The 66,885-nt window shown below is 41.6% G+C and overlaps 2 protein-coding genes and 3 pseudogenes across 3 annotated transcripts; 4 read left to right on the forward strand and 1 right to left on the reverse strand.

Moving 5' to 3' along the window:
* Positions 1 to 17,372: 17,372 nt before the first annotated feature.
* On the reverse strand, positions 17,373 to 29,845 carry ZNF630 (zinc finger protein 630). Of its 2 annotated transcripts, XM_055337449.1 has the most exons (4): positions 29,456 to 29,845; positions 20,198 to 20,324; positions 19,842 to 19,937; positions 17,373 to 19,656 (listed from the first exon to the last, which is right to left on the reverse strand). In XM_055337449.1, exons 1-4 carry the CDS (start codon positions 29,531 to 29,533, stop codon positions 17,930 to 17,932), a joined length of 2,028 nt encoding a protein of 675 aa, XP_055193424.1. In that variant the 5' UTR covers positions 29,534 to 29,845; the 3' UTR covers positions 17,373 to 17,929. The 2 variants fall into 2 exon arrangements, with proteins under 2 accessions (XP_055193424.1, XP_055193425.1); XM_055337450.1 differs by lacking the exons at positions 20,198 to 20,324; positions 29,456 to 29,845 and having other exon boundaries at positions 17,373 to 19,652; positions 19,842 to 19,883.
* On the forward strand, positions 24,497 to 24,609 carry LOC129518977 (small nucleolar RNA SNORD22; annotated as a pseudogene).
* A 9,645-nt stretch (positions 29,846 to 39,490) lies between the features above and the next one.
* LOC129517520 (retinol dehydrogenase 12-like) lies at positions 39,491 to 40,440 on the forward strand (annotated as a pseudogene).
* Positions 40,441 to 53,194: 12,754 nt separating this feature from the next.
* On the forward strand, positions 53,195 to 54,295 carry LOC129517517 (E3 ubiquitin-protein ligase RNF138-like; annotated as a pseudogene).
* A 1,673-nt stretch (positions 54,296 to 55,968) lies between these two features.
* On the forward strand, positions 55,969 to 65,076 carry LOC129517903 (putative protein SSX6). Its single transcript, XM_055338018.1, has 6 exons — positions 55,969 to 56,037; positions 56,659 to 56,773; positions 57,139 to 57,237; positions 59,878 to 59,927; positions 63,908 to 64,043; positions 64,976 to 65,076. Exons 1-6 carry the CDS (start codon positions 55,969 to 55,971, stop codon positions 65,074 to 65,076), a joined length of 570 nt encoding a protein of 189 aa, XP_055193993.1.
* Positions 65,077 to 66,885: the final 1,809 nt, after the last annotated feature.

Below are 66,885 nucleotides of genomic sequence, written 5' to 3' on the forward strand. Positions count from 1 at the left end.
TGGTCTCCAAACCTGTGGAAGGTCTCTGGGGACTCTTGTAAATAACATACATCAATGTACTATAACTACCATTGACCCAGGAATAGATCAGAATGAGATATATCCTGCAGTACAGTTAGCAGAGATAGGAACCTACGCCTGAATACCACTTGTGTCCTCTACACAGGAGGGAAGTAGATCCTGCTATATAAAAGCATACAAAGCAGTATACAAAAGAAGCCAATCCCAGTCCCATGAATCACACATAGGATGACTAATTTTCTCCCTGACTGACTTGGAACCCAGAAATAATCAAATTATAATACATCACAAATTGTAATGACATATGTCCAGCTTAATATCTGGTATATGGGTAAGAGTTGATTCTGTTGGGCAGCCCAGGTGGTTCAGCGGTTTAGCACTGCCTTCAGCCCAGGGTGTGTTCCTGGAGACCCAGGATCGAGTCCCACGTCAGGACCCCTGCATGGATGGAGCCTGCTTCTCCCTCTGCCTGTATCTCTGCCTCTCTCTCTCTCTCTGTGTCTCTCATGAATGAATAAATAAATAAAATCTTTTTTAAAAAAGAGTTGATTCTGTTGAGAAGGCCTAGTAAATACCTCCATAATTCCTTTTTTATTTTTTTTATTTTTTTTTATTTGTTTATGATAGTTACAGAGAGAGAGAGAGAGAGGCAGAGACACAGGCAGAGGGAGAAGCAGGCTCCATGCACCGGGAGCCCGACGTGGGACTCGATCCCGGGTCTCCAGGATTGCGCCCTGGGCCAAAGGCAGGCGCCAAACCGCTGCGCCACCCAGGGATCCCGATAATTCCTTTTTTAAACTGAAGTATAGTTGACACACCTTTGTATTTCTTACTGACTTGAAATGAATCATACCCTGACCATTACTGTAATATGGTATAACACTGGCACTGTCAGTAAGATTCAACTTCCTTATGTAAATAAGTCATGTGATGGTACTGGTGTTCATGATAAAATTATCGGGAAATTTAGTTAAAGCCTTTTTAAGATATAAGATAGTAAAGAATGACTAGCCTGAGGAAAAATTGGATTTGCCTAATCATGAGCTCATTTCTATGCTAAATAGCTCTACACAAGTTTATCATAAGGTACAAATAGTAGAAGATCAAGAGGACAAATGAGAAATGAAATGAGTACAAAAATGTAATGTCTTTATAGAAGGATTAGTTGTTTCTTTAAATCCACCCTTACCTTGTACAAGTTCCTCCAAATATATAGGGATATTCATACTAGTACTATTGCTATACCTAATACATGTTGTATTAAATATGACACTAAATGTAGATGTTCAGACAAGTATGATCATTTTGCTGTTAGAGAGTCTAGGCCAAAGGCCAGGGGGATGACCTATGTAGTGAAATAGTTAGCAGGCCTGAGCTGACCAAACTCTACATATTCCAAATGTCTTCAGGACTGGCCTTTAACCAGTTTCTGGGACATAATTCCTGAGCCCTTGAAATATCTTGCCTTGGGTAGCCTGGGTGGCTCAGTGGTTTAGCGCCACCTTCAGTCAAGGGCATGATCCAGGAGACCCGGGATCAAGTCCCGCGTTGGGCTCCCTGCATGTAGCCTCTTCTCCCTCTGCCTGTGTCTCTGCCCCTCTCTCTGTGTTTGTCTCTCATGAGTAAATACATAAAATCTTAAAAAAAAAAAGAAAGAAATATCTTGCCTGATAGAGAATGTCTTTGTATACCTGAGATCTTGGGTCATGCCAGTTTAAGCTAACAGCGTGACTTATACAAAAGCCTGTTTTTGTATGCTTAGGTCTTTAGGCTACACTGTATCAATTTGACTTCTTGGGAGCTGGAGACTGAATAGCTAAGGTCAGCCACTCCATTCCCACAGCTGGACACTCCATGCCTACATGACTGACCACCAATAAAAACTCTGGATAGCAAGGCTCAGGTGAGCTTCCCTGATTGACTATATGTGGAGGCCGAGAAAATTAAGGCCATTCCACTTTAAGTTCAGCGTTATCACAAGTACAGCCATTCCAGACCCCTGTGAATAAGAGCTGAACTTTACCTTACTTCAGTTACAGGAAGAAAACAGCTTACAGCTTAACGTCCTAGAAAGCCCCATATTAGAATAAAACCAGAGCCCAAGCCAGTGGCAGGAAGCCCCTATTAGAATGAGAACAGAGCTCAATGCCCTTGAAGGCCCATATCAAAATGTAAACAGAACTTGAGGAATTGCTCCACCCCTTCTGGAGGTCCCCTAGACCAGTCCTTAAAACTAAGCTGAAGCCCACCTCGGGGTCCAGGTCCCTGCTCTGCTGTGTCGGGTACACTTGGACCCAAGCTCCAGCTTGTAAATAAACCCTCGTGTGTTTGCATCGGTGTCAGCTCCTTGGTGGTTCCTCAGATTCGCAATCTTGGGCACAACATTTGGGGGCTCGTCCGGGATCCAAGATACCTCCAGGACCCCATCCGGAGGGTTTCACGCGTGGTGAGTGCACTCAACTTTTTCCACCTTTTGCGCGCATATTTCTGAGAGCTCTAAACTGTACTTTACCTGTAGGAATTCCAATCTGTATTGGGTCGACATTGGCTTAGGCGGCCGCGCTGGCAGGCCGGCGACCGGGGGTCTTGAGGAGACGTCCCTTGCCCCTGCCTGGAGGACGGGGTCCTGATCTGTAAGGAGGATGGAGGTCCTCATCTGTAAGGAGGGCTGGCTGCCATCCCTTCAGGTTACTTTCTGTTTTGTCTCCGCGGCCGCACTGGAACGTTTGTCTGTTACCCTGTTCTTGTTACCTGTTTGGCGCGCTGGTCTGTGTTACTATGTCCTTGTTAACTGTTTGTGCATTTGTCTGTGTTGTTGGGTCCTTGTTAATCGTCTTTACTGTCTGTGTCTTGGTGTGGATTGGGGACATAATGGGGGAGACAGAAACCACTCCCCTGTCTCATGCTCTCCCACTTCTCGGATGTTAGGGAAAGAGCTCGTATTCTGAGCATAGACATAGGGAGAGATTTCCAAATTTACTGCATATCAGAATGGCCAACCTTTGATGTGGGATGGCCCCGAGAAGGAACTTTTCACCTACCTATTATCTTACAGGTTAAGGCTGGGATCTTCAGGAACAAACCGGACGGCCACCCTGACCAGATGCCCAACATCCTGGCCTGACAGGACACGATCGAGAATTCCTCTCCTTGGCTAAAACCCTTTTTACCCCCCAAAGCGCACAACTCGGCTGAAGGTAAGGAGAGACCCCGGGTCCACCGCCAGACTCTAGGGGCAGGTCTCCAGGCTGCCGCGCGCAAGCCTACCAATCTGGCCAAGGTCTATGATGTGAGGCCGGGTAAGGATGAGAGTCCAGCAGCCTTCTTAGAGCAAGTCATAGAGGCTTTTAGGCAGTACACCCCTATGAACCCAGAAGCCCCGGAAACAAAGGCCGCAATTATCATGGCTTTCGTTAACCAGGCCGCTCCAGACATTAAAACGAAATTGCAAAGAGTAGAGAGGCTGGGAGAGAAGAGCCTGCAGGACTTAGTGATAGTGGCAGAACGAGTCTATAATAATAGAGAAAGTCCGGAAGAACAACAAACCAAGCTAAGTGACCGGCAGACCCGAAACCTGGCCAAGATCCTGCTGGCCACAACCATGGACGACCCACAGGAAAGACGGAGGCACCTCAAGAAGCTGGCTTCAGGGACAGGTAAGGAGGATGGCCCTGGTCCCCCTCGGGAGCGCCCTAAGATGAACAAAAACCAATGTGCTTATTGAGAAGAAGAGGGCCACTGGGTAAAAAGCTGCCCTAACAAAAGATCTAAGGCCCCTGCCAAGATCTTGAAAATGGAGGACCTGGACGATTAGGGGAGTCGGGGTTCGGCACCCCTCCCCGAGCCCAGGGTAACTCTTAAAGTGGAGGGGCAAGCTGTTGAATTCCTAGTGGACACTGGGGCACAACATTCAGTTTTATTACAACCCCAAGGGAAATTGGCAAACAAAACTTCATGGGTGCAAGGGGCCACGGGCACCAAACAGTACTCATGGACTACCCGAAGAACTGTGGATCTCGGCATGGGCCAGGTATCCCACTCCTTCATGGTCACCCCTAAGTGTCCCTACCCATTGTTAGGTCGGGATTTGCTCACCAAGATGGGGGCACAAATTTGCTTCCATCGCGAAGGGGCAAAAATCCTAAACAAGGAGGGACACCCGATTCAGGTGCTTCTCTTGAGTTCAGAAGACAAATATTGTCTCCACCAAACGCCCTCAGCCCCAATGACTGACATTGACCATTGACTGCAGGAATTTCCCCAAGTGTGGGCAGAACCTGGGGGAATTAGGCTGGCCCGGCACTGACCGGCCATAACTAAAGCCGGGGGCCAACCATGTCAGGGTCCGCCAGTACCCCATGCCTCTCGTTTCCCTAACGCAGACTGGGACCCCCCTCTGCATGACTGTCAAGAAATTTTGGCACAGGTCCATGGAATCAGAGCTGATCTCCAGGACCAGCCACTGCAGAATGCGGATGCCACCTGGTACACGGATGGCAGCAGTTTCATCTGAGAAGGAATCGGATGCGGGGGCAGCTGTAACCATGGAAACGGAGACTCGATCTGGGGGCACCGACCCTGCCTGACAGCCCCAACTATACTGATGCTGATTTACACTGGATCAAACGCTTGCCCATGACCCAGCGCTTGCTTGGCTGGTGGAGGGCCGCAGACTCCAGCATCATCCTGCCAGAGGAACTAGGACGGCGAGTCCTATCCAGAATGCATCGGAGCACTCACATGGGAACAAGGAAGATGGAAGACCTCACACGACATGCAAAGATCACTATTAAAGACTCTGGAGCAAAGATGGAGCAGATTGTGGCGAGCTGCCACCCATGCCAGTTAACTAATGCCACTGCCCATGGATCTAACCCAGGCACCCGGCTCCAGGAGGGGGCCTACTGGGAAGTGGACTTCACTGAGGTAAAACCTGGAAAATACGGATACAGGTATTTACTAGTGTTTGTAGATACTTTTTCAGGATGGACAGAGGCATTTCCCACCAAACATGAAACGGCACAGACCGTGACCAAGAAACTGCTGGAAGACCTCTTGCCGAGGTATGGTTTTCCTGTTAAGATTGGGTCAGACAATGGCCCAGGATTCGTCTCTAAGGTAACACGGGGAGAGGCACTAGTACTTGGGGCAGATTGGAAATTACATTGTGCACATAGGCCCCAGAGCTCAGGACAGGTAGAGAGGATGAACAGAACATTAAAGGAGACCTTAACTAAATTAGCCCTGGAGACTGGCAGGGACTGGGTGACTCCTCCCCTTCGCCCTATATAGGGTGAGGAACTCCCCATATAAGATGGGACTAACTCCCTACGAGATCGTGTTTGGTCTTCCTCCACCTATTATCCCCAATTTAAAACCTGAGGTGCTTGCTGAATTTGATGATCACCAACTTCTTTTCTCCCTCCAAATGTTACAACGAACCCATGAGCAGGTGTGGCCTAAGCTGAGGGCCCTCTACGAGACTGGGCCACCCCCGGACCCCCATCGATATCGGCCAGGTGACTGGGTGTACGTGCGGAGATAGCAACACCAGACCCTTCAACCTAGTTGGAAGGGACCCTACATCATGATCCTGACCACTCCCACCGCTCTCAAGGTCGACAGGATTACTCACTCCATGGGTCCACTACACCCACGTGTGGCCAGCTGACCCACACGCTGTTCTCAAGGACTTTGTTCCAGAATGGAAAAGCCAACCGGACAAAGACAATCCCCTAAAGCTAAGACTGCGCCGTTCTCACTTATTTCCCACCTCCAAGACTCCCTAGTCTGAGATTGTCTTTCAAAATAGAAGGGGATTAGACTTAGTCTTCTTACAACAAAGGGTGTGTGGGGGGTTATGTGCTGCCTTAACGTAGGATGTTCCTTCTTCGCTGGAATGTAAATGAGAGCGAGAACAGCAACAAGGTTGGTTCGAATCCTGGTTTAATCATTCCCCCTGGCTCACTCTGAGAGCAACCTGGACCCATGATTGGGTCCTTCCTTAGGTTCCTCTGAGAGGGGGAAATGTGGAGGCTGAGAAAATTAAGGCCATTCCACTTTAAGTTCAGCGTTATCACAAGTACAGCCATTCCAGGCCCCTGTGAATAAGAGCTGAACTTTACCTTACTTCAGTTACAGGAAGAAAACAGCTTACAGCTTAACATCCTAGAAAGCCTCATATTAGAATAAAAACAGAGCCCAAGGGGATCCCTGGGTGGCGCAGTGGTTTAGCGCCTGCCTTTGGCCCAGGGCGCCATCCTGGAGACCCGGGATCGAATCCCACGTCAGGCTCCCGGTGCATGGAGCCTGCTTCTCCCTCTGCTTCTCCCTCTGCCTGTGTCTCTGCCTCTCTCTCTCTCTCTCTCTGTGACTATCATAAATAAACTAAAAAAAAAAAATTAAAAAAAGACTTAAAAAAAAAGATTATATAAAAAAAAAAAAAACAGAGCCCAAGCCAAGGGCAGGAAGCCCCTATTAGAATGAGAACAGAGCCCAAGTCAGTGGCAGGAAGCCCCTATTACAATAAGAACAGAGCTTAAAACTAAGCTGAAACCCACCTCGGGGTCCAGGCCCCTGCTCTGCTGTGTCGGGTATACTTGGACCCAAGCTCAAGCTTGTAAATAAACCCTCGTGTGTTTGCATCCGTGTCAGCTCCTTGGTGGTTCCTCAGATTTGCGATCTTGGGCACAACACTATACTTCTTATGTATTGTAACACATCATTGCTGGGAGAATTAACTACTATCTATGTGACTCTACTTGGAGAAAATAGCTGGAATCTTGCTCCTGGTTTATATTGGACTCTTGCCTATGGACTTTGTCCTTTTGCTGATTTTAGTCTGTATCTTATGCTGTAATAAACCATAATCACAAGCATAACAGCTTTTCTGAATTCTGTGAGTCCGTCTAGTGATTCATCATAACTGAGAATGGTCTTTGGGACCCTCAACACAGTATTCCCCACATGTTTTTCCATACAACAAAGTGGAAAAGGGAAAATAATTGAAAAAGAGGATTTGAGAAATTTGGAGAGAATAAAAAGGTAATAGCTTATATGTCCCTCCTTCTATATAACCTACATACACATTTGTCTGTTAGCTTCCTGACAACCACAATAAAAAAAGGCAAACATAATCAGCTATATGATTTGCATTCACCATACAGAGAAAAATGAATACGCTCCTAAGGAAGTAAAGATTTCCAGACACTTAGGCCTATTAAATTTTATTGTTGGTTCTTTCTAAAGTTATGCCCCAACTCAAGGTAAGTTACTTCTCCTATGCTCTTCCACCTGAAGAGCAATTTTTCTCCACAAACACAATCCATATGTGGAGGAAAAAAATGTAAACAATATAGGTTAACATTAGGAAAGGAACGATCTCTGTAACAGGAAAAGGAAAATCCTCCATAATATATTCCCTGACTTCCAATCCAACATAACCATGATTATCTGGTCTGAACAACTTCTGGCCAGATTTTGTTTAAATACATATAAGCCCATCTATGTGTAGCTTTGTGTAAAGTGAGTGTGTTGCTCTTTATATCCTGTATTTTCTTTGACAAAAAGAAAATCAATCTACTATATGTTCTGTCCTATTTGCTTTGGTTTTTTTTTTTTTTTTAGATTTTATTTATTTATCCACGAGAGACACGGGGAGAGAGAGAGAGAGAGAGAGAGGCAAAGACACAGGCAGAGGGAGAAGCAGGCTCCATGAAGGGAGCCCGACGCGGGACTCAATCCCAGGTCTCCAGTGTCATGCTGCAGGCTGAAGGCAGCACTAAACCGCTGAGCCACCCGGGCTGCGCCTATTTGCTTATGGTAGATTTTGACATAATTTGAAGAAAAAGATGTTTATACAGAAAAACTTACCAATCTTCTTATATACAATCTAGGTTTCATATAATGCCTTATAACGACTATTCCACTAAGAAGTTATAAACAAAAATTCTCTTGATTCTTTTGTATTTCTCTTATTGTTTATCTCCGTGTTTTATGGTTTCAATATTTTAGGTCTAAATTTTTGTTACATATGGAATTCTTCTTTCTAAGGTGTGAGGTAAGAGTCCGACTAGATTTTTTTTCCCTCAGGGCTACTTGGTTTTAAATAATCTATCTTTCCTCCATGGATGTAGAATGCCACTTATATCATATTATTAAATTCCCATTTGTAGTTGGGTCCCTTTTTGGACTCCCATTTTGTTTCAATTACTGTTATACTGATGGCATGATTTTATTTCTCTTATAAAGTACAGGCAAAATCTAGGTGCATGGTAAACATTCTACACAAATGTGATAAAAATGATGAGAATGATCACTTCAGGCTGAACAGGGATCAGTAACATTTAAGGACGTAACTGTGGACTTATCCCAGCAGAAGTGGTGGAACATGAGCCTTATTCAGAGGATGCTGAATAGGAAAGTGAAGCTAGACTTACAACCACCTGGTCTCTGTGGGTAAGAATGGCGACCTTCTGTAGTTTCATTAACCTAATCCTTTTCTCTGTCCCTCAGAGCTGTCAGTGCCAAGATCCGTATGTTCTTCCCATAACAGAGTGTTTCGTCTTTTATTACTTTTATGGTTTCTGGGATTTCTTTTTTTACTGTTTACCTTTCTGTTACATATGGAGTTTATTTTTTGTGTATGGTATGAGTTAGGGATTCAGTCTCGATGGGAGGCTAATGGGCAGCTTCATTATGATGTCCCTTAAACTGCTTCTTTTATTCATGAATTTTTGAACTGTCAAGGCAAAGACCTTTATGATTTTCCTTTAACAGTATTTTTTAAGAAGTCAAATTTTCCCTCTTTGCAGATGACATGATACTGTACATGGAAAACCCAAGAGACTCAACCCCAAGATTGCTAGAACTCCTACAGCAATTCAGCAGTGTGGCAGGATACAAAATCAATGCCCAGAAATCAGTGGCATTTCTCTACACTAACAATTAGACTGAGGAAAGAGAAATTAAGAAGTCAATCCCATTTACAATTGCATCCAAAAGCATAAGATACCTAGGAATAAACCTGACCAAAGAGGTAAAGGATCTATACCCTAATAACTACAGAACACTTCTGAAAGAAATGAAGACACAAAGAGATGGAAAAATATTCCATGCTCCTGGATTGAAAGAATTAATATTGTGAAAATGTCAATGTTTCCCAGGGCAATTTACACATTTAATGCAATCCCTATCAAAATACCATGGACTTTCTTCAGAGAGTTGGAACAAATTATTTTAAGATTTGTGTGGAATCAGAAAAGACCCCAAATATCCAGGGCAATATTGAAAAAGAAAACCAGAGCTGGGGGCATCACAATGCCAGATTTCAGGTTGTACTACAAAGCTGTGGTCATCAAGACAGTGTGGTACTGGCACAAAAACAGACACATAGATCAATGGAAAACAATAGAGAACCCAGAAATGGGCCCTCAACTCTATGGTCAACTAATAGTCGACAAAGCAGGAAAGACTATCCACTGGAAAAAGGACAGTCTAATCAATAAATGGTGCTGGGAAAATTGGACAGCCACGTGCAGAAGAATGAAACTAGACCACTCTCTTGCAGCATACACAAAGATAAACTCAAAATGTATGAAAGATCTAAATGTGAGACAAGATTCCATCAAAATCCTAGAAGAGAACCCTGGCAACACCCTTTTTGAACGTGGCCACAGTAACTTCTTGCAAGATACATCCATGAAGGCAAGAGAAACAAAAGCAAAAATGAACTATTGGGACTTCATCAAGATAAGAAGCTTTTGCACAGCAAAAGATACAGTCAACTAAACTCAAAGGCAACCTATAGAATGGGAGAAGATATTTGCAAATGACAAATCAGATAAAGGGCTAGTTTCCAAGATCTATAAAGAACTTATTAAACTCCACAGCAAAGAAACAAACAATCCAATCATAAAATGGGCAAAAGACATGAACAGAAATTTCACCAAAGAAGACATAGACATGGCCAACAAGCACATGAGAAAATGCTCTGCATCACTTGCCATCAGGGAAATACAAATCAAAACCACAATGAGATACCACCTCACACTAGTGAGAATGGGGAAAATTAACAAGACAGGAAACAACAAATGTTGGAGAGGATGTGGAGAAAGGGGAACCCTCTTACACTGTTGGTGGGAATGTGAACTGGTGCAGCCACTCTGGAAAACTGTGTGGAGGTTCCTCAAAGAGTTAAAAACAGAACTGCCCTATGACCCATCAATTACACTGCTGGGGACTTACCCCAAAGATACAGATGCAGTGAAACAGCAGGACACCTGCACCCCAATGTTTATAGCAGCAATGTCCACAATAGCCAAACTGTGGAAGGAGCCTCGGTGTCCATTGAAAGATGAATGGATAAAGAAGATGTGGTCTATATATACAATGGAATATTACTCAGCCATTATAAATGACAAATACCCACCATTTGCTTCGACGTGGATGGAACTGGAGGGTATTGTGCTGAGTGAAATAAGTCAATCGGAGAAGGACAAACATTATATGGTCTCATTCATTTGGGGAATATAAAAAATAGTAAAGAGATTATAGGGGAAAGGAGAGAAAATGAGTGGGAAATATCAGTGAGGGTGAAAGAACATGAGAGACTCCTAACTCTGGGAAATGAACAAGGGGTAGTGGAAAGGGAGGTGGATAGGGTGTTGGGGTGACTGGGTGACGGGCACTGAGGGGGCACTTGACAGGATGAGCACTGGGTGTTATGCTATATGTTGGCAAATTGAACTCCAATTTAAAAAAAAAACAGTATTTCTTCTTTATTAATAGAAATATTTTGGGCTAATGGACTTAATTTGAGTAGTACTTTAACTGTGATCCAATCAATGGTATTCTTCTTTTTAATGACTAAATTTGTGCCATTATATTTACAGATCTAACAGATCTATTTAGCCTGATATGTGTTAGATATACCTTATTATACTATTTAACTCTTCTCTAACTTTTTTGTTTCTCCAGTTGGTCTATTATAGATTAATAGATAAAATCTCCCATTTTTTAAAAGATTTTTTTTGTCTATTTGTTTGAGAGAGAGAGAGACAGAGAGAGCACAAGCAGGGGGAGAGGCAGAGGGAGAGGGAAGAGCAGACTCAAGCCAACTCCCTGCTGAGCAGGGAGAAGCATACTCCCTCTGAGCAGGGAGCCCAATGTGGGGCTCCATCCCAAGACCTGAGCCAAAGGCAGATACTTAACCAACAGAGCCACCCAGGCACCACAAATCTCCCATTTTTAAGATGTTTAAATATTTTTAAATTCTTGTAGGTTTTTTGTTGTTGTTTGGGTTTTTTTTTTTAAGAGAAGGAGAGGGGGGAGAGGTGGCAGGGGCCAGGGAGAGGGAGGGAGAGGGAGAAGGAGAATTTTTTTAAAGGATTTTATTTATTTATTCATGACAGACACAGAGAGAGAGGCAGAGACATAGGCAGAGGGAGAAACAGGCTCTCTGCAGGGAGCCCGATGCAGGACTGGATCCCAATCCTGGGATTCTGGGATCAGGCCCTGAGCTGAAGGCAGACACTTAACCACTGAGCCACCCAGTCATCCTAGGAGAAGGAGAATCTTAAGCAGGCTCCATGCCCAACACAGAGCCTGATGCAGGGCTCCATCTCACAACCCTGAGACCATGACCTGAGCGGAAATCAAGAGTGGGACACTTAACCGAGTCACCAGGTGCCCCATAGTTTCTGTTTTATTATAAATGTTGAGCTGGGCAGCCCCGGTGGTCCAGCGGTTTAGCGCCACCTGCGGCCTGGGGTGTGATCCTGGAGACTCAGGATCGAGTCCCACGTTAGGCTTCCTGCATGGAGACTGCTTCTTCCTCTGCCTCTCTCTCTCTCTCTCTCTCTGAATAAATAAATCTTTAAAAAATAAAAATAAAAAAATAAATGTTGGGATCCCTGGGTGGCGCAGCGGTTTGGCGCCTGCCTTTGGCCCAGGGCGCGATCCTGGAGACCCGGGATCGAATCCCACATCGGGCTCCCGGTGCATGGAGCCTGCTTCTCCCTCTGCCTGTGTCTCTGCCTCTCTCTCTCTCTCTCTCTCTCTCTCTCTCATAAATAAATAAAAATTAAAAAAAAATAAATGTTGACGCTGTGCTATTTGAGACATATGTACTGGTTCTATTTAGATCTCCATTTTGAATTCCATGCTTCATCATTAAAAACTGTTAGGGTAAAAAAAATAATAAAAATAAAATAAATAAAATAAAAACGGTTAGGGTGCCTGGCTGGCTTAGTCATTAAAACATGTGACTCTTGATCTCTGAGTTGTGAGTTTGAGTCCCACATTGGGTATTGAGGTTACTTAAAAATAAAATATTTTAGAAACACTGTCTATATTTTCTCATTTTTTTGCTTATTGCCCTAAACTCAACATTTTCAGATATTAAGACTTTTTTCTCACTTCCTTTTGTTTGCAATTGTCAGGTGTGATTTTATATTTGTCCTTCTATTTCTAATCTTTCTAAATTGTCTCTTATATTTTGGGCTTCATTTTGTATTTCAAACTGAATATATTTGGTCTTTAAATAGATAGGGTTAGGGACGCCTGGGTGGCTCAGGGGTTGAGAGCCTGCCTTAGGCCCAGGGTGTGATCTTGGAGACCTGGAATCGAGTCCCACATCGGGCTCCCTGCAGGGAGCCTGCTTCTCTCTGCCTATGTCTCTGCCTCTCTCTCGCTGTATCTCTCATGAATAAATAAATAAAATCTTTTTTAAAAAATTAATAAACAGGGTTACCCTGATTTTGTCTGTACACCTGACAAATCTATTTGGTCTTAAAGTCTCCCAGCATATTTCCTATTGGTCAGGCTGTTTTCATTGCTTTTGTCTTTTAATCTTTTGTCATGTGATCCTGGTTTCCTTCATATTATTTTGGGTACGTTTCTTCTATAACAAAGGGAGGGACACTCCTAAAGAGTTTGTGGGAAGCCAACATAATTGTAAAACAGAAATCTGAAAAATATGGACAAAAAAGCAAGCTATAGATCAGCTTTATCTGCAAATATCAATGCAAAACTACTAATTAAAATACCAGCAAAATTGCATTTGCTGCACTCTGGTTCATAGCATGAACAAATGAAGTTTATTACACTAATGCAAGAGGGGTTCAATATAAGCATATTTAATAATATATTTTACTATATAATGGATCAAAATGAATAGTCATATGATCATCTCCATAGATGCTGAGATGATTCAAAAAAATAACTCCAACAAAATAGGGACAAATGGATACTTCCTTACCATCATATATTCTCTCTCTCTCAACTCAAGCCTACATGTTTTGTGGAAAAACAATATATATGCTGACTCTCAACAATATGAGAAGCCCAGGAAGAGCAAGTGCTATTGTTTAATGTTGTTCTGAAAATACCTGACAATGTCTTTAGACTTTAAATATGTCTCTTAAAATGGCATATAGCTAGATTTTATGCATGCAACCTGACAATTTTGTTTTTTAACTAGTGGGTACAGTTCATTCATATTTGTTATGATTGGTGATATATTTGTATTTATTTCTATTATCTTATTTTGTGTTTTTTATTTGTAACATTATTTTTCAATATTTCTTTTTGTCTCCCTTCTTGCTTTCTTTTGGGTTGTTTTTTTTTAATCCACCTGTGATAAGCAGGATAATGACCACCAAAACTGCCCATGCCGTAACGCTCAGAACCTGTGAATATGTTACCTTACATGGAATAGGAGTCTTTGCAGATATGATTAAGGTTAGGGACCTTGAGATGGGGGAATTATGTTGGATTAGGAAGGTGGGCCTAATCTAATTACATAAGTGTTTAGAAGTAGAAAACCTTCCCCAGTTATACTCAGAGAGAGAGGTGATGATGTGGGAAGAGTAAGAGAGCTGAACACTGCTGGCTTTGACGATGGAGGAAGGAGGTCATGAGCCAAAGAATTCAGACAGCCTTCAGAAGCTGGAAAAGGCAAGTAAATAAATTCTCTCTGAAAGCTTAGAAATGAATGTAGCCTGTGTCAACACTTTGAGTTAGACCTGTGTTAGACTTATGACTTACCATGAGATAAATCTAAGTTGTTTTAAGCTGCAAAGTTTGTGGTAATTTGTTACAACAGCAATAGGAAAATAATACACCATTCCTTTTTTACTGTATTAGTTTGGAGTTGTATACTTTTTCTACTATTTTAGTGGTTACCTTAGAAATTTCAGCGTGCATTTTAACTTACTATAGTCTAAGTTTAGTCAATATATTTCCTACTAAGTTTCACATGAACATTTTGTTTCTGTCTTGTTCCTATACCCATGATTTATCATTACTGGATTTTTGTAGTTAGTGTTCATTCAAACTTACCCACATCTTTACCACTTTTTTTGCTCATCATTCGTGTATCTCAGATCATTATTTGGCATCAGTTTCTCTTTGAGATACATCTTTTAAGATACCCATAGTGAGGGTATACTGGTGGCAAGTTCACCTAATGTTGATTTGTCTGAAAATGTCTTAATTTTCACCTTGCTCTTGAAAGATATTTTTGCTAGATATATAATTTCATATTGACAGTTCTATCCTCTCAACATATTGAAGATATAAATCCATTATCTTCAGGGACGCCTGGGTGGCTCAGCGGTTGAGCATCTGCCTTCAGCTCTGGGCATGATCCCAGGTTCTGGGGATCGAGTCCTGCATCAGGCTCCCTGCAAAAAGCCTGCTTTTTCCTCTGCCTGTGTCTCTGCCTCTCTCTCTCTCTCTGCATCTCTCATGAATAAATAAATAAAATCTTAAAAATAAATAATTCCACTATCATCTGGCTTCCATTTTTGCTGCCAGGATGCTACCTGAGAGTCTCATTGTCATGATGGGTTGATGTCTTCTTCTCACTTTTGGAAAACTCTCAGATATTATCTTTTTAAAATATTGCCACTGCATTTTATCTCTCATCTTCTATAAGATTCTGATTAAGATATACACTATCCTGCTTATTCTATCACCCTACCTCTTAATGTCTTTAGAATTTCCATGGCCTTGGCATTTGGTCCTGCCAAATGATCTTTCAGATCATTCCTCTAGTTCATGAATTCTATGTTCAGCAAAGCTTCATCTGCTCCTAAACCTGCCTATTAAGTATTTATTTTCAAATGTTATATTTGTCATTTCTAGAAATTCTGTTAGAGTCTTAAAAATCTGCTTAGTCATTTTGGATTCTCTTATTCTTTACTTATGTGTTTCATTCTTGTTTTACAGGTTAAATTGTTTCCCAAAAAAAATTCATATGTTGAAGTCCTAACCCCCAATACCTTAAAATGTGATGTTATTTGGAATAGGTACTTTACAGAGGTAATCAAGATCAGTTCATTAAGTTGGGCCCTAATCCAGTATTACTACTGTCATTATAAAAAAGGGAAATTGGGCACAGAAACAAACAGAAAGGGAAAACAATGTGGCATAGGGAGAAGATGTCCATCTATAAGCCAAGGAGAGAGGCTTGGGATTTATTTTTCCCTAATAGCCCTCAGAAGGAACCAAACTTGGCAACACCTTGACTTTGGACTTCTAGCCTCCAGAACTGTGAGACAGTAAAATTTCTTTTGTTTAAGTCACCTAGTCTATGGTACTTTCTTACAGCAGGCCTAGCAAACTAATAAATCTTCTTTTGTTACTTTAAATATATCCTTATTTTGGAGCAGTCTGGGTGGCTCAGCGGTTTAGTGCCACCTTCGGTCCAGGGCCTGACCCTGGAGACTCAGGATCGAGTCCCACGTCGGGCTCCCTGCATGGAGCCTGCTTCTCCCTCTGCCTGTGTCTCTGCCTCTCTCTCTCTCTCTCTCATGAATAAATAAATATTTAAAAATAAATAAATAAATAAATCCTTATAGTCTATATCTGATCATTCTAATATCTGAAATTTTATGGATTTGATTCTGTTTGTTGCTTCTTATGGATCTTACTAATATTGTCCTCTTGCATGTTTTGTGATTATTTTTTCCACTGTAGGCTCTCATATCTTGGAATTTTATCTACGGGTTGAAAGGTGGCTTATAGGAGAGTGAATTTACATTTATTTCTTTCAGTGACCTGGGGTCACTATAACCTGGAACCATTTAATCCTTGAGGCATTTTTGGAACACATTGGGGATGTAATTTCAGGCTGCATGATGGCAGGTATGCCTCTGCCTCAGGGCCTTTATACTTCCTGTTCCATCTGTTTGGCAAGCTGTCTTTCAAACATACATTCCCTCACTTCCTTTAGATCTGTGCTCAAATGGTATATTGAGGCCATCCCTGCCCACCCAGAACCCACAAGCCACTCCTTGTTCTCCTATTTTGCTTTACCTTCCTCCACAGCGTTGAAGCATTTATCAACAGAGGATATATGTAAAGTGTCCCTCTCTTTGCTATGCTCTGGAACACAAATAACACAGTCAAGACAGTAGAAAAGAAAGTAGAACACATGATGAAAGATTAAGACATAAAAGCAATGAAAACAGGATGCACAACAGGCAATATGCTGGGAGGCCTATGACTAAATAGATCTGTTTTATCCACAAACAAAATTGGGTTAAACAGTAGGACTTAACCTTCCAAAACACAGAATACTCTAAGATTGAACCAAAAATGGCTAAAGTAGTACTCAGATTAATACACAGCCCAAAATACATGTATAAACAAACCAGAAAGAATGAGATTAATTGACTCACACATTTTATTAAAGAAGATAGAAAAAAAGGAAAGAAAATAGAAGGACATTAATGAAACAAAAGTACAAATGAATCGATCAGAAAATTAAAAAAATATATTAGTGCAAGAACTGGTCTTTGGGTGGGAGGGCATAAAATAAAACATTAGTATTAGTTTACCTAATTGAGGAAAAAGAAGTCACAAATAGCCTCTATGAAAAATGATAGTGGAGAAATAACTACATATGTAGAGAAAATTAAATGAATCATATGAAATAACTATGCTTAAAATATCACAAATATATTAAGAATTTTGAGGAAATGGGGATCCCTGGGTGGCGCAGCGGTTTGGCGCCTGCCTTTGGCCCGGAGCGCGATCCTGGAGACCCTGGATCGAGTCCCACATCGGGGTCCCGGTGCATGGAGCCTGCTTCTCCCTCTGCCTGTGTCTCTGCCTCTCTCTCTCTCTGTGACTATCATAAATAAATAAAAAATTAAAAAAAAAGAATTTTGAGGAAATGGATGACTTTTATGAAAATTACAGGGATTCATATCTCTATCTATATATTGACAGATATATTCATTCTCTATCTATATATTGACAGATATATCAACATAAATACATATGTAATCTAGAGAGGGAAAATATGATGAAAGAAATACAGAAAGATGACAATGAGATTGCCTTCAAATAATGTACCATACCCAAGTAAATTCAAGGAGAGTTCTACAAAGGACCTTCAAGGACCAAATAACACCAAAACAGTGCTAATTCTTCCAGATACATTTTATTCTGTGAGAGGAGATGGGATACTTTGAGGGTGAGCAAATGCATTCCATATTTACAGTGCTTAAAATATTCTGAGAGCCAGATCAGATCATTCTGTGGAGGGGTAATCAGAAATATTCAGGAATGGGGTACCTGGGTGGCACAGTCAGTTAAGCACCCGACTCTTGATTTCGGCTCAGGACATGATCTCAGACACCTGACATCTAGTTCCCCATCAGGCTCCAAGCTCAGCACAGAGACAGCTTGTCCCTCTCCCTCTGCTCCTCATCCTTGCTCAAATAAATAAACAAACAAAATCTCTAAAAAAAAAAAAAACACTTAGGAACAGATCTGTCTGTTCTACAGTTGAGGAGGTGCCGCATTTTTTCATGACCAACATATCCATAGGATTTCTGTTCAGTGTGAGATTTTTCATGCACATGAGATCTGCCTTTTGGGGAGGCCCTTCTCACAATCAGTACATAGAGGAGATTTCTCTCCTATGTGGATTCTGTTGTCTAGTGAGGTGTATATGCTGGCAGAATACCTTCCCACATTCACTGCATTTGGAGGGTTTCTCCCTCATGTGTGTTCTCTCATATGTGATCATCTGTGATTTCCGAGAAAAGGCCATCCCATATTCAGCAGATTCAGAGGGTTTCTCCCTTGTATGAACTCTTTGATGTACAGCTAGTGGAGACTTCTCCCAGAAGACCTTTCCACACTCACTACATTCATATGGTTTCTCGCCAGCATGAGCTCTCTGATGTATAATGAGGTGTGATTTCAGGGAAAAGGCCCTTCCACACTCCATACACTCATAGGGTTTCTCCCCTGTATGAATCCTCTGATGAATAATGAGGGGCGATTTCTGGGAGAAGGTTTTGCCACAGTCCCTACACTCATAGGGTTTTTCCCCTGTATGAATTCTCTGGTGTATAACAAGAGGTGATTTCTGAGAGAAGGCTTTTCCACATTCTGTACATATATAAGGTTTCTCTCCTGTATGAAGCCTTTGATGTCCAGTAAGGTGTGACTTTTGGGAAAAGGCTTTTCCACAGTCAGTACATACATAAGGTTTCTCTCCTGTATGGATTCTTTGATGCCCTATGAGGTGAGACTGCTGGCAAAAGGTTTTTCCACATTCACTACACTTATAGGGTTTCTCTCCAGTATGTGTTCTTCGATGGATGATGAGTTGTGTTTTCCGAAGGAAGGTTTTCCCACATTCGGTACATTCATAGGGTCTCTCCCCAGTATGAGTTATCTGGTGTATAAAAAGGTGAGACTTCTCACAGAAGGCTTTTCCACATTCACTGCATTCAAAGGGCTTCTGTCTAGCATGAACTCGCTGATGTATAATGAGGTGTGACTTCTGAGAGAAGGCTTTTTGACACTCAAAACATTCATAGGGTTTCTCTCCAGTGTGGACTCTCTGATGAACGATGAAGGGTGACTTCTGGGAGAAAGTCCTCCCACACTCAGTACATTCATAAGGTTTCTCCCCAGTATGAATCCTCTGATGCACAATGAGGTGTGATTTCTCGCTGAAGGCTTTTCCACAATCTCCACACACATAGGGTTTCTCTCCAGTATGAATTCTTTGATGTATAATAAGCTGTGACTTCTTAATAAAGCCTTTCCCACACTCACTACAAACATTGGGTTTCTTACCTGCTTGACCTTTCTTATACTGAATATGGACTTGTTTATGATTGACGACTTTTTCACATTGACTATGTCCACAGGGTTTCATGCCCGTGTAAATTTTCTCAGGCAAAGAACAGGAATCACTATAGCTAGGTGGTGTCCCACATCCAAATATCTCAATGGGGTTCTTTCTTGCATAGCTCCTACTGCATGTCAGCGAGTCTAAATTAGATTTCAAGCTCTTTTCACATGAATCAAAATCATGGAGTTTTTTACATGAAGGATCAAGGTCTATGCAGCCACCAAAAATTTTTCCAAATGTATTACACTTGGGGCCTTTCTCCCTGGCCACTGTTTCATGGCTAATGACTGTGATCTGCTTCAAAACTCTGTCTTGGTTTCCTTGATATCTATCTATCTGACCATCAATATGCCAGACTTTTAAGAGAGAATACAATGAATTATCCTTTGGGGATTTTTCCATTATCTCCTTTTGAAACAAAAGTTCTTCAGAAATGACCTGCTGGGAAGAGTCAAAGCTTTCCTCCCTGTCTGAAAGAAAAAAAGATAAAATCAAATAGAAACCAAAAAGGAAACAACAATAGAAATGCTAGGAAAGTGCTGATGTAGGATGGATGTTATAAAGAAGGCCTAATGAATTTTAAGGAAGAAAGAAGGCCAAAGATGTCAGAGATAAAGAAAATACCCTCTCAGCCATCTACCCAATTCTCAATTACCTGAGTGAATCCACCTTGACAACTCACTCTTTATGATCCATGGGTCCTCTTCATGTTCCAACTTGAAGATTATACCTGGTTTTATACCAGAACACCCTGTTAAGGGAAAATTATAATGGTCTTGGCCTTGGCAGCTCAGAAATTCATGAGGAAAAGAAGCAGTCTCAGGGGCCTCCCAGGAAAGATGGATCCTTAACTCACAAAAATGAATTCCAGATATACCAAAAATATAAACATAAAATATAAACTATAAAAGAAAGGACCCTATTAATGGAAAATCATAAAGGTCATGGCCTTGAAGGCTCAGAAGGATGAGGAGGATTTGATTCATTGCTACATGGAGAATTTGTCCTTACCCACAGAGACCAGGTGGCTGTAGATCTCCAGCATCACATCTCTATATAGGGTCTTCTGAGCAGGGTCCAGGTGCTGCCACTCTTCCTGGGTGAAGTCTACAGCCACATCCTCATATGTCACTAGTTCCTATAACAGCACATTCTTATACAATCTGCTCATTCTGATCATTTTTACCACACTAATACATGTAGGACACCTAATTAGCATTTTGTGTAGCTATTAATGAGAAAAACTGTAAAATTCTGCCATTAGCAAGAATAGCTAGTGGAACAGAATGAACAGTCTAAAACTAGATGTAAATAAATGAGAAATTTAATATATAATAAAGAGGTATTTTTTAAAAGATTTCATTTATTCATAAGAGACACAGAGAGACAGAGATGCAGGCAGAGGGAGAAGCAGGCTCCATGCAAGAAGCCTGATGTGGGACTCGATCCCAAGACTCCAGGATCATGCCCTGAGCCAAAGGCAGACGCTCAAGCACTGAGCCACCCAGGCATCCCTAAAGCAGTATTTTAATTTTTTTTATTTATTTATGATAGTCACACAGAGAGAGAGAGAGAGGCAGAGAAATAGGCAGAGGGAGAAGCAGGCTCCATGCACCGGGAGCCCGACGTGGGATTCGATCCCGGGTCTCCAGGATCGCGCCCTGGGCCAAAGGCAGGCGCCAAACCACTGCGCCACCCAGGGATCCCCCTAAAGCAGTATTTTAAATAAGTGTTGAGGTGCCTGGCTGGTCAGTCAATGGAGCATGTGACTCTTTTTTTTCAGAGTTTATTTATTTATTCATGAGAGACACACAGAGAGAGGCCGAGACACAGGCAGAGGGAGAAGCAGGCTCCCCAAAAGGAGGCCAATGTGGGACTTGATCCCAGGATTCCGAGATCACAACCTGAACCAAAGGCAAACACTCAACCACTGAGCCACCCAGGTATCCCTGGAGCATGTGACTTGATCTCAGGTTTGTGAATCTGAGCCCCAATCTGGGTATAGAGATTACTTAAAAATAAAATTTATAACTAAATAAGTCCAGAAAAGACAGATTACTCAAAACTGGGTAGCTATCAGAAAAAAAGTAAAGTTGGACTCCTTATTTCACACTATACAAAAAAATAAATTTGAGATATAACAAAATTTAAAAAAAAGAAGTCATAAAATAAAGACAAGAGAGTTTTTAAAAATAATTTCAAAGTGGAGAAAACTCTTCTCACTAGGCATGGTACAAATCCAGATGCTAAAAAGGAAAATACCGGTAAATTTGATTACATAGCAAAATATAAACAAACTCAAAGGACAAGCAACTAACTGGGGAGTATATATGTGCACAATACATAATATGGACAAAAAGCTAATTTCTTCAATTTATAGAACTCCTAAAAAGCAAGAAGAAAAAGACCAACAACTTAACCTTTTAAAAAATAATCAGAGGGGCAACCCGGGTGGCTCAGCGGTTTAGTGCCTGCCTTCAGCCCAGGGCGTGATCCTGGAGACCCAGGATGGATTCCCACATCAGGCTCCCTGCATGGAGCCTGCTTCTCCCTCTGCCTGTGTCTCTGCCTCTCTTTCTCTCTGCGTCTCTCATGAATAAATAAATAAAATCTTTAAAAAATAAATAAATAAAAAATAATCAGAGGACATGACCATCAATTCACAGAGAAGGAAATGCAAATGGCTTTTAAACATGAAAAATGATGTTCAACTTCATTCACGTGAAGAGAGATGTAAATGAAAACAAACAAACATCATATTTTTCTTACATATTATCAAAGATTAGAGTTTAAGCAGTCATGAAGTTGGTAAAGATATCAAAAAAGGAACACACTCAAATTATGGGTATACACTGGTACAATATATTTTAAGGCAATTTATTTGACGATATCCATCAAAATTTAAATGTATATACTATCTGATCAGCAATTCCAGTTCTAGAAATTATTCAACACATATACTCATATATGTGAGCAAAACAGCATATGTGAAGTCATTTCCCTACAGTACTGTTTATAATTGCAAAATAATGAAGGCAACCTTATGGGGGATTGGATAAATTATGCTTCAATCCCCATAAGGGAATACCATTAACAACCATAAAAAGCAACAAGGAATGATATGTAACAATCTCTAAAATATACTGTTAGGTGAAAAAAAATTCATCTATTCAGCAAGCAGTTATTGAGACCCCACTGAATATCAAGCATTATTCTAGGAACTGGGGATACAGCAAAAAAGAAATCTGGCAAAAATATCTTCCCTCAAGCATCTCATATTCTAGTGAGAGGACACAGCCAACAAGACTGAGTGACAAACAAATAGCCAAAAAAGAAAAGTTTGTAATGTGTACTTCAAAATTCATATCACTCATATAAAAAAGCTCATAAAAAGCAACAAGCAGGGATCCCTGGGTGGTGCAGTGGTTTGGCGCCTGTCTTTGGCCCGGGGCACGATCCTGGAGACCCGGGATCGAATCCCACGTCAGCCTTCTCCCTCTGACTGTGTCTCTGCCTCTCTCTCTCTGTGACTGTCATTAAAAAAATTAAAAAATAAAGTCTATAGCCATTAAAAAAAAAAAGCAACAAGCAAAAGACTGACAAAAAGGGAGATTGACGGAGAAATTTTTAAATGGCAAATATGTGGGGAAAATGCTGAATTTCATTTAATCATTAATGAAAAGCAAATGAAAATAAGATACAATGTTCAACCATAAAAATAGTAAGAATGAAAAACACTGATGCTATCTAGTAGTAAGAAAAATATTGGGAAATGGGCCTCCTTGTAAATTATTTATAGCCACATGTAGAAGCTAATTATATAATATCAAAATACAATTTGAGAAACATCCTTTAAATTTTAAACAGGCTTTGCTCTCTGATCTAGCACAGTCATGTCCAAGAATTTGGTCTACATAAATATTTGATAAGGTTGTTCCTTTATTTGTGACTTTCCTGCTTTAGAGTCCTGGCTAACCTATGTACTAGCCATGCCCCTGCTTTTTTTCTGTGAAAAACGGAGATAATAATAGTATCCAGCACAAAGTAATTCCATTATAACTTATTATAATGGTGCCGGGCACAAAGTAAGCATTCAATAAACAGTAGCTGTAATTATTCTTATTCTTATTACTGTTAGACATCAAAGAAAAAACAGAATAAAAGAGCCCATCAACAAGGGGCTGGTATCCTACAAACATTAAACGAATAGTAAAAGGATGCTATGAACAATTTTATGGCAAGAAATTTGACAATACAGATCTTAGGACAGCAGAGTATAACACGCAGGCCAAATCTGGCCCAGAGAGCTAAGAATGGTATTTACACTTTTAAATGGTTGAAGAAAAAAGTCAAAGGAGAATATATTGTGGCATGTGAAAATTATATGAAATTCAACTTTGAGTGTCTATAAATAAAATTTTGTTGGATTACAGCCATGCTCATTGGTTTGCATATTGTCTACAGCTGCTTTCAACCTACAAAAACAGAACTGAGTAGTTGCAATAGAGACCATATGGCCTACATGCCTAAAATATTTCTATCTGGCCTTCTGCAGAAAAAGTTTGCTGAACCCTGACTTAGACAAACTGGACAAATTACTTGAAAATCACAACTTAACAAAAGCAATATACAAAGAAATTGAAAATCTTAATGGTACTAAATATTTTCAGTAAGTCAAATTCATAATTAAAAACCTACCCACAAAGAAAACTCCACACCCTCATGACTTCACTGGAGAACTCTTCCAAATATTCAAGACAGAAATAATACTAATCTTACCCAAACTCTTTCAGAGAATACTTCCCAACTTGTTAAATAAAGTCAACATAACTGTGATTCCAAAACATAAGCAAGAATACAAAAAAAATTACAGACCAATATGTCTCATGGAACATGGTAGTAAAAATCCTCAACAAAATATTTTTTTTTCGTCAACAAAATATTAATAGAAGACTGGCTTAGGGATCCCTGAGTGGCGCAGCGGTTTAGTGCCTGCCTTTGGCCCGGGGCATGATCCTGGAGACCCAGGATCGAGTCCCACGTCGGGCTCCCTGCGTGGAGCCTGCTTCTCCCTCTGCCTGTGTCTCTGCCTCTCTCTCTCTCTCTGTCTCTCATGAATAAATAAATAAAATCTTAAAAAAAAAAAAAAAGACTGGCTTAGGGGGATCCGCGGGTGGCTCAGCGGTTTAGCGCCTGCCTTCAGCCCAGGGCGTGATCCTGGAGTCCAGGGATCGAGTCCCACATCAGGCTCCCTGCAGGGAGCCTGCTTCTCCCTCTGCCTGTGTCTCTGCCTCTCTCTCTCACTCTCTCTCTCATAAATGAATAAATAAAATCTTAAAAAAAAAAGACTGGCTTAGGTGAACCCACTGGGGCTGGCTGAGGAAAAGGAGGAGGCTTGCTCCAGAAGGAACCGTCTGAGGGATCATAGGGATTTCTAAATATGGGAAAGGGGAATAAATCACTTGTTGAAGTCAATTGTACATATATTTTTATAGGTCTAAAGAAAGAACAAGGCCTATATAACAGGAATCCAGTTATTCAGGGATACCAAAAGGAAATTTTCAAGTCATTTTTTTGTGCAATCTAGATGTGGAAATTAGCATACAATTGTTTGAACCTTGCTGAATAACAGTTCAACCTTCAAAAAAAAAAAGACTGGCTTGATGATAATGATGAGGAGGAGATGACAGAAATGGGTGAAGATTAACCATAGATATAACAAGATTGGCCACCAGTTGATAATATTTGCAACTAGGTGATAAGCACAAAGACGTTCACAAAAATCTACGTTTGTGTATGTTCAAAATTGAAATCTCCCATAATAAAATGTAAAAACTATATGTACTGGAATTTTTTTGAAGATTTTTATTTATTTGACAGAGAAAGAGAGAGAGAGAGAGAGAGAGAGAGCAGGAGGATCAACAGGCAGAGGGAGAAAGAGAAGCAAGACTCCCTGCTGAGCAGGGAGCCCAATGTGAGGCTAGATCCCAGGACCCTGGGATCATGACCTAAGTCAAAGGCAGACACTTAACCTACTGAGCCACCCAGGTGCCTGGAAATGTTTTAGCAATACATTCTTTTTAAGTTACAGAATATATAGTGTGTATGGTAAAGAAAAATACATGAAAATAATAAAATCACTAGCACACATTTATACATATATATCTATACACACAGAGGTTATATGTATCTGGAAAGATCATCCCCAAACTACATAATACTCGTTATGCCAGAGGAGAGGACAGAAGTTAGATTACAGAGATATTTCCCTTACTTTTTAAGCTTTACTTTGCAATATTATTTACATTCTTTGCACCATGTATAAATTACCCTTGCAAAGAGGGGATAAAAAGACATAAAATGGAAGAGCAAAGAAGGAAACTGGCCTTGCATTGGAGCATGATCCCACAAACTATGAGATGATAGCAAAGGGGCCATGGAAAACCAGGAAACGACCTACCCTCTAAGCCTCTGCCAGAAAATTTTAACTAAAAATAGCCTCTTTGAAACAACTACCGATAATACCACATTGGCCTTTAGGAAAACTCAACAATCAAATTTCTTAAGCTAAAGTCCCAGAAATCTTGACTGCTGAAGAGCTAGAATGATAAAGTGATTTTTCTTGATGAAGAATGCAAACCATCTGATATATCCCCTTTGCCATTTTCACTGTGGCTGCCAGGAAGCTCAAAGGTAAAATGTTTAGCTCAGTTTATATGAAGCAAGGCCAGATAATCTATGTATCTTAACAGCAACTTTACCTGCATCTTGATCTTCTATTCTGTCTAGATTTCTCTAATTCTTATTGCCAATGTATTGCCCTTTCTCATTTTACTGTGGGAAAACCAAGTGGGAAACAAACATTTTCTGTTTGTCTTTGGAAAGCAATTGGGGGTGCAGTGGGGTACAGAAGAGTCTTCAGAGATCAAGCTGGGTTAACTACTCTTCAATGGCTGAATGTAAAATGTGTTGCTTGTGAATTTATCGCTAACTTGTGTTTATCATCTGACTAGCAATTCCATTTCTAGAACTTTATTCTAAGGTAATAATCATGGATTGTGCAGAGATTTAACTGAAGGAACTTTCATCACAGCTTTGTCTTTAACACCGTAATTCTGAAAATATCCTCAAAACGCCCAATCACTGAGGACTGAGAAAATAATGGAACATCCAAGAGATAGAAAGGCAGGTGACCATTTAAAGTAACACCAAAGACAATTAAGAGGCTCAAGAGATACAACAACCAACTGTAAAGTATGGACCTTGTCTAGATCTTAATTTGAACAGATATAAAAATCTTTGAGATAATCATTAAAGTTTGAACCCTGACTAGATATTTGATATTAAGAAATGTAATAAAAAGGGAAATTTAACCAGTGATGATCTGACGTTACTATTGTTAAATATTTTACCTCAAATAATAATATTGACATTTAAGACCTTATCTTTTACAAATACATGATGAAGTCTTTTTTTAAGATTTTATTTTTTCATGAGAGAAACAGAGAGAGTGGCAGAGAGAGAGGCAGAGAGAGAAGCAGGCTCCCCGAGAGGAGCCTGATGCAGACCTCAATCCCGGGCCCCAGGGATCACAACCTGAGCCAAAGGCAGACACTCAACCACTGAGCCACCCAGGCACCTGCATCATGATACATCTGGGATTTCTTTCAAAATAATAAAGATTCATTCAACTATACACTTAATATTTGTGCATTTTATGTTATCAGTAACAAAGAAAAAACAATCTGGGAGGGAGAAATAAATGGGTGATCTAAATTAGGAATTGGAAAACTTTCTCTGTATAGAGACAGATAGTAAATATTTCAGATTTGTGAAGCCTACAGTCTCTGTTGCAACCACTCAGCAATTGAAAGCAGCCACAGACAATACGTAAGCCAATTCTGTTTATTGGCTGTGTTCTAATAAAACCTCATTTATGGAGCACATGGGTGGCTCAGTTGGTTAAGCCTCTGACTCTTGGTTTCAACTCAGGTCATGATCTACAGGTGGTGAGATCAAGCCCTGCATGGGGCTCTGCACTGAGCGTGAAGCCTGCTTGAGATTTTCTCTCTCTCCCTCTGCCCCTCCACTCCCACTGCTCTCTCTCTCTGTAAAAAAAGAAATTTTAATACTACTGTTTAAAAACCTCATTTAGTAACACTATAATTTGAATTTTAATCATTTTCATGTCACAAAATATTATTCTTCTTCTGATTTTTTCCAAACATTAAAAAATGTGAAAACTATTTGTAGCATATGGCTGTATAAAAACAGCAGGAGGCCAGATATGGCCCACTGCCTACAGTTTTCCATCCCCTGGTCTAGATGAAACAACAGTGGCCATCGGGTAATGATTGATAAGACTGGGTGATGGACGTAATGGGGGTTTATTATATAAGTCCCTCTATTTTGCTGAATGTTTGAAAATTTCCATAGAAATAAGCTTAGTAGTACTATGGAAATAAAGTTAATAGCATGGAAACATAGCTACAAAATGAAGAAGAGGCAGACCACAAGATCACACTCCCAATTATTTAATAATAACATCTGTTCCCCAAGACATCACAATGGTTTGTGGCCCTCCAGAGATCAACCCTACCTGACAAAATCTTATTCCTTGGCATTTAATTTCCTTTATTCTATTTTCTTGGCTATTACATGAATAGAACTGACCTTGAGTTCATGGAAGATCCATGAAATATATCCAAGATCAGTGCTACAAAACCAAGGTGAATAAATAATAATCAGGTATTAACTCACTTAACATCACAAGCCTCAAAGTATAGACTCTGCTATTATTCTCATTTCACAGTGAGGAAACTGAGGCCTAAAGAGGTTGAGTGACTTCTCTATGATCACACAGCCAGTGACCAGGGGGTGGGGTGGTGGGAAAACAAAAAGCAGAGAACTCCTCCCTAGATGTCATGGCATCAAAGTTTTCAGAGATGCAACTCTATTTCTGAATGCCCTAAAAAACTAATTCTCATCCTAAATTACAAAGGACATTGTCTGATTTTTAACTTGAGAATAACGAAACTCTAAATTTACATCGTGCTTTACAGTTCAAAGTTAACTTGAAACCTTAATATTAGGATGCCTGGGTGGCTCAGTGGTTGAGCGTCCGCCTTTGGCTCAGGCATGATTCCCAGGTCCTGGGATCGAGTCTCCCATCAGGCTCCTCTCAGGGAACCTGCTTCTTCCTCTGCTTATGTCTCTGCTTCTCTCTGTGTGTCTCTCATGAATAAATAAATAAAATCTTTTAAAATAAATAAAATAGGGATCCCTGGGTAGCTCAGCGGTTTAGCACCGTCTTCAGCCCAGGGCGTGATCCTGGAGACCTCAATATCGGGATCGAGTCCCGAGTCGGGCTCCCTGCATGGAGCCTGCTTCTCCCTCTGCCTGTGTCTCTGCCTTTCTCCCTGTGTGTGTCTCTCATGAATACATAAAGAAAATCTTTTAAATAAATAAATAAAACCTTAATATTCAAAGACACAACAAGGAAAAGAGAAGCCAAAAATCAAGGAAATATTTGCAAAACACGGATCATTGATAAAGGAGTAGTATCAGAATACATAAAAACAAGCCCTACAAATCAATAAGGCAAACATCCAATAGAAAAATGAGCAAGAGATGTGAACAGGTGCCTCACAAAGAAGGATCTAAGAGATCAAAACATATATGGGAATTACAAATTAAAGCCTGGATGTCTGACCCCTCCATTGGAATGTTGCCACCACAAGGGCAAGGATTTTTGTTTATTCATGGATATATTATTGATCTCAAAGAGCCACCCATCATGGACCGCACAGAATCCCAACATTGACACTACATACTCCCATTCCTGTCCCCATAGACTCTCATCACTCACCCTAAAGACCACCCCATTGCTCCCTCCAGACCCCCCATCATTCACCCAACAAACTCTCCATCACTCACCTTACAAACCCCTTTCACTCACTCCCTTGAAAACTTATCACTCACCCTAAGACACCATTGCTCACTGGATAGACTCTCCATCACTCAGCCCAGACTCCATTCATTCACCCCCACAAACCCCTTTCCCTCACTTACTAGAAACCCCATCATTCACCCTGCAGACCCCATTGCTCACTTCCATAAACTCATCACATATCCCACACACAGTCCTACAGACTCCCTTCCCTATCACTGCCCTCTACATCATTCAGTCCAAAGGACCCCCTCATTAGTCCTTCCACATGTCCCCATCACTGACCACACAGACTCACATCACTCAACCGGGCCCCTCACCCTGGCTCTGCTCTCAGGACCCCAAAGCTCCTTCTCAAGTCGAGCTTGGCTCCCTGCTTGCACAAATGGGCTCAACATCGCCCAAAATTCCCTTTCTCCTCCAGCCCTCCTGATGGGTCTGGATGACGCATCAGCTTATCTTTCGCAGGCTCAGAAACAGCCTCCAAGCCGAGCTCTACCAGTAACAAAAATGGCTGCATTCGGTCTGCGCCGGGAACTCTGCCGGCCAGGAAAATGGCCAGGGCCTCGCACTGCTTCCTGAGGCTCCCATTCCAGCCAGAAGAGATTTGCGTTTTAGCGTCCGGGAAGCGTCCGGGAAGTCCCCGTGCTATTTCCGAGGCAGGGTATTCGGAATTTGTGCTTCGAAAGCAATGTGAGGCTCAGCTTTGTAGCGACTGTTCCGGGCGGGTGAATGGGCGTTCCCGGCCATGGGCAAAGGCCGGGCCCGAGCAAAGGCGTGGCGACGGGCGGGTAGGGGTGTTCGGTGGGAACCGGGCCCAAGGGTGGGGAGCGGGGAGGCAGTGGTAAGGTCCGAGGGTAGAAGCACCGCCCGGGAGACAGCTCGGCAGAAGACACATTTCTAAACCTCTGGTGAAAGTGAAGTCTTTTGACATAACGTATTCTCTCACTCGCACACCCCGCCTGCCTCTCACAGCTTAACGTCACCGCCGTCCAGCCTTCCTATTGTTCCTTCGATGGGGCGGAGCCCCCGACTCGTCTGTCACTCAAGGCTCCGCTTTACGGCGCTCCTGGTCTTCTATTGGCTCATTCGGACACAGAAGGCCCGCCCTTTTTTGTCACGCACAGGCCCGACTTTCTGCCGGGTCTCTTAACGTGGGCTGATGTGGCTCTATTGCAGCCTTAGTATCAAAGCTGAAAGAAGTATGAGAGGCAAAGGTTTATGGCTAAAACTTAAGGAGGCATTGATTTTAGAAAACTTAACAGAAGACTAGATCCTGGGCGTGATCCTGGGATCTGAGATCGAGTCCCACATCGGGCTCCTTGCAAGGGAGCCTGCTTATGTCTCTGCCTGTGTCTCAGAGACACACAGAGAGAGAGGCAGAGACATAGGCAGAGGGAGAAGCTGGCTCCCCGTGGGGAGCACGATGCAGGACTTGATTCCAGGACAGGGGCATCATGACCTGAACCAAAGGCAGACGCCCAACCGCTGAGCCACCCAGGCATCCCTAAATAAAATATATATTTTTAAATCTTATTTCTAGGTCACACCAGAAGGGCACTGATGGTAAAATAGTGGCCTAGTTATGAAGTCTTTCCAGAGAGGCTTTGAAACGGAAATGCTAACTTCCGTTTCAAACTTGAGGGAAGCATCAGTGACGGCCTAATTACAAAGGCCCTTAAGTTAATAGACATCCAGGTTGGAGGACATAGATAAGGGATTTTGAGGGTGGAACAATTAACAATGGTTAGGATTTGAGGTCACACAGAGGGGCATGGATGGTGGAAGCTTAATAAGGACATGGTTTGGGTGTTGGGCAGATGGGCATCAATGGCAGAATTTTTCAAAGATGCCTTTAGTAGTTTCCTATTGCTGCTCTAACAGAGTACCACAAACTTACAGGTTTAAAACAACACAAATTTATTATTTTACAGTTCTGAAGGTCAGAAGTCCAAAGTGAGTTTCCCTGGGCTGAAATCAAGGTATTAATAGAATCATACTCCCTGGGAAGGACCTCAGGATCACGACCTGAGCTGAAGGCAAACGCTCAACTACTGAGCCACCCAGACGTTGCTACCCGCCTTTTTAAAGATTACAAAGTCCCTTTTTCATGTAAGATAACATATTCAGAGGGTCAGTAGTGGAAGACTATTGACTGAGGCACAAGGTATTAATAGGGAAAAGCTATTATTCAAGTAGATCTGGCTTGAATTCAAACCAGATGAGTATCGATTAAGGGGCCCAGGCTGTTCTCTCAGGATTTCTTCAAAGGCCTGGGTTCAAGTTCAGAACAAAGGAAATTGATGGAAATCTCAATAGGCACTTGGACCCTAGATAATGATCATAAGAGCATTGCTGGTGGAAAAGTTAACAGAAGTCTAGGTTTAAGATCTAGAACATAGACACATTGATGGTAGAATACTTAACAAAGCCCTGGGTTTAAGGTTAAAGGATCATCAATGAATAAAGATTTAATAGACAGCCAGAGTCAAGGTCAGAAAAAAAAGGGGCATTGATGGTAAAATCTATATAACTGCAATCTTGATTTAATATATAGATCAACAGGGGAAACTAATGTTTTTAAAAGACTTGGATTTCATTTACAGATCATATTAGGCATTGATCGAAAAAGTAAAGACTGGGATCCCTGGGTGGCGCAGCGGTTTGGTGCCTCCCTTTGGCCCAGGGCGCGATCCTGGAGACCCGGGATCGAATCCCACATCGGGCTCCCGGTGCATGGAGCCTGCTTCTCCCTCTGCCTGTGTCTCTGCCTCTCTCTGTCTCTGCCTCTCTCTGTCTCTCTGTCTCTCTCTCTCTCTCTCTCTCTCTCTCTCTCTGTATCATAAATAAAAAAATTAAAAATTTAAAAAAAAGAAAAAGTAAAGACTCGTGTTTGGTTTTCATGACAGAGTAAATTGATGATAGAATAATGAGTTGACAGAGACCTAAATTAAATGCCCCCAACAAGTGGAGCATTAATGGCAGACGCATTAATAGCAGCCTGTGCAGAGAGAAAACTGAGCAGAGAACCAGGTGCAAGGTCAGACCTGAGTGTCTATGAGAGTGGAAAAATTAACGGAGACCAAGGACCAAAGTTCATAACTGAGGGAAATAGATTCATTATTATTTCATGTTCAGGCTCAGGGGGAAGGTGCAGGGCCCCAGGAGATATGTTCTCCATGATTCTATGCTCCAGTTCCCTTCTGCAGTAAATGTCTCCAAAGCCCTGATTGCAAATGTCCTTGCCTTCTGTATTCCCTGGTTTGATGTGTTGAAGGGAGGTAAGATTCACCTAAGCTCTTCGTTGTTAGATTGTTCAGTCTAGACTCAGAAATTGAGGAGTTTCACCATTTTATTTAATTTAGGGTTTGTTTTTTTTTTTTAAAGATTTTATTTATTTATTCATGAGAGACACAGAGAGAGAGAGGGAGGCAGAGACACAAGCAGAGGGAGAAGCAGGCTCCATGCAGGAAGCCTGATGTGGGACTTGATCCTGGGACTCCAGGGCCGAAGGCAGGCGCTAAACCACTGAGCCATCCAGGGATCCCCAGGGTTTGTTTTTTTTAAAGATAAAGTTTGTCCTGTACACCAGGGCAGCCAATATATAGTTCTTATCTCTAGAGTAATTGCTACAATGGTAGGAAATAAAATGTAACAAAATTGTTTTTCTAACTAACAAATATGAATTAAGGTTGTCCTCTAAATAAAATTCGGTTAATTATGCAATATATACTTTAAGGTTTTTTGTTTTCTGTTTTTTGCAAAAAAAAACAAGAGGTTTGTAGGTATAAGAAAAAAAACATCCATGAAAACCTACCATATGGGAAGAGGGACGGCTGAGCAGATGGGAGCTTTCCAGTTCAGGAGTCTTGGACCTAAGTGGGAAGATGATGCTGGGAGTTCCTCAACTACCCCTTGCTGCCTCCCTGGTGGCCGATGCCACATCTTCAGAGGTGGTTTGCAGTGAATTATTTCATTCAAAGCTGGGAGGGAATGATGCACCGGTGACCTCAATGGGGTGTCAGCACTGTCAGGGTCCCCCAGGATGTGACAGCAACAGGTGATTAAAGACAATGTCACTGCCCCTATTTGTAGTTGTATTAGGTGCTGCAGCCAACACCTTTAGTCAAGAGGTAAAGAGAACAAAAGAGGAAGCCTATGGGAGAAGGAGAGAGGCCTCTGAGAGACTATAATATAAGAGAAAGAGAATGGAGAGAAGGAGATAAAGAGAAAGAGATAAGCAGAGAAAACCAGAGACAATGCGGGCATCTAACATGGTGAATCAGGTATATAAGGTATATAAGGTACTTTTTTACAGTTTTGGGAGAAAGGATAAAATTTATATGAAGTTTAAATGAGCCCTGCTACATTTGTCTACAATGTGTTGTCTGAATAAGACATTTATTGTGAGGATCACATCTGTGTATGTACTGATTTCTAGTGCAGAATTTCTGAACCTTAACAGTATTGACATTTAGGGCTACATAGCTCTTTGTTGTGGAAGGCTATCTTGTGCATTGTAGGATGTTTAGCATCATTCCTGGCCTCTACCCACTAGATCCTAGTAGCCTCCTCCCAGTTGTAAGAAACAAAATTTTGCAGGCATTGCCAAATGTCCATTGGGGAGCAAAATCACCCCTGGTTGAGAACCACTGTTCTAATGGTTTATTTATAGTGAGTATAGTAGCAAAAGCTCAATAAAAGGTTTTGTGGAATTGCTTCTATTTTTACTTTTCAATACATATTTTAGGGTGGAGTATTGAGGAACACATTAAAATGACAAATCTATGGTTAAAAGAAAGTTCATTGTTAAAAACAAGACAACGTCAGAGATAACATGACCATCTTTTTTTTTTCCATGACCATCTTTGTAGAAAATCCAATGGCATTTAATAAAAAGCTACTAGATTTGGGGCACCAGGCTGACTTGGTCAGTAGTGCATGTGCCTCTTGATCCTGGAGTTGTAAGTTCAAGCCCCAAATTGGATAGAGAGATTATAAAAAATAAAATCTTTTTATTTTATAAAAAATAAAGTCTTAAGAGGTGCCTAGATGGCTCAGTAATTTAAGCATCTGACTATTGATTTCAGCTCAGGTCATTATCTCAGGGTTGTGAGATCAAGCCCTGAATTCAGCATTCGGCTCTGCAGTCAGCAGGGAGTATGCTCCAGATTCTCTCCCTTTCCCCCACCTGCTCACACACACTCTCTCTCAAATAAGTAAATAAATCTTTTTTTATTTTCTTTTTTTAAGATTTTATGTATTTATTCATGAGAGACACACACAGAGAGAGAGGCAGAGACACAGGCAGAGAGAGAAGCAGGCTCCATGCAGGGAGCTCGACGTGGGACTTGATCCCGGGTCTCCAGGATCACATCCCGGGGCTGCAGGCAGCACTAAACCGCTGCGCCACCGGGGCTGTCCAGTAAATAAATCTTTTTAAAAAAGAAAATAAAATCTTTTAAAAAGTTACTATATCTAATAAGTGAGTTTAACAAGGTTGCAGGGTACAAGATCCATATACAAAAACCAATTGTATTCCTATATAGCAGCAATGAACAATTGGAAATTGAATGTAAAAACCAATATCACTTACAACATTATAAAAAAACATGAAACACTTAGGGATACATTTGACAAAGCATGTGAAAGCTCTATACACTGAAAATTACAAAATTACTGAGAGAAACTGAGATCTAAATAAATGAAGAGATATACCTTGTTCATGGATTGGAAGAGTCAATATTGTTAAAATGTCAATTCTCCCCAAATTTATCTATAAATCTAATGATATCTAAATGATAACCTGAGCAATATTGTTATAGAAACTGACAAGCTGATTCTAAAATTCATATAGAAATGCAAAGTATCTAGAATAGCCAAAATAACTCTTACAAAAAGGAAAATGAAGTTGGAGAGCTTAACACTGATCCAAGAATTATTATAAAGCTGCAGTAATTGACACTGTGTGGTATTGGTATAAAGATCAAATAGTAGATAAATGGAGCAAACAGATATTTTAGATATAAACCCACACATATATGTGGGTTATAACTTTTTTTTAAGATGCAAAGACAATGCAGTAAGGAAAGGATGGCCTTTTATTTTTTTAAAGAGTTTACTTATCTATTTGACAGAGAGGACACAAGCAGGGGGAGTAGCAGAGGGAGAAGGAGAAGCAGGCTCTCTGCTGAGCAGGGAGCCCAACACGGGCTCAATCTCAGGACCCTGGGACCATGACCTGAGCAGAAGGCATATGCTTAACTGAGCCACCCAGGTGCCCCAAGGATGGCTTTTTCAACAAATGGTGCTGGGACAATTGGATATACAAATGCAAAAGAGCATAGTTGGATCCAAACCTTGCACTATATTCAAGAATTAACTCAAAATCTGGACACCTGGGTGGTTCAGTGGTCATGATCCCAGAGTCTTGGGATCAAGTCCCACAATGGGCTCCCTGCAGGGAGTCGGCTTGTCCCTCTGCCTGTGTCTCTGCCTCTCTCTCTGTGTGTTTCTCATGAATAAATAAATAAAATATTTTTTAATGAACTCAAAATGAATCATAGACCTACATTTAAAACCTAAAAGTATAAAATTTCTGGAAGAAACCACAGGGGAAAATTCGTGACATTAGTTAGGCAAAGATTTCTTAGATTTGACAACAAAAGCACAATTTATAAAAGAACAAATGGATAGATTTCATCAAAACTAAAAAATCCATTCTTGACAGAGTGGGAAAAGTCTTTGCAAACACATGTATCTGAATGTAAAAATGACTCACAAAACTCAACAATAAGAAAATAACCCAATAAAATTGGGCAAAAGATTTGAGCAAAAGATATACAAGTGACAAATAAATACATGAAAATGTGCTCAGCATCATTGGCATTAGGGGAATATAAACTTAAAACATAAAGATATACCTCTACACACTTAATATAATGGCTAAAATTAAAATGATCAAGGTGCCTGGGTGACTCAGCCTTCAGTCTGCCTTCAGCTTAGGTCATGATCTCTGGGTTCTGGGATCATGCCCAGCAACAGGCTTCCTGCTCAGCAGGGAGTCTGCTTCTCACTCTCTCTCTCCCTCTGCTCCCCCTCCACCTCTCATTCTCTCTCCCCTTCTCTAATAAATAAAATCTTTTTTAAAAAATTAAAATGACCATAGAGAGGTGCTTGGGTAGCTCAGTCAGTTGAGTCTCTGGGTCTTGATCCTTGGGCTGTGAGTTTGAATTCTGTGTTGACCTCTGTGCTGGACATGGAGCCTACCTTAAAATTTTTAAAAAATAAAGGAAGTTAAAATGATCGAGTCCTGCACTGGGCTCTGCCAAGAAGGCCTGCCTCTCTCTCTTCTTGTATCTCTGCCTCTCTCTGTGTCTCTCATGAATAAATAAATAAAATATTTAAAAAATAATAAAAAATAAAATATTTGTAAAAACCTGAAAACAACCCACATATCCATGAATGAATAAACAAATTGGAGCATATCCATACAATACAACATGGATGAATCTCAAAATAACCCTGAGTGAGGGAAGTTATTCAAATAACTTGAGGGTTATTTGAAGGGTACATAATACATGTTTCTTTTTTAAGATTTTATTTATTTATTCATGAGAGACACAGAGAGAGAGAAGCAGAGACACAGGCAGAGGGAGAAGCAGGCTCCATGCAGGGAGCCTGACGTGGGACTCGATTCCAGGTCTCCAGGATCACACCCTGGGCTGAAGGCGGCGCTAAACCGCTGAGCCACTGGGCTGCCCACATGTTTCTATTTATATAAAACTTAATAAAATGCAAACCAATCTTTAGTGACAGCATCAGTGAGTCTTAGAGTGGGGATGAGAGAGTGATGAATATGTTTACTATCTTGATTATGGTGAATATATATGTAATATATAAATTTATCAAATGGTATACTAATACATACAATTTATTGTATGTCAACTACATCTCAATAAAGCTGGGTTTTTTTCCTCTTAAGATTTTATTTATTTATTCATGAGAGAGGCAGAGACATAGGCAGGGGGAGAAGCAGGCTTCTCGTGGGGAGCCAGAAGCAGGACTTAATCCCAGGACTCTGGGATCACAACTTGAGCCAAAGGCAGACACTCAACCACTGAGCCACCCAGGTGCTCCAATAAAGCTGTTTTTAATGCCACAGATATCAATAGTCTGGGGGCACCTGGGTGGCTCAGTGGTTGAGTGTCTGCCTTCAGCTCAGGTTATGATCCTGGGGTTTTAGGATGGAGTCTTACATCCGGCTCCCTGCAGGGAGCCTGCTTCTCCCTCTGTCTATGTCTCTGACTCTCTCTCTCTCTTTCTGTCTCTCATGAATAAATAAATAAATCTTTAAAAGCAAAACAATAGTCTGCATGGCCAGTCATACCAGAACTACATGCAAAGAAGTCAAAGTTGTTGAACCGTGAAACTGGCAGATATATTTTTCTGATCTCAAACTCAACAGCAATGATTTACCTTGAGGAAATAACACCAACTCTCAGATCCTGAGTTCCCTTACTTCTGTCAAATGATAAAGTTACAATTTGTGCAAGATCCCATCTTTATGTTATACTTCAATATAAAATCTAACTTTCTTTTTAAAAAGAAGTGGAATTATACTATAAAGTGAAAAAAGATTTTGGGCTCAATGAGCAATATTCTTGGGAAATCATGAGAAACTCCCAGAGTCACATGGTGCTGGCCTTTTCATCCATTCAGCCTAGAGTCAGAAGGTCCACAGGATCCTGGGTCTTGGTACAGACCTTGCGCTCATGCTGGAGTCTGTCACCACCACTGGTGCACAGAGTCTCTTGTCTTTGTGGGAAAGTACCGAGTACAGAGATGTCCACCATCGTGGTTTTCCACACCAGAGTCTGCAGCCCTAAGAGTTGGCAAGTCCCTCCATACAGCTGGCCACAGACTTTCCTGCTTGCAGACGTGTTTATCATTTACATATGCTCTCTATGTGCCCTGGGATTTGCAATCTCCTCCTGTGGTGGAGACTAGCATTGTGTTGAAAGATCAGCCATACATGATCTTCATCTCTTCCTCTAGTATTTGTTGACTGTCTGACTCTGGACAAACCCTGGCCTCTTTTTTTAAGATTTTATTTATTTATTCTCCCACAAGCAGGGGGAATGGTGGAGGGAGAAGGAGAAGCAGGCTCCTTGCTGAGCAGGGAGCCTCATGCAAGGCTCTATTCCAGGACCCTGGGATCATAACCTGAGCTGAAGACAGACACAATGGACTAAGCCATCCAGGCAGCCCCTGGCCTCTTTTTTAAAAGAATTTATTTATTTATTTATTTATTTATTTATTTATTTATTTATTTATCTATCTATCTATCTGTTTATTTATTTATTTATTTATTTATTTATTTATTTATTTGAAAAAGAGAGCATAAACTGGTGGGGGGGAGTGAGGGGGGAAAGCAGTCTCCCTGCTGAGCAGGGAGCTCAATGCAGGGTTCAGTCCCAGGACCCAGAGATCGTGGCCTGAGCTGAAGACAGATGCTTAACTGACTAAACCACCCAGGTACCTCAATCCTGGCCTCTTGAATCTACATCTGTGACATGGGGAAGTAAGGCCATCTATATCATATCTTCCTGGGAGTGTATGTTAAGATCCCTTGTGAACCCAGAAGAAAGTAAACACAGAATAAGTGCATGCTATTATTGTCACCATGTTCCTGATTTAATAATAACAGCTAATGTTTGTTGATCACCACGATGTGCCTAGCCCTATGCTAAGTGCAAGTGATAACAGCCCTGTGAGAGAGAAGTAGTTATTATGTCATTTCACAGAGGGAGAAATGGGGAGTTAGAAAGGTTGAGTGATTTGTCCAAGGTCATCAGATGTTGGGACTGGGAACTGAATTCAGGTCTATTTGACCACAGAGTCCATATCCCTACCACCAGGCTGCACTGACTCCTGCCTATGTGTCCTCAGAAAGCTCCAGTCACTCCTTTCAAAACCCAGTGATCCTAGAACTTCAGAGCAGAGTGTCTGACTTACTCCTGGTAGTAGGCTGAATAATAGCCCCTAAAGATAGTAGGTCCTAATCCCTGGAATCTGTAAATGTTACCTTATTTGGAAAATGGTTCTTTGCAAATATGATTAAATTAAGGCTGTTGGGATAGGGAGATTATCCTGGATTATCCGGGTGGGCCCTAAATGCAACCACATGTATCCTTGTAAGAGGCAGGTCAAGCTGTTAGTGAGAACCTAGTTGCTGAAGAAGCTAAAGGAGGAGGAGAGAGAAACAGCCAAGAGTTGGAGCCAGACCAGGAGACCGAGCCAGAGTTGGAGTAAGCTGCTTTTGCTAAAGCAGTAACAACTAAAAGTATTGAAAGATGCTGGTTATCTTGGGGCAGCTCACCTCCTTCCTTTCTTTCCTATATATAATAGTTATATCCATTAAGCTGTTCTTTGCTGCTGGGGTTTGGAGAACAAACATGCAGCTTCCCAGGAAGATAGTGGTAATTACCAGAGCCAACATAGGCATCAGCAAGGAGACAGCCAGAGAGGTTGGTAGCAGAGAAGCCCAAGTATGCATTGCCTACTGAGATATACTGAAGGCATAATCTGCTGGCCAGTGAATTCCAGGCCAATACAAAGAACTCTCAGATGCTAATTCAGAAACTGGACCCATCTAATACCAAATCCATCTGAGCTTTTGCTAAAGGCTTTCTGGCAGAGAAAAAGCAGCTCCATATTCTGATCAACAATGCAGGAATGGTGATGTATCCATATTCCAAAACAGCTGGTGACTTTGAGACTCACCTGCGAGTCAACCACCTAGTCCACTTTCTTTGTACCCACTTGCTCCTGGAGCCACCAAAAAAGTCTGTGCCCTCACAGGTGATGAGCCTGTCATCAGTAAGCCACCACACTGGCAAGATTCACTTCCACAACCCCCAGGGTGAGAAACACTACAGCTGGGGATTTTGCTCATTGCCACAGCCAAGTGGCCAATGTGTTTTTAATTGGGAACTGGCCAAGAGACTCCAAGACATAGGGGTCACCACTTATGCAGTGCACTCAGGCATCATCTACCCCTGACTAGTCTGGCACTCCTTCCTGCTGTGCCTGTTCTGGAGGCTTTTCTCCCCTTTATCAAGTCAACATGGTAGGGAGCATAGACCAGGCTGTACTGTGCCTTAGCTGAGAGCCTGGTGCCCCTGTGTGGCAAGTACTTTGGTGACTGCAAGATGACCTGGGTGCCCCTAGGGGTCTGAAATAGCAAAACCATTGAGCACCTGTGGAATGTTGCTGTGAGCTTCTAAAAATACACTGGGAGTAGAGCTGATGGAACAGTCTCAGCTTTATTAATACCAATCCAGACATAATGAAAGGTGACAAAGGAGAAGGCCCACCCGAAAGATTGTCCTTCCAGGTAGCTACTGTTAAAAATCCCTCCCTGTTCTGATTCTCCTGACCCTTCTAGAAGTCTTTGCATACCTGACTTTCTTGTGAAGCTGGTTCATGGTACAAGACAATCACACCTACAGAGCATTCTTCTCCAAGACTTACAAGAATTGGCTGCTCTCTTGGGGCAGGGGGACTGGGCAGATCCTAGGCTGGCTATGAGGAAAGCAGAAGGGCCTAGAAAACTGGAGCAATTTTGTCATCAATAGCAGAAATGCTATCCAGCATGCTCAGCTGAGGTGATAGGAGCATCAGCATTACATATTTCCAAGGACTATAAGACAAACTTTTGACTGATCACTTTCATCTTTGAAATACTAGTCACTCAGGAAATACTAGTCATTCAGGAAATACTCAGGAAATTTTTGGTTAACCTTGGCCAACTTTGATTTCTTCCTCTGAGCATAGTGGAGCTATTGCATGAAGCTGGACCTTCCCATTTTCTTTTTCCAGTTTTTTTGTATTAAAAATATTTCCCAGCTTTATTGGGAATAATTGACAAATAACATTATATAAGTTAGGACCTATCCATTTTCAAGCATGCAGATGATTTCCTTTTCAAAACAGCTCCCTTTACCTCAATTTTTAGAGAAAATAAAGACTGTGCATTGAGAAAGAAAAAGAAAGAAGCAGAAGGAGACTTGAAGAGATACAGAAGAGAAGGCAATGTGAAGATGAAACACAGAGAGATATGAGATTGTTAACCTTGAAGATTAGAGCAATGCTACCAGAAGCCAAAGAATAATGACAGCAACAGAAGTTGGAAGAGGTAAGGCATGATTCTCCCTAGAGCCTTTGGAGGGAGACAGCCCTTCTGACAACTTGATATTGACCGGTGATACTGATTTCAGACAATATGGCCTACAGAACCATGAGATAATAAGTTTTTGTTGTTTTGTGCCACAAGTTTGCAGTAAATTGTTACAGCACCCACAGGAAACTAATGCAGATTTTGGTATCTAGAAGTGGAATGCTACCATAACAAATACCTAAAAATGTGCAAGTGAATTTAAAATAGGATAATGGATAGAGACTAGAAGAATGATAGAAAAACCCTAGATTGGGGCACCTGGGTGGCTCAGTTGTTAAACATCTCTTGATATCTGCTTGGGTCTTGAACTCAGGATCATGAGTTCAAGCCCCAAGCTGGACCCTGCACTGGGCATACTGCACGGGGCCTAACTTTAAAAAAGAAAAGAAAAGAAAAATCCTAGATTGAATTAAACAAATTGTTGGTAGAAATACAAACATTGAATATTATTCTGGTGAGCTCTTAGAAGCTCATGGTAGCTCATGCTCTTAGAAGAGCATGGTAGATAAAACATACATCACTTTAGAAAATACATACATATTTCTTTAAAGCAAAATGATGGTAGAAATATGAATATTAAAGGTGTTGCTGACAAGAACTCAGGCAGAAATGAGGAACGTGTTATTGGAAACTGGAGGAAAGGCAATCCTTGTTACACACTGACAAAACTTACCTGAATTATGTCCCACAGTCACGTGGAGAGCAGAAATTGTAAGTAGTAAACTTAGATATTTAGCTGAGAAGTATTCTAAGCAAAATGTTGAAGGTGTGGCTTGACTTACTCTTGCTGCATTAGTAAAATGTCAGAAGAAAGAGATAAATTGAGGAAAGAACTATTAAGCAAGAAAGATCCAGGACTTGATGATTTGGAAAATTCTGATTCTATCAAGATTACAAAAGACACTAAAATTAAGAGATTTACTCTTAGGAAGGTGTGCTATGGTGAGAAAGTCAAGAGTGTGGTTGTGTTTGCTAGTACTAAAGAGATTAGGTTTATGACTGTGAATCTCTTCAACCATCTCAACCATAGCCAGGAATACATATGGGACTCTCTGGGAAAGATCTGTGGAGGACCACCTAGATTAGTGGCATGAATTGCTGTGCCATATGGGAGATCCACAAGGTTTTTGAGAATATCATAAGAAAGATTCCCAGATTGTACCGAAAGAGACAGAGGCAGAACAAAATGGAGGAAGGCTGTCAGACTCCTAAAATGCTACAGACACATAAAAAAGGCTGATAGAACTGGAAATTTTTACCTCTTAATCCCCTTTATATAATTTTCCCATCTCCTACCCCTCCCTTCTGGCAATCGCAAGTTTGTTTTTTGTATTTATGACTGGCTTTGTTTGTTTGTTTGTTTGTTTTTAAGATTTTATTTATTAATGAGAGATACAGAGACAGGCAGAGACATAGGCAGAGGGAGAGAAGCAGGCTCCCTGCAGGGACCCTGATGCAGGACTCAATCCCAGGACCCCCAGATTACGACCTGAGCTGAAGGCAGATGCTCAACCACTGAGCCACCCAGGAGCCCCTGGCTTTGTTTTGTTTTGTTTGTTCACTTGTTTTGTTTTTTAGATTCCACATATAAGTGAAATCATGAATCAGTATTTGTCTTTGTCTGACTTATTTTACTTAGCCCAACACCCTCTAGGTCCACCCATTTTGTTGCAAATGGCAAGATTTGATTCTTTTTTATGTCATATAGAAGTATATACATACATATATATCTATAAATCTACACATAGATCTGTAGATATATCTCACATCTCCTTTATCCATTTATCTAGAGATAGACACTTATGTTGTTTTCCATATCTTGGCTATTGTAAATAATGCAGTAAACATAGGGTTGCATATATATTTTTGAATTCGTGTTTTTATTTTCTTCTGATAAATACACAGAAGTGGAATTGTCAGATTGTATAGTATATCTATTTTAATTTTTTGAGAAACCTCCATTCTGTTTTCCATAGTGGCTGCCCCAATTTACATTCCCACCAACAGGACATGAGGTTTCCCATTTCTCCATATCCTCACCAACACTTCCTGTTTCTTGTCTTTCTGATACTAGCAATTTGGACTGGTGTGAAGTGATAATTTATTGTAATTTTGATTGACATTTTCCTAATGTTTAGTGATGTTGAGCATCTTTTCATATGTCTGTTAGCCATCTCTGTATCTTCTTTGGGAAAAGGCCTATTCAGGCCTTCTGCCCATTTTTAAATCAGATTGTTCATTTTTATGGTTTTGAGTTTTATGCTTTCTTTGTATGTCTTGGATATTAACCCCTTATTTATTTGTGTCATCTTCAATTTCTTTCATCAGTCTTATAGTTTTTCAGAATAAAGGTCTTCCACCTCCATTGCTGAATTTATTCCTAGGTGTTTTATTCTTTTTGATGCACTTGTAAATGAAATTGTTTTCTTAATTTCTCTTTCTGACAGTCTGTTATTAGTATACAGAAATGCCATGGATTTTCATACCTTAATTTTCTATATGCAACTTTATTGAATTCATTTATTAGTTTTAGTAGTTTTTCAGTGAGATCTCTAGGGTTTTCCAATATACAGTATTATATCATCTGCAGTTAGTGACACTTCTACTTCTTTTTTTAAGATTTTATTTATTTATTCATGAGAGATACAGAGAGAGAGGCAGAGACAGAAGCAGGTTCCACACAAGGAGCCCGATGTGGGACTCGATTCTGGAACTCTGGGATCATGCCTTGAGCCAAAGGCAGACACTCAACCACTGAGCCACCCAGGCATCCCACTTCTACTTCTTTCTCACCAATTTGGATGACTTTATTTCTTTTTCATGCCTAATTAACTGTGGCTAGGACTTTCAGTACTATGCTGAATAGAAGTGGTGAGCGTTTGTGTTTTGTTCCTGATCTTAGAGCAAAGACTTTCAGTTTTTCACTATTGAGTATTATGTTAGTTGTGAGTTTGTCATATACGGCCTTTCTTTTTTTTTTTTAATTTTATAAATTAATTTTTATTGGTGTTCAATTTACCAACATACAGAATAACACCCAGTGCTCATCCCGTTAAGTGTACCCCTCAGTGCCTTTCTTATATTTAGGTATTTTCCCTCTATACTCACTTTGTTGAGAGCATTTTATTGTGAATGGATATCAAATTTTGTCAAATGCTTTTTATGCATCTATTAGGATGGTCGAATAATTTTTATTCTTCATTTTGTTAATGTGGTGTATCACATTGATTTGTGAATCTTGAACGATCTTGCAACTCCAGAAAAAATCCTACTTGATATTACTGAATGGTCCTTTTTATGTATTGTTGAATTAGGTTTGCTAATGTTTTTTTTTTTTGTTGTTGTTCCGTTAAAGATCTTATTTACTTATTTGAGTGAGAGAGAGAGCACAAGAAGGGGTAGGGGTGGAGGGAGAAGCAGACTCCCTGATGAACAGGGAGCCCACTATAGGACTCAATCCCAGGACCCTGAGATCATGACCTGAGCCGAAGGCAGACACTTAACCAACTGAGCCATTCAGGTACCCCAGGTTTGCTAATGTTTTGTTGAGGATTTTTGCATCTGTGTTCATTAGGAATATTAGACTGTAGTTTTCTTTTATTGTAGTGTCTTTATCTGGTTTTATTTTTTTTTTATCTGGTTTTAATATCAAAAAACTTTTTGAATAAATTTGGAGGTGTTCTTTCCCCTTTGAGTTCTTGGAATAGTTTGAGGATAGGTATTAACTCTTCTTTAAATGTTTGGTAGAGGGACGCCTGGGTGGCTCAGCGGTGAGCACCTGCCTTCGGCTCAAGGTGTGATCCTGGAGTCCCAGGATCGAGTCCCACATTGGGCTCTCTCTCTCTCTCCTCTGTGTATTCGCATGAATAAATAAATAAAATCTTTAAAAAAATGTTTGGTAGAATTCACCAGTGAAGCCATCTGGTCCTGGACTTTTGTTTGTTGGGAGGTTTTTGTTACTGATTCAATCTCCTTGCTAGTAATCAGTCTAGTCAGATTTTCTATTTTTTATGATTCAGCCTTGGAAGATTGTAAATTTCTGGGAAATTATCTGTTTTTGTATGTTGTCTAACTTGTTGGTATATAATTATTCATAGTTCTCTTATAATCTTTTGTATTTCTGTGGTGTTGGTTGTAACTTTTCTTCCCTTCCTTTTTTAAATATTTTATTTATTTATTCATGACAGACACAGAAAGAGAGAGGCAGAGACAGAAGCAGAAGGAGAAGCAGGCTCCATGCAGGGAGCCCAATGTGGGACTCCATCCTGGGACTCCAGGATCACGCCCTGAGCTGAAGGCAGACGCTTAACCACTGAACCACACAGGCATCCCTTTTTCTTCCCTTCCTAATTTTATTTGAGTACTCTGGTTTTTTTCTTGATGAGGCTAGCTAAAGGTTTATCAATTTTGTTTATATTATCAAAGAACCAGTTTTTTGTTTCATTGATTTTTTATTGTTATTTAGTCCCTATTTCATTTATACCTATTCTGATCTTTGTGAATTCCTTCCTTCTACTAACTTTGAGCTTTGTTCTTTTTTTAGTTCCTTTAGGTATAAAGTTAGATTGTTTATTTGAGATTTTTCTTTTTCTTTAGGTAGGCCTATATCACCATAAACTCTCCTCTTAGAACAACTTTTGTTGTGTCCCCAAGATTTTGGAATGTTGGGTTTCTAGGTTTGTTTGTTTGTTTGTTTGTTTTTGTCTCCAGGTATTTTTTTTATTTCCTCTTTGATTTTTTATTGTCCCATTGGCTGCTTAGTAGCATGTTATTTAGCTTCCATGTATTTTTTCCAGTTTTTTTCTTGTAATTGATTTCTAGTTTCACTCAGAAAAGATACATGATATGATTTTAATAATCTTCAATTTGTTGAGACTTGTTTTGTGGCCTAATGTGATTTATCCTGCAAAATGTTCCATGTGTATTTGAAGAAAATATGTATTCTGCTGTTTGGGAATGGAATGCTCTGTATATATCCGTTAAGTCCATCTGGTCTAATGTGTCTTTCAAAGCCACTTATTGATTTTGTATCTGGATAATCTACCATCGATGTAAGTGGGGTGTTGAAGTATCCTACTATTATTGTATTAGTGTCAATTTCTCCCTTTATGTCTGTTAATATTTGCTTTATATATTTAGATGCTGATATTTTGGTGCATAGATATTTACAATTTTTTTAAAGATTCCATTTATTTATTCATGAGACACACAGAGAGAGGGAGAGAGGCAAAGACAGAGGGAGAAGCAGGCTCCATGCAGGGAGCCCGACATGGGACTTGATCCCAGGTATCCAGGATCAGGCCCTGGGCGGCGCCAAACCACTGAGCCACCCGGGCTGCCCAATATTTACAATTTTTATATCTTCTGGTTACATTCCTCTTTTTCATTATGTTGTGCTCTTCTTTATCTCTTCTTACAGTCTGTTTTAAAGTCTATTTCGTCTGATATAAGTATTGCTACCCGAGCTTTATTCTTTTTTTTTTAAGATTTTATTTATTTATTCATGAGAGAGAGAGGGAGGCAGAGACACAGGCAGAGGGAGAAACAGGCTCCATGCAGGGAGCCCGACGTGGGACTCAATCCCGGGTCTCCAGGATCACACCCTGGGCTGAAGGAAGCGCTAAACCGCTGAGCCGCCCAGGCTGTCCCGAGCTTTATTCTTATTTTCATTTGCATGGAATATCTTTTTCCATCTCTTAACTTTCAGTCTGTATGTGTCGTTAGATCTGAAGTGAGTCTCCTGTAGGCTGGATATAAATAGGTCTTGTTTTTTCATCCCTTCTGTCACCCTATGTCTTTTTTTTTTTTGAAGATTTTGTTTATTCGTGAGAGATACAAAGAGAGAGAGAGAGAGAGAGAGAGAGAGGCAGAGACACAGGCAGAGGGAGAAGCAGGCTCCCTGCGGGGAGTCCGATACGGGACTCGATCCCGGGACTCCAGGATCACGCCCTGGGCCAAAGGCAGCGCTAAACAGCTGAGCCACCTGGGCAGCCGTATAGCAGTCTTAAATTTAAGTTGTTGGCTGCTTAAGTTCAAAAACATTTTTAAATTTATTTTTATTTTTTTAAAGATTTTATTTATTCATGAGAGACACAGGAAGAGAGGCAGAGACACAGGCAGAGGGAGGAGAAGCAGGTTTCACGCAAAGAGCCTGCTGTGGGACTCCATCTTGGGAATCTGGGATCACACCCTGAGCCAAAGGCAGATGCTCAACTGCTGAGCCACCCAGGCGTCCCTAAACACATTTTTTAATGATTTTATTTATTTATTCATGAGACACACGGAGAGAAAGGCAGAGACATAGGCAGGGGGAGAAGTAGGCTCCCTCCCCGCTGGGAGCCTGATGGGGGACTCAATCCCAGGACCCCAGGATCACAACCCCAGCCGAAGGCAGATGCTCAACCACTGAGTCACCCAAGTGCCCCAAGTTCAAACACATTCTAAAAGCACTACATTTTTACTCCCTCCCCTCCTGAATGTTTCATGTATTTGATGTCATGATTTGCATTTTTTATTTTGCGCATCCCTTAACTACTTACTGTAGATATATCTGACTTTACTATCTTTGTCTTTTAATCTTCATATTAGCTTTATAAGTTATTGATCAACTACATTTAATATATGCTTGCTTTCACCAATGATATTTTTCTTTCATAATTTTCTTTTTTTAAGATTTTATTTATTTATTCATGATCGACAGAGAGAGAAAGAGAGAGAGGCAGAGACACAGGCAGAGGGAGAAGCAGGCTTCATGCAGGGAGCCTGACGTGGGACTCGATCCCGGGTCTCCAGGATCATGCCCTGGGCTGCAGGCGGCACCAAACCGCTGTGCCACCGGGGCTGCCCTCATAATTTTCTTACATCTGGTAATGACCTTTTCTTTTTTTAATTAATTAATTTATTTGTATATTTTTTATTGGAGTTTCATTTGCAACATATAGTATAACACCCAGTGCTCATCCCATCAAGTGCCCCCATTAGTGCCCGTCACCCCATCCCCCCGCCCACCTCCCCTTTCACTACCCCTTGTTTGTTTCTCAGAGTTAGGAGTTTCTCATGTTCCCTTTAACATTTCTTGTAAGCCTGATTTAGTGGTGGTAAACTTCTTTAACTTTTATTTGTCTGGGAAACTCTTTATCCCTCCTTAAATTCTGAGTAATAATCTTGCTGGATGAAGTATTTTTGGTTGAAGGGTTTTTTTATCTCCTCCTCCAGGGGACCCTGATGCAGGACTCAATCCCAGGACCCTGGAACCATGACCTGAGCCCAAGGCAGATGCTCAACCTCTGAGCCACCTGGGCGCCCTGTCCTTCAGCACTTAAGTATATCATGCCACTTTCTTCTGGCCTGCAATGTTTCTGTTTAAAAATCAATCAGCTGATAGCTTGAAGGGTGTTTCCTTGTATGTGGCTAATTGCTTTCCTCTTGCTGCTTTTAAGACTCTCTCTTTATCTTTAATTTTTGACATTTTAATTATGTGTCTTAATGTGGACCTCTTTCGGTTCATTTATTTGGGGATCTCTGTGATTTCTGGGCCAGGATGTCTGTCCTTCCCCAGGCTAAGGAAGTTTTCAGCTATCATTTCTTCAAATATGCCCCTTTCTCTCTCTCTCTCATCTCCTTCTGGAACTCCTATAATATGAATGTTAATATGTTTGATATTTTCCTATTAACCTATCCTCATTTTTAAAATTCTTTGTTCTTGGGAATCCCTGGGTGGCTCAGCGGTTTGGCGTCTGTCTTGGGCCCAGGGCGTTATCCTGGAGACCCAGGATGGAATCCCATGTCGGGCTCCCTGCATGGAGCCTGCTTCTCCCTCTGCCTGTGTCTCTGCCTGTGTCTCTGCCTCTCTCTGTCTCTCTCTGTATCTTTCATGAATAAATAAATAAAGTCTTCTTTAAAAAAATAAATAAAATTCTTTGTTCTTTTTGCTGTTAGTTTGGATGATTTTCACTACCTATCATCCTCCAATCTTTTGTTAATCTCCATTAATGTTTTTCATTTCAGTTATTATATCCTTCAGCTTTGATCTGTTGTTTTTTATATTACCTCTTTGTTGACATTCTCAATGAGTTCATTAACTCTTTTCTCAAGTTCTCTGAGCATCTTTATGATGATTACTTTGAACCCTTTTCATGTAAACTGCTTATGTCCATTTCATTTCATTCTTTTCCAGAGATTTTGACTTATTCTTTCATTTGAGACATATTTCTCTGCCTCCTCAATTTTGTCTGACTGTGTTTGTTTCTATGCATTAAGTAGGTCAGCTACATCTCCTGGTCCGCTTAAGCGGCCTTAGTAGAAGGCACCTTATGGGGCCCAGAAGCACAATCCTCTCTGGTCCCAATCCTCTCTGGAGAACCAGGCACTCCAGGAGCGGCCCCTATGTGGGCTGCATGTGCTCTCCTATTGTGACCAGGCTGCAACTGCTGGTGGGTAGTGCTGGCCCCCAGCATGACTGCCTGAGAGGCCCAGCTGAAGCTGTTGTGAATGTGCTGGTGGGTGGAGTTATCCCCTGGTGTTGGGGCTGTGAGGCCTACCTATAACTCTTGTAGGCATGCTGGTGGATGTGGCTGCCTCTCCCTGTCACAGGAGTCACTTTGGAGGGGTAACAGTCCCAACTGAGGCTGTCCACAGGGTGTGGTGGAGCAGAAGCTGCTTTGGAGGAATGACTGCTGAGATGGGCATGTTGTGCAGAATGGGGCTGTAGGGAAGTCAGGTAGGGCAAGTGGTGCTAGCAAAGTAGATGGTGAATGTCAGAACTAGTACCTGCCAGCATTTGCCCAGCTAGGCTGAAGGAAGGCAAGAAAAATGCAAGCCCTTCCGTTTCAGGAAAAATTTCCTACAGATCTCTAGCCTCCAGCTCATGCCCTTTTAGTCGATCACTCTCCACGTGTGGCCCAGGTACTTTGCAAACTGCTGCCTCTCTGCTAGGTGTCAAAGCAAGTAAGATTGTGTGAGCCCAGGGAAGCCCGGGTGGCTCAGCGGTTTAGCGCCGACTTCAGCCCAGGGTGTGATCCTGGAGACCCAGGATCCAGTCCCATGTTGGGCTCCCTGCATGGAACCTGCTTCTCTCTCTGCCTCTCTCTCTCTCTCTCTCTCATAAATAAATAAATAAATAAATAAAATATTAAAAAAAAAGATTGTGTGAGCCTTATAAGAATGGAGCCTTGGCTGGACACCTGGGTGGCTCAGCCATTGAGTCCCTGTCTTTGGTCCAGGGCATGACCCTAGAGTCCCTGGATAGAGTACTACATCGGGCTTCCTGCATGGAGCCTGCTTCTCCCTCTGCCTGTGTCTCTGGCTCTGTGTGTGTGTGTGTCTCTCATGAATAAATAAATAAATTCTTAAAAAAAAGAATGGAGCCTTGGTTTCCTATAGCCCACCAGCCCTCCCAGAGTTAAGCCTCACTGATTTTCAAAGCCAAATTTTATGGAGGCTCATTTTCCTAGTGCAGATCCTCGGGGCTAGGGGTACTTAATGTGGGGCTTGAATCCCTTGCTCCTCACAGAGGACCTTAATGCCTGTGATATTTCTTCCACTTATGAGTTGTTACACCAGGACTTTGGTTCCCAACCAGGATGCATCCTGCCTTTCCTACCCTTCTTGATGTGACTTTTTCTTCATATCTTTGGCTGTGGAAGAATTTTCTGCTAGTCTCCAAGTCATTTTCTGAAAGACCTGCTCCAAATGTAGTCACAGGTATGTCTCCGGGAGGAGGTAAATTCAGGATATTTCTACTCAGCCATCTTTCCCTCTAAGAGTGATAACTTGATTTCTTTTTTTTATATAATTTGATTTCTAGTGTACAAGTCCAAAGAGGAATTTTGATCCAGAATGGATCATATCCAGAGTTTAATCCTTACCTATTTTAGGTGATGAGATTTGGCATTTTTTGAGCTGATAATATTAAATGAGAGGGGCACCTGAGTGGCTCAGTCAGTGAAACATCTGCCTTCAGTTCAGGCCATGATCTCAGGGTGCTGGAATTGAGACCCATATGAGGCTCCCTACTCAGTAGAGCCGGCTTGTCCCTCTGTCTTTCCCCTGCTCTTTCTCTCTCTCTCAAATAAATAAATAAAATCTTTAAAAATATATATTAAATGAGATTTTGGCCTTGAGTTCATATTGCAATATATTGAGAAATTTGGGGATATAATGATATAGTACATGTGGAGTAGACATAAATCTTAGGGGACCAGAGGGCAGATTACAGGAGAGTGAATAATTCCACCCCTCCCAAAGATATTCTATTTCCTGGAATTTATGTGTGTTATCTTATAACAATAACAAAAAAAGACTGCCGGTGTGATTTAAGTTAAAGATATTGATATAGGGAGATTATCCTGGATTATTTGGGTGGATCCTAAATGTATCACAGGTGTCCTTAACAGAGGGAAGCAGAAGGAAATTTGACACCAACAGAAGGGGGGATGTGACATGACCATGGAGGCAGAGATTAGAATGATGCAGCCACAGCCAAAGAATGCTGACAGCCACCAGAAGCTGGAATAGCAAGCAGCAGATTCTCTCCTAGAGCCGCTGAAAGAAGTACAGCCCTGCTGACACCCTGAATTCAGTCCAAAGAAAATAATTTTAGATTTCTAGCCTCCAGAAATATGATAAAATTAATTTCTGTTGTTTTATGGCTCAAAATTTTTGATAATTTCTTACAACAGCCAAAGGAAATTTCGGTGATTTTAAAAGATTATGGAGATTATGTTGAAGGCCCTTTGGAGTTTTAAGATGCATTTATTCATTCGGCAACCAACAGATATTTGAGGCAAAAAAAAAGTAATTAAAACAGACTTTGGGGTGCCTGGGTGGCTCAGCAGCTGAGTGTCTGCCTTCAGCTCAGGTCATGATCCCAGGGTCCTGGGATCGAGTCCCACCCGCATCAGGCTCCCCACAGGGAGCCTGCTTCTGCCTCTGCCTATGTCTCTGCCTCTCTCTCTGTGTCTCTCATGAATAAATAAATAAAATCCTTTAAAAAAGAATATAGTAAAAAAACACAAACTTTGGACTCAATTCAACTTGGGAGTGAATTCTAGCTCTGCCACCCACTGATTATGTGACCTTAATCAGGTTGCTTAACCCTCTGAGCCTCAGTCTCAACATCTGCACAATGGGGATAACAGTACTTAATTCAAGGTGAGGTTCTGAAAATTACATGGGATGATGTGCATAAAGGCCTTTGTGCCGGCAACAAGGGTCATTGCCCTGTCCCTGTCCTAAGAGAGCTCTGTCATTCTGGGAAGAACAACTTAGCGAGATCAGGGCTGTGGATTGAAAGCACAGGGGAATTGGGGACTCCTTGGAGGCACTCATGGTGGGGAGGAGGAGAGAATTCCTGGAGAAAGTAACTTCTGAAGCCCCTGAGGTACACAGCAAACTGTAATTACATGGACACTCTTTTTAATACTATTGTAAATATTACTATTAAGGGGTAAGACTTGTTCCTGGTTATTGGGTTTCTAGAAAAGGTGCATTTTTTAAAAAAAGTTATTCACAAGAGACACACAGAGAGAGGCAGAGACATAGGCAGAGGGAGAAGTAGGTTTCCTGCCGGGACCCCTATGTGGGACTAGATCCTGGGACTCCGGAATTACACCCTGAGCCAAAGGCAGATGCTCAACCACTGCGCCAGCCAGGTGTCCCAGAAAAGTGCATTTCTAAAAGCCCATTTCAAAAATGGGAAAAAAGTAAAGTTTAAAATGAAATGATTCCCCTCTCCCACTGAGTTTACATGGGGAGTTGGGCAGGCCACCACTGACACATACACCACCACCACCATTGCCTTGATCCTCCATCCCTCACCATGACTGAGGAGCTTTACACATCCTACACCAAAGATGATTTCTACTGCCCCACCTATTAGAGGTGCTCAAAACTGCCATGCAGCCATGGCTTATCAGCACATCTTCTATAAAAAATGTTTTCTGACTGTAACAAGAGAAAACAGGATATGTTATCCCCTATGTTATGGAAATGTGACTAGAAGAGAGAGAGAGACTGTCCTGAATAAGCCTTAGACTTTGAAACTATCATGAGGAAGTTTTCTGGTAGCTGTAAATGCTGTGCAAAACAGACTAAATTCTATTATTTGAGGCTTCATTATAAATCTTGTTAAGGGGCAGCCCGGGTGACTCAGCAGTTTAGCACCACCTTTGGCCCAGGGTATAATCCTGGAGACCCGGGATGGAGTCCCATGTCTGGCTCCCTGCATGGAGCCTGCTTCTCCCTCTGCCTGTGTCTCTGCCTCTCCCTCTGCCTGTGTTTCTCATGAATAAATAAATAAAATCTTAAAAAAAAGAAGTATCAAGATGAATACGATGTTTCCTCTCTCATTCCAAACTTTCAGATCTCTCAAGATTAAGTAGGGAACAGTAATAAAACACTCATCTCTGAGAACACAGAGACTTGTGAAGAAAATACAAGTTTTTCTGGGCATCTCACTTTTTAAAAAAAAAATTATTTACTTATTCACGAGAGACACACAAGAGAGAGGCAGAGACATAGAGGGAGAAGCAGGCTTTCTTCAGGGAACCTGATGCAGGACTAGATCCCAGACCCTGGAACCCCAACCTGAGCCAAAGGCAGATAGATGCTTAACCACTGAGCCACCCAGTTATCCTGGCATACAACCTTTAAGTGTTCCTTTTGTCCAGGATCAATTTTTACTTAACATTTATGGAAGCACTGCAACAATGATCAGATAGCTCCTATTTCAGATAGTTCCTGTGATGCGTCCTATTTGTGTGTCTCTTTGTTGGGAAGCTCCTAGCCAAATTACTAGACATTTTGTTAGTCATCTAATCAAAGACATCAGTTTGATTACAGATAACTTGTTAATCTTCATTTAGAGAGGGAAACCCAATATCGGACTGCCATTGAAAGATCTTTTCAAGTAAACATATGAAGACTATAGACATTTCTGTACCTTCATACCTGAAAGTGCTATCTTTAATGGGACAACTATATGAAGTCACTGTTTCAATAACTTGACGTGTATATTAACAAAAGTAATTCAGTCTAAAAAAAGTTTAAAATTCTTAAGTCACTAGAGAGGTCCTAAAAACCCCATATCTGAGGAAATTGGAGACTGATAGCAAGGATTTGAGGTGGTGGCCTCATATTTACCATTTGTTAAAACTAAATAACAAATGCAGAGCAGAAAGTAGCTAGATACATAAAGGAACAGGAGAATCTGAGCATGCGCACCAATGAGCCTATGGCATCTGGAGGGGCCAAGTCTGGCAGAGCACAGTCCCACTTGAGGCGGGAAAACCAGCCCCCCTTGAAAAGACGGTCCTGTCCCTGGAGCTGGATTTAGAGACCCCGTTCTCGACTCACTTGCCCCGCCTACTTTCCTAACCCCTGATTGGCCATTTCAAGTTCATTAACTGTTCTGATTGGTTGATTATCGCTGGGCAGTGGAATTGTGGGATATCATCTCGTGGAGCGATTCTTTGCCGCCGCCACTTCAAGCCTGAGGTAAGCTTTCTCTTTAGATCCTCTTAAACAAGTTAAAGGTAGGCTAGTAAAATGTGAGGAACCTCTCCAGCTCACTCGGATAGTTTAGTTCTTGCTGTACCTTCCAGCAGCCTCCAGATCCTTAGGACGGAGAAATGACTTAAAGCTTTTCGGAGCGATTGCTCTCAGGCTAAGATAAAACTAAAACTATTTTCGGTCCGTGAGACTTTTTCTAATTGCTCTTCCTCAGGGAAAAAGAACTCACCTTGGCCTGAGAAACCCCAAAATCAGCTAGACGTCCCTAGGTTTCTTTAACCGAAGAAAATAGACGCTGCCTAAGTGACTCTTTTATCGCCAACTCTAGGATAAAGCAGAAACTTTCTTGGCGTCAGAGACCCCTAAATTTCCTCTCCCTAAGAGATTCCCAATGCCATCAGTTGGGGAACACCAGATTGCTGCATTGAAACTCTCCGCATTCTCAGCCGGTGATGGCTAATCCCGTAGTTGGAAATTCCAGTTCTCTTCACGCTAATAATTTTCAAATAACCTAGTAATGGGCTCTAAATCCGCTCTATATTAGCAATCCTTGTTTCTTTTCAACAAAGCAAATCCCTCTGCCTGAAAACCCAAACCCATTTTTAAGAGACAAATCTATGAGACTTATCTCCCCACCCTTCTGCTTCAAAAGTCACCCCCTCCATAAAATTACTTGTTCAAAAAAAAAAAAAACAACTACTTGTTCACTTCACTGTTTCCCCAATAAGGATCTTAATATATTTCCTTCAGTATAAGCCAAACTTCAGGCAAACTACTAATAACAGTAGCCAACCTTCTCTCAAAGACTCAAGGCTGCCTTGATCATGCTTACAGAAAACCTGCTGTCCCTAATCAATACTTTCTTTCATAGATCTCCCACCCCCTATTTGTTTGTTTTTTGTCACCCCCCCCATCCTTTCTCAGGAACAGATAAACCCAGGACGGAGAAAAGTAGAACCTTGATTCCATGTGATTAACTGGATATAACCTACCTTCAGTGCTTTCTCCCTTCCTCAGGATCTTTGGCATTGTGGCTAGAGAGATTAGGTTCTGTCCTTTTGGGATCAGACCATTCCCAGCACCATGAATAAAGGCAGCTCCTTTGCAAAGAGCTCCAGGGAGGATACCCAGAAATCAGAGAAGAAATGCAAGGTAAGGGATCTGGAGGGGGTAGAGGGATGGCCCAGGGGACACTAGATGGACTAGATTTCTGAGGAGGTGAGGTCAGAGGCACTGGGGAAAGGGATCAGGGTGTAGGGGAAATCCAGAGCCTCAGGAGCTTCCCATCTTCACTCTATCCTCACCTAACATCTCTGGAGACAATAGGTCTGTGACCTTGCACTGCATTTGGTGACTCTCACTCCATTCTGGAAAGTGAAAGAGCATGCTACCAGCATTAAGCATCTACTGCATGCCTGAGGAGAGGGTAGGGAATGTTACCTATGTTCTTTTTTTTAAGATTTTATTTATTTATTCATGAGAGACACAGAGAAAAAGAGATACAGGCAGAGGGAGAAGCAGACTCCCTGCAGGGAGTCCCGATGTGAGCCTTGATCCCCGGATCCAGGATCCGGGATCAGGCCCTGAGCCAAAGACAGACACTCAGGCACCCCTATCCATGTTCTCTCTGTTAGCCTTGACATTAACCAGGAGGGATTATTAGCCCCAGTTCACAGATCCAACATGGACCTGTAGCAGAGAAAGAAACCTCAGCTGATGATCAGACATGTTTAGCTGACTTGCTGCTAAGATTTATTTATTTTTCTTTCCCAGGCTTTCAAGGATATTTCCAAATACTTCTCTAAGGAAGAATGGGCAAAGCTTGGCTACTCAGATAAAATCACCTATGTGTACATGAAGAGAAACTATGACACCATGACTGGTCTAGGTAACAGAAAGTTTGGGTGCAGACAAGCCTGTGAACACGTGACCATCCCTCAGTCCCTTTACATGCCATGGCTTCTTCCTAGGCTGCAGCAAGTGTCCCACACCTTCCTTTTGTGCGGGGGTGGGGGGTGGGATCCTAGGGCAGCTTTGGGACGCTCTGCTGTTTTATATTCTGTGCAGGACTGCGGGCCTGGAGTGGCCACAAAGATGCTCAGACCTATATTTTGCATGTTTCTCTTCTGCTTACCCTTGTTTGGAATCCCCTAGCTCATAAGCTTGCCTGCCTCTGCTGCCTCCCAGGATTCTATCTTGCATTCCTCCTCTTGGGCTGTCTCTTAAGGAACAAATATTTTTGCTTCTTTCTAGGTCTCAGGGCCACCCTCCCAGCCTTCATGTGTCCTAAAAAACGGGCCATAAAATCCAAGAGGCATGATTCTGATGAAAATGAGAACCACAGGAATCAGAGTGAGTGGAAGGAAGGGCCTGGGGAGAGTCTCCTGAAGCCCAGCTGCTTTGGGGTCCAGTTCTAGGGAAGGAGTCTCAGAGTTTGTTACCTCCAAAGCATCGTGGCTGAGTGAGAAAAGTTGTATGTAGGTTAAGCATGGTCAGAGGCCATTCATATAAAATCCTAAAGCATGCAAGACAAGAGTATATATATTTTATGGATAATGAGTAAATGGTAAATGTATAAAAACCAGAATGAGAATAAAACCCATCAAATTCAGGAGTGCATAAGGAAGGAGGTCAGGGATCAGAGAGGACTGCACAGATGGCTTCAGCTGTGACTTGTTTATAGTGTTATATTTTGAATAAAGATCTAAAAATAATCTGAAGTAGCTGTGGTATATGGTAAGTTCTGACTAGACTCAGTGGTAAATAGGCATGTGTTTCCAATATTATTCTCCATAATTTTCTGTACATTTGAAACATTTCTTTTTTATTTTTTTTAAGATTTTATTTATTTATTCATGAGACACACACACACACACACACACAGAGGGGCAGAGACACAGGCAGAGGGAGAAGCAGACTCCATGCAGGGAGCCCGACATGGGACTCGATCCCGGGTCTCCAGGATCACGCCCTGGGCTGAAGGCAGGCTAAACTGCTGAGCCACCTGGGGTGACCGAAACATTTATTTTTTTAAAGGAGTTATTGTTCTTGCTAAACTCTGTTAATGAATCACAGGACAATTAAGAAAAATTTAATTTGGGGCATGTAGGTAGCTTAATGGGTTAAGCATTTGCATTTGGCTCCTCTTGACCCCGGAATCCTGGGATCAAGCCTCGTATCAGGCTCCCTGCTTGGCAGAGAGTCTGCTTCTCTCTCTCTCCTTCTCCCTCTCCCTCTGTGTGCACTCTCTCTTTCTCTAACAAATAAATATGTAAATATTTTTTAAAATTTAATTTAAGCATAAATCCATGTGGAGCACCTGGCTGTCAGTAAAGCATGTGACTCTTGATCTCAGGGTGAATTCAAGCCCCACGTTGGTCACAGAAACTACTTCTTTAAAAAATGTAGGGGCGCCTGGGTGGCTCAGTCGGTTGAGCGTCTGCCTTTGGCTCAGGGCATGATCCTGGAGTCCCGGGATTGGGTCCCACATGGGGCTACCTGCATAGTAGCCTTGTTCTCCCTCTGCCTGTTTCTTTGCCTCTCTTTCTGTGTCTCATGAATAAATATTTGTTTATTTATATATATTTATTATGATCCTTGAGTCATGATCCCCACAATCTGGGGATCACGACCCGAGCCAAAGGCAGACACAACCACTGAGCCACCCAGGCATGGGATCTAGCCCCACATTGGGCTCCACGCTCAGCACAGAGTCTGGTTATCCCTCTCCCTCGCCCTGCTTGTGCTAGCCCGTGCTTTCTCTCTCTCTCAAATAAGTAAATAAAATATTTTTTAAAAATAACATTGAAATTAAAAGGTATAAATCCACAAAAAACTTCCAGGCTCAATTTCATAATAGGGTATAGGTATTGGATAAATATCTTAAGAAAGAGTGATTAATATATTATGAAGTGAAACAGCTATTTTCCTGTTTTACCAAAACCAAATAGTCTTCTTGCTCCTAATCAAACCTGATTCTATCTGTTGAGCCTGGGAGCGGGTCTGAGAAAGTGATCTCTACACATTGAGCTTTTCTCCTTATCAGTGAGCAGAGGTAACATATGGTGAAAAAGGTAGCAGATTCTAGAAATCTTTGTGTATTTGATCATGTGTGTACTCACTATAAAGGGATGAGATGTATTCACTTCTTTTCTGCTCTGACAGCACAGTGGTAAGCAGAGTCAGAATTTTCAAACTGTCTCCAATAGACCTATGAGTCTCTAGGAAAATAGGCCAGATTCCACAGGCTCCCAAAATGACTGAGAGAGCTGAAAATCTAGTGCTTGAGAATCTACAAAGTTTCTGACACTAAAGGAGTAACTTTATTCTAGAAACATTTCAGATTCACTGGGCTAAATCATCCAGGGTTCCTCATACACTTGATGGCTTTGTTGAAGTTTAATTGGCATACTATAAAATTAACCTGGCTTAAGTGGATAGTGATTTTTGTTGCCACATAACTTTAAGTGAAAGCAATCAATTTAATTTAATTAATTCAATCAGTTTAATTTCTTTAGGGGGAAGAAGTAAGAAATATATACTAGAATAGGATGAGGCAGTGATGGGGTTTGGTTCACATTTTATAAATCATCAAAAGGAAATTATGAATGGCACCACAAATAAATGAATAAACCATGATTTAAAGATAATTCAAGGGGATCCCTGGGTGGCTCAGCGGTTTAGCGCCTGCCTTCAGCCCAGGGTGTGATCCTGGAGACCTGGGATCAAGTCTCACGTCTGGCTCCCTGCAAGCCTGCTTCTCCCTCTGCCTGTGTCTCTGCCTCTCTCTGTGTGTCTCTCATGAATAAATAAAATCTTTTAAAAAAATAAAATAAAAAATAAAGATAATTCAAAAGCCAGTCTCAAAATAACTTCTGGATAATGAGTGGACTCATAACCCTTTCCTGCAGAATTCCCTGATACTATATGAGTCTTTGGAGTTTGGGAATATTTGCCAACAAAGTAAAATTACCATTTATCACTTTTTTTTAGATGAACCTCTTCAGGAGGTTTCCAATGTGAAAAAGAGAAAACACCAGAAGGTGAGTGTCTCCCAAATCTAAAAAAACAGACTGTTTCTCCACGGATGTGAATATTGGTAAGAGTGGGAGAATATTGAATATACCCTGGCCCTCACTGCCTGCCTTTCCTGATCCCTTTATCACAATTCCTTTTTTTTAATAAATTAATTTTTATTGGTGTTCAATTTACCAACATACAGAATAACACCCAGTGCTCATCCCATCAAGTGTCCCCCTCAGTGCCCGTCACCCATTCACCCCCACCCCCCACCCTCCTCCCCTTCCACCACCCCTAGTTCCTGATGTAGCATCATCAATAGCTTAATGAGTAGCAATTGTGGTAGCCGATATTATTTTAAGCAATTCACAAGGATTAATTTCTTTAATCCTTCAGAAAACTTCTATGACATTTTCCTAAATGTATTCTCAGATAATGAGGATAATAATAATAATAACTAATCATAAAGATGAGGATATTGTGGTACAGAGATTTTAAGTAATTTGCCTGAGACCACAGTGGCAATGGTAATAATCTGTACATTTTAAACATTTCTTTTTTTAAGGGGGTTATTGTTCTTGCTAGACACTGTTAATGAATCACAGGACAATTAAAAGCCAGAAATGATTTTCCAGCTCATGAACCTTTTCATGTGTGTATGAAGTTCAAGGGCTCCCCCCCAAAGGGCTTTACCCCACAGAAGCTGCTGATGTTTTCATTTAGACACCCACTCTTGCAACAGAAGTACCAGCTCCCTTCTGCTCTGTGGCAGGGCCAGTCTCACGTGGCTTGGAAATGGCCTGGGCTGTCAGCCCCTCCCTACCGTGAGCTCCTTTCCAGTCTTGTCTGCACCTGAGGCATCTGTGAAGCCTCAGTCCCCAGCCCAGGGGGACCCTCTGAGGTGCCTGAATTTTTTATTGACTAAGTGATTCTGCAATTGTAGATGAAACTCTGGAGGGTAAAGGGCTCTGGAAGTTGGATTGCCAGCGTGGAGGCCATTGAGATGATTCAAAGAACAATCATAAGACAAAGTATTCATTTTCATTAATTAGCACAGTGAAAAGTTGTACTTTGACTTAGCTTTCTTTTGTTGTTCACTGTTTCATAAATGAGGGGACTGAATGAAAGGTAGCTTAAGATTGTTGGTCAGTGGGCAGCCCTGGTGGCTCAGCAGTTTGGCATCGCCTTCAGCCCAGAGCGTGATCCTGGATCACGTGATCCTGGGATCGAGTCTCATGTTGAGCTCCCTGCATGGAGCCTGTTTCTCCCTCTGTCTGTGTCTCTGCCTCTCTCTTTCTCTCTCTCAGAAATAAATAAAATCCTTAACAAAAAATATAATAAAATAAAAGATTGTTGGTCAGTGATGCACCCCTACAGCAGCAATATTGGTACAGGAACCATTTTGTGTAATTCCACATTAAACATTCTTGCCAGGGTAGGACAGGATGTGACATCTGGCGCTTTTTTTTAAATGTATTTTTTTAATTTATTTTTTAATTGTATTTCAATTTGCCAACATATAGCATAACACCCAGTGCTCATCCCTCCAAGTGCCCCCCTCAGTGCCCATCACCCAGTCACCCCCACCCACTTCCCTTCCCCACCCCTTGTTCATTTCCCAGAGTTACGAGTCTCTCATGTTCTGTCTCCCTTTCTGATATTTCCCACTCATTTTTTTCTCCTTTCCCCTTTATTCCTTTTCATTTTTTTTAAACCAGGCAAAATGTAGTGTTTTTTTTGTTTTGTTTTTAATTTTTATTTATTTATGATAGTCACACACAGAGAGAGAGAGAGGCAGAGACATAGGCAGAGGGAGAAGCAGGCTCCATGCACCGGGAGCCCGACTTGGGATTCGATCCCGGGTCTCCAGGATCGCGCCCTGGGCCAAAGGCATGCGCTAAACCGCTGCGCCACCCAGGGATCCCAAAATGTAGTTTTTATTGATAGGTAACTTGTGTAACATATGACATAATTTTATTTTTTTTCAATTTTTTTAATAAATTTATATTTTATTGGTGTTCAATTTGCCAACATATAGAATAACACCCAGTGCTTATCCCATCAAGTGCCCCCCTCAGTGCCCTTCACCCAGTCACCCCCACCCCCCGCCAACCTCCCCTTCCACCACCCCTAGTTCCTTTCCCAGAGTTATGAGTCTCTCATGTTCTGTCTCCCTTTCTGATATTTCCCACTCATTTTTTCTCCTTTCCCCTTTATTCCCTTTCACTATTTTTATATTCCCCAAATGAATGAGACCGTATAAAGTTTGTCCTTAACCCGATTGACTTATTTCACTCTGCATAATCCCCTCCAGTTCCATCCACGTCAAAGCAAATGGTGGGTATTTGTTGTTTCTAATGGCTGAGTAATATTCCATTGTATACATAAACCACATCTTCTTTATCCATTCATCTTTCGATGGACACCGAGGCTCCTTCCACAGTTTGGCTATTGTGGACATGGCTGCTAGAAACATCGGGGTGCAGGTGTCCCGGCGTTTCACTGCATCTGTATCTTTGGGGTAAATCCCCAGCAGTGCAATTGCTGGGTGGTAGGGCAGATCTATTTTTAACTCTTTAGGGAATCTCCACACAGTTTTCCAGAGTGGCTGCACCAGTTCACATTCCCACCAACAGTGCAAGAGGGTTCCCCTTTCTCCACATCCTCTCCAACATTTGTTGTTTCCTGTCTTGTTAATTTTCCCCATTCTCACTGGTGTGAGGTGGTATCTCATTGTGGTTTTGATTTGTATTTCCCTGATGGCAAGTGATGCGGAGCATTTTCCCATGTGCATGTTGGCCATGTCGATGTCTTCCTCTGAGATTTCTGTTCATGTCTTTTGCCCATTTCATGATTGGATTGTTTCTTTGCTGTTGAGTTTAATAAGTTCTTTATAGATCTTGGATACTAGCCCTTTATCTGATAGGTCATTTGCAAATATCTTCTCCCATTCTGTAGGTTGTCTTTGAGTTTTGTTGACGGTTTCTTTTGCTGTGCAGAAGCTTCTTATCTTGATGAAGTCCAATAGTTTATTTTTGCTTTTGTTTCTCTTGCCTTCATGGATGTATCTTGCAAGAAGTTGCTGTGGCCAAGTTCAAAAAGGGTGTTGCCTGTGTTCTCCTCTAGGATTTTGATGGAATCTTGTCTCACATTTAGATCTTTCATCCATTTTGAGTTTATCTTTGTGTCTGGTGTAAGAGAATGGTCCAGTTTCATTCTTCTGCATGTGGATGTCCAATTTTCCCAGCACCATTTATTGAAGAGACTGTCTTTTTTCCAGTGGATAGTCTTTCCTCTTATGTCGAATATTAGTTGACCATAAAGTTGAGGGTCCACTTTTGGATTCTCGATTCTGTTCTATTGATCTATGTGTCTGTTTTTGTGCCAGTACCACACTGTCTTGATGACCACAGCTTTGTAGTACAACCTGAAATCTGGCATTGTGATGCCCCCAGCTATGGTTTTCTTTTTTAATATTCCCCTGGCTATTCAGGGTTGGCGCTGCTTTCTTTGCTGTATCTATTCATCTCTGTGAACCATTCCTTTCCTCTCCCCTGTACTCATCTCCCGTGTACCATTTTCCAGCAGTGTTCTGTCCCCTCTGTGAATTCATACATTTACTCTCCCAGCAGCTCTCTACTAGCTTCCATGTGATCCCTTATATTTTAGAGAACCCCCTCCTTTCTTCCACAGATCACATGGATTCTTAGAATGCTATTCTTCCCCAAATCTTCTGTATACCACACTTCATTTACATGGAGCATTTTGCTGTTTGCAAGACTGCCTGGAAAGAAGGTGAAGACAAACATTCTAGTCCTGGAAACACCCTTCATTTAGGCCATTCCCTTTTGTTCTAACGTTACTCATAATTTAGGTAAATAATGATCTCCCAGAGTTGTTGAGGGCATTACTCAAGGTACTGCATGTGAAGACACTTTGTAAGCTCTAAAGCACTAGAGAAATGCCATTGATATTGTTTATATGTGACCTTCACATTAAAAAGGTGATGCTCAAAACGGTGAAGGAAGAAGAGGATTCAGACCCAATACCAATAACACCTGGATTTGAGCAGGCTCAGAAAGTGCTGTGCCTCCCTGGAAAAGCAAGTACCTCTGATCAACAGAGTGAGATAATACCAGGTAAGAGGTGGATAGCTATGTGGGAACAACTCCTCTGCATTTCCTGGCTGTGTTAAGTATGTGGTCTAAGTATGGGGGATGGATCCTGGACAGGCTTGTGGCCAGACCAGACTGAGGAGCTCACCCAGCTCCAGCTGGAATGTTAGAACATGACTTCCAGGGGCACTTGGGTGCCTCAGTCAGTTGAGTGTCTTCCTTGCGCACAGGTCATGATCCTGGAGTCCCGGGATTGAGCCCCACATTGGACTCCTTGCTTAGCAGAGAGCCTGCTTCTCCCTCTCCCTCTGCCCCTCCCTCAACTCATGCACTCGCTCGCTCGTTCACTCTCTCTCTCTCTCGAATACATAAATAAAATCTTAAAAAAAAAGAACCTGACTTCCAGAGTCACCAATTTGAATGGTCGTTGATATAAAAGCCAAGTGATTCTAGGCAAGTCTTCTAAAATCTCTGAACTCCAGATTCCTAGTCTAGAAAATGGAAGTAAAGAATCATAGTTCACAAACTGTTCAAAGGTGTTAGATCTAGAAAGCCTGACCTGAAAGGTCGTCAGGCAATTCCATCTGTGATAACCTGGGAACGTATCTGACTCACAGTTGTATTCCCAGCCCTCAACTCAATGCCTGACACACAATATGCCCTTAACAAACATAGGTTGAATGAATGAAGGTCTGAATGAATGTTCTGGTAAGTAAAGAGGTTGGGAATCTAAACCTGACAATGGGAGGAGCCAGCAGCTAAAATTCTAATTGGCATTTGATGTGTATTGGTGGAGGTCTAACATCTCAGCCTCTCTGAGCCAGAAGATGTGGCAAACAGACTGTTAAATGCCTGTGGGCACTAAAAAGGGAGGAGGCATCTCCTTATCTGACAAAACAGAGACTAACACTACCCAACCCATCCATCCCCCACTTACCACCTCTTCTCTACCATAGGACCCAAGAGAGGGAAGAATAGTATTTGGGCCTACAGACTGCGGGAGAGGAAGAACCTAGTAGTGTATGAAGAGATCAGTGATCCTGAGGAAGAGGACTAACTCTGTAAGTGACCTTTCAGTCCATACCCACACACCTACAAAATGTACTTTTCCATTATGGTACTGGCATCACATCTTGTCACTTGTTCCCCCAAATCATTACTTTCTCCTAGTCTCTTGAGGTGCAGTTTTGAGGCTAAATGATGAGGTTTCCCATGCTCTTTCTGCTCCATGCTCTGTATAGACAGGGATCCTCCCTACCTAGAATGCTGTGGGCTCCCAAACCCCAGGTCAGCTCCTGATGTGTAGGGCACACCTTCCTCTAGCCTAGAAACCCATAGTACAGGTAAGGGAGTCACTGTGGCATGAGCATAAGGTTCTCTTTGAGGAGCAGTGGGAGGTGCTTGCAGATCATGAGGTAGGGCAGAACCAGAGTGCTCGGGGTCTTCAGGTCTGGATGAGGAGTTCGGTATTGATTTATCGGTTAATCGGAGCTCACTGCCACTTATTTTCCTTCTCTTTCCTTGCCTCAACCTCAGGGATGTGACAAGTGCCCATGATAAGAAGCAGAACCTGGTGGCCTTTCAGGAACATGGGCATGGCTGTGAACTCCTAGTCATCAGGTGTATAGCAAGCAAGAGTTCACAATAGTGAAAAGTTAAGCGTGATTTTTCTTACTATATGCCAAGTATTCTGTTAGATATTAGAGTTTTGTTAATGAGCAAGACATATACTTAATGCATATTTCTTTTTGTATATCCATGCACTTAACTTAGAAAACAAGTATTGTCAGCTATTCTATGCCCAGAACAGCACTACCCTCTTTTGCTGATGTGATTACTGGGAGCGGTTCTGGTTGTTTGCACATGTTTTTCTCTGTATTTACACACACACACACACACACACATACACGGTACCACTGTAAGTATCTCCCCCCTGCGTTTGCCTGCTACCAGCACACCCCAGACAAGTACCCTTCATCTTGTTCCTGTTCAGCAGGTGCTCTGTGGTACAAACCTCCATTATTCATTTACATTTCATCAGTCATTGATAATTAATAAACATAAGTTTCAGCTGTTTGCTCATCTCATTCTTGTGCACAGAGCCCTGTGCATATGTGTGTTTCCTTAGCATACAGTCTTGGAAGTGGAATTGTTATGTCAAAGAGTTCATTCATTCAACAAACACCTACTGAACGTGTACTGTGTACCAAGCAGTCTCCTAGGTTCTGGAAAAACCTCAGGGAACAAGACAGATAAATGTCTGAGCCCGTGTGGAGCTGACATTCTAATGGGGGATGTTTTCAGTTTTCTTAAAGATTTTATTTATTTATTCATGAAAGACACAGAGAGAGAGAGAGAGAGAGAGAGGCAGACACAGGGAGAGGGAGAAGCAAGCTCCTTGCAGGAAGCCTGACGTGGGACTTGATCCCGGGTCTCCAGGATCACACCCTGGGCTGAAGGCAGCGCTAAACCGCTGAGCCATCCGGGATGCCCCTCCAGTTTTCATTTTGATGGACACTGTATACCCCAATCCTGGGGTGGGTGCTGGTTGGACACCTTGGCCTTCATGTCTTTTGCCCATTTCATGATTGGATTGTTTCTTTGCTGTTGAGTTTAATAAGTTCTTTATAGATCTTGGAAACTAGCCCTTTATCTGATATGTCATTTGCAAATATCTTCTCCCATTCTGTAGGTTGTCTTTTAGTTTTGTTGACTGTATCATGAAGACTCCTAACTCTGGGAAACGAACTAGGGGTGGTGGAAGGGGAGGAGGGCAGGGGGTGGGGGTGAATGGGTGACGAGCACTGAGGGGGGCACTTGAGGGATGAGCACTGGGTGTTATTCTATATGTTGGCAAATTGAACAC

Source organism: Nyctereutes procyonoides, unplaced genomic scaffold, assembly GCF_905146905.1.
Source record: "Nyctereutes procyonoides isolate TBG_1078 unplaced genomic scaffold, NYPRO_anot_genome, whole genome shotgun sequence".
Classification (NCBI taxonomy): Eukaryota; Metazoa; Chordata; class Mammalia; order Carnivora; family Canidae; genus Nyctereutes; species Nyctereutes procyonoides.

Coding starts and splice junctions, on each gene's coding strand:
- LOC129517903 (XM_055338018.1), top strand. CDS start 55,969: ATGAATAAAGGCAGCTCCTTTGCAAAGAGCTCCAGGGAGGATACCCAG. Junction 56,038..56,658: donor AATCAGAGAAGAAATGCAAG/GTAAGGGATCTG, acceptor TTTCTTTCCCAG/GCTTTCAAGGATATTTCCAA. Junction 56,774..57,138: donor TGACACCATGACTGGTCTAG/GTAACAGAAAGT, acceptor GCTTCTTTCTAG/GTCTCAGGGCCACCCTCCCA.
- ZNF630 (XM_055337449.1), bottom strand. CDS start 29,533: ATGTTGAGCCCATTTGTGCAAGCAGGGAGCCAAGCTCGACTTGAGAAG. Junction 20,325..29,455: donor GTCCTGAGAGCAGAGCCAGG/GTGAGGGGCCCG, acceptor GTGCTGTTATAG/GAACTAGTGACATATGAGGA. Junction 19,657..19,841: donor GTCAAGGTGGATTCACTCAG/GTAATTGAGAAT, acceptor TTTTTCTTTCAG/ACAGGGAGGAAAGCTTTGAC.